We start from the raw sequence: 72,089 nt of genomic DNA on the forward strand, positions 1-72,089 counted from the left end.
GAACCTTGCTTTTCGCCTCCATCGAAAAGCGGCTGCTGAGGCCAGGATTCGATCCCCCGTCCTTGGAATTAGTAGTCGAGCGCCGTAACCACTGCGCCACCCCGGCGGGGCGGTTCTCCCGCTAGAGGCGCTGCGCTTCCACTTTGAGTGACGGTATAAAAGAAGGGCGCTATTCTTCGTTAGACAGACGCTATGGACAAGGAGTAAGAAAGATTGCGCCAGGTCGCTCCATTGCTTTCGCAACCTACCAGGCTTAACCAAAGCTAAGCCCTAGCTAATTTTTTTCGGTTCATGGGTGAGGTGTACTGCCGAGCACTTAGATAAAAATGGATACTTACTGGAGATGATTGAAGCTGCTTACAGACTTGGCGGTGGAATAGCTGCTGCCGAAAAACTGCGACGTCCTCACAGAAAGCGAGAAAGGAAACGCACCTCTTTGGCGGCTATGATTTGATGTTCATATTAGTTTAAGAGGTGTTTACAACACAGAAAGATAGCTAGGCGTGACTAGCTATTCTCCCTTCTTTTCAGGTAAACGGTGAACATTTTTGTTTACGCGCTCGGCACTGAATCATGCCGTATATTAAACCAGATGTTGCTGGGCTCAGCAGCAGAGTGGAGCAAAAAGTAGCCTGAAATAAAGAATAACAATCTGAACCTCAAACTAATGCAGACTGTGCTCAGAACTGCGCAGGATGTGTACGTGAGCTAAAAAATGTTTTGAAAACCAACCAATTTCGGGATGTGCCAAACGTAGAGCACCAGAAAAGAATAAGGGAACATGATAGAACAGCCACTCGCATGATATTTCACTCGGGTTGAGTAAACTATAATCCTCGCTCCTATCGCGCTCACATCTGGGTAGTATAGCGCAAGAAAGCACCCTGTCCAAAGAGTCATTTGGGATTAGAGCCTTAGTGCCAGCTCCTTTCAAAGCGAAATCGCTTTTTTTTTTCGTTTTGAAAATGTCAATACGGTACATGCAATCACGCAAACAAAAAAGTAAGAGACGACGGACATGCGATCAAAACCAAGGGCTGGTTTCGTCCGGTTTAACTACGAGTCAGTCAATTGTATATATATATATGTTACTCCTTGCTTTTATCTTTCTACCTTCCGTCAGATGCCTCGAGCAGAAAAACGTTGCAATCCTGTCGTCACTGTGTCAGTTGATTTTCCCTCTGGATATTATAGAGAGAAATATGTTGATGAAGATAAGGTTGTAGGATGCTTGACGTCTTGCAGGTTCTATGTTGCGCAATCACATTACTCGAGGACACTTCCGGAAAGGTTAAATATTTGTTAACATATATTAAACAAACAGAAAGATACAAGCAAGGCGAAACATATATATATACAATTGACTGACTCGTAGTTTAACCTGACGAAACCAGCTCTTGGTTCCACCAAAACATCTTCTTTTAAACCCTATGTCCCCGCCTTCGGTGGAAACAACAACCAGTAGGGCAAATTCACAAACAGTCACCCAATAAATCCTTAGGGAAAGGGGAACATAACCAATCACGAATTAGGGAAAGTAGAACACTGCCAATGAAGGACAGGAGAAAGAAGCCAGGACGTCTCAAATAACACTGTACAAGCGTATACACTCTCCACTATCGACATATCATAGGATTCTGCCTTTCTCTAAGAAACCTAACACACACTCGCTTCCCCACGGGTGCATCTTTTCCCAGTCTCAAAGAATTAATCCGTAAACCCCGTTTTACGGAAAGGCAACGTACGAGCCCCATCTACTGAGATGTCGTCGGTTGCAACCAGACGGGCACATCAATACACGAAGGAAGAATGAGGGGTCATTCTTCATGCTCGCTACCACCGCGGTCTCACTCTCATTGAAAGTACTTTCAGAAGCGGGGCTGCAGGTACAGGACAATACCTACGCCACACGGGTTAGAATTCCCTGTCGCCGCTCTCACGGATCAGCTTATCCGGGAAGAAAGTGGTTCTGCGCGTCGTTGACCCCTTGACCCCTCCCGTATTCTTGGTATCCCGTCCGCTCTTAAGCTGCGCGGACGCTTCTCGGTAGAGACTCTGACCCTGCTGCCCTTCTCCGCTACTCATTTGGAGGGCAAGAAAAACACTGAGTAGTTCCTTTTCTTTTTCCGGGAACACAGGCGCGGGAAACAAGCCCAGCGTCGTAACTTTACTGTACGCATTGGCACTGTGAATGTGGTCTCCCTGGAAATAGTCAATGCCATTCAAAGCACAGCTCCAAGCTCTCCCACTTGTGAGATTTCTGGTCACATGAAAAATTACACTCGCTTCAGTTTTACGCCATACATGTGTTGCGTAAGTGAACCGGCGAGTAATTTTTTATGTCAGCTAAATATCTCAATGGATTGGGCCGCATTTGCTATCACAAATATCTCTGGAGTCTTATGTTTCCCTGCTGGGAACATGAGTGGACAAGGCGGCTTCATCACGCCTCCCTAACTGCAAGGTGCTGGGATCTTGCAGATTGCGACAGCCCGGACGCTCCGCCGGCCAAACCTAATCTCGGCTCCGCAATTATGCGCAAACACAGGGGTCGACACGGGACGCTTCAAGTATTAGAGCGCCTGCGTCAGCGCGCTAAGTCGTGCATGAATTGCGTGGTACTCGCGTGTTCTCCTTCCTCCTTCTCCCTGTCTCTCTTTTTTCTGTCGCAGTAATTAGGCCTGGCAGACGTTTGTCGCAACGGATGGGTGAACACAAGTGCCGTATATTTGCTCCACGCACAGCTTCGGAATTCTATGCAGTAGGATAGCGGCTACGGGAACTGCACAGGTTTATGTATATGGTTCATATGAATGTTCAGTAATTGTGTTACGCTACGGCTCACTTCTCTCACTGCCTGGGGCCAAGCCAAATGCTTGACTGTGGCCGGTGCAGGTTTAGCACTGCAGACCAACCCATGTCTAAATTTCAAACGCTCAATTTTTATTTATTTATTTATTTATTTATTTATTTATTTATTTATTTATAGATACTGCAATCCCAGTGTTTCGATTTTAGCAGGGTGGGAATACGAACTAGGCAGTTTAACAAAACAGGCAAAAATAAACAATAATTACAGTGCAAGCTGAAGTTCTTCTGCACAATTAGGAGTAAAACCAAGCATATACAACGCAGCAGTGAAATAACAAAAGCAAGAAAAAGAAACTAGGTGATATGTTGCGAGAAGAACGTCGGTGATGGCTGCAGCACTTCATTGTTAGTGAGGTTATTCCAATCGGAAATAGTTCGTGGAAGGAATGAGTATTTAAAGCAGTTATTTCGAACGCGAAAAGGAGTTAAAGTTAGCTGGTGTCGTTGTCCGGGTTGCGTATCCAGACGAAAAAACAAGCAAATCGGCGAGTTCTGATCTGTAGTGCCTTTTAGTTAATTGGTACAGAAATTTAAGTCGTGCACAACGATTTCGCTCAGTTATTGTCGGAAGGCCAGCTTGAATTAAAAGGTGTGTTACTGATGAAGTTCAGAAGTATGAGATGCCGGGCTAATTGGTACTGCATAATAAAATAAAACAGCGCATGGAACGGGACGAAACACGAACAGTGCCTTTTTATCCGTTCCTTCGTGTTTCGTCCCGTTCCTTGCGCTGTTTTATTTTATTATGTGTTACTGATGTACGCCGGTAATTGTTATATATGTATCGTGCCGCCCTCTTTTGAACTTTCTCTAATTTATTCATGTTAGTTTGCGTGAACGGGTCCCAAATGATTGAAGCATAATCTAAGGTAGGCAGAACAATAGAATTGTAAGCAAGCAGGCGTACAGATGGGGTAGACAACCGATATCCCCGTCTCAAGAAAAAGAGTTTACGGAAAGCGTTACACGTTATGAGATCAACATGTTTATTACAACTAAGATTGTTACTGACCCAGAGCCCTAGATATTTATATTCTGTCACTTCAGTTAGTGTCATGCCGTTAATACAATAATCGAAGGGTAAGACTTTCTTTTTGTGAGTAATTCTCATTAGTACAGTTTTTTCAAAGTTAATGGATATTTGCCATGCTTCACACCATGCGAAAACTGTGTAACGCACTATTAGGTAGTTGTTGATCAGATACATTTCTCACTTCTGTATAAATAACACAGTCATCAGCGTAAAGTCTAATTTTTACAGGAATGTTAACGACAATATCATTAATATATATTAAGAAGAACATAGGACCAAGAACAGACACCTGAGGGACGCCAGAGTGAACTGTAAGCCTGTCAGAAGAATGATGGTTAAAGACAAGGAATTGTTCTCTATTTGAAAGGTAGGCTGAAATCCATTTTACTAATTGTTTGTTATCAAGTATTGTATCCAGTTTATAAATTAACTTTTCGTGAGCAATCTTATCAAAAGCTTCCGAGAAGTCCATAAATACGGCATCAATCTGCGTTCCATTGTTAATTGACGAGGCGAAATCATGTATAGTTTCTGCGTTCCATTGTTAATAGACGATGCGAAATCATGTATAGTTTCTGCTAACTGTGTACAAGTTGAGAAGCTTCTTTTCTATGAAAAGGCATTCGAAAATTGGACGTCGTTGCGGCTTTATGCTCAGTGGAGCGAGCCATCGCCTCGAGATCCAGATATAGCTAAAATGTACGATCACGATCTGATGCTTTCGGGGCGATTTCATTGAAAGAGACGGCACCGAAAGTTGGCGAATGATGCGTTAGCAATCTGTTGCTATTGAATAATTACTGACTACAAATACGCTCCATCCAGGGAAATCTGCCAACAAATTGCACCAATGCCGTTCTCCTTTGATTTACGAAGGAACCCCCTCTCACCCTGCTATAAAATTGGCTGACTATCCTGCTTAGCTATGTCCGTATAGCTACTCCTCCGGACAGGCGGTAGTCCCGAGTTCGGACGCGGAACAGGACCAAGTTTTCTTTAACTGTGATTTCTCGGAAAGCTGTATGCCTTTCTGTTCTGGCTGTAAGACGTATCTTGGTGGATGCTAGTGGGTAAATAGTACAATAATGGAGAATGCAAAATGTTCCACAATTTTTTGTGACAAAAGTAAGTTCGTACTGAGCCAAGTTGATTTCATTGTAGAAGAATGGATCATGTATTACGTTATTAATATTCAGATATAACGAAAGGTTTCGTTAATGTGCAAGTTTTAGCAGTACATTTTCAGTGCAGAAAAAGACGTCATTTTTTTTGTTTTGGTCATTAGATTTCTTCCAAGAATTCGACTGTTTTCTCTCGGTGCACATCACGTGATGCCATAGAAACGTCACTACCTCTTACAGGCAGAATGAGACAGATATACACATGGAACGATTATGCGAATCTATCATCTCGCCTTCCAGCACAAATCTCCTAAATGATTAGATTCAGAATAGATTAGGCCGTCCAGTATTAACGTCGCTGTTTTTATTACGCCTGACATGCGCTCTAATTGTCCAATGTACTCTAAATTCAGGCCGAAAAAAAAAGAGTAAGAATACTAGATTATGCCGCCAACTATATATCTGCTAACATGCACACTGTCCTTTATTTATAATGGTTTGATGCTGAAAAATCCAAGCTATCAGCAAATGGCATTGATTTTATAATATTTCGTTCTTCTATGTACAATTGGATGGCTCTAAATACATCGAAGTTCAAGGATGTTGCCTAGCGTTGCCGTTACTGTGCAAATGCAGTCAAATACGGAAGCTATTACTATAAGGGTACACTTTATGGTGGGACACTATTTTAGAGAAAGCAATGAGATTAAGGTGGAGTTGTGCTCTCTTAGCTTAAATAGACATTGTACGCCGTTCTAGAAGGCACATTACATGGATCATATATAGGGATTAAGTCTGTTCAAAGTTCAGTCAATCTGACTGCTTATACTCAGCAGAAGAGCAAATTATCTTATATATAATATATAAATTATAAATATACATACATATATATATATATATATATATATATATATATATATATATATATATATATATATATATATATATATATATATATATTTGTAGTTTAGTAGTGTAGTAATAATATTGTCACATTAGGCGGTGCAACGCATAAGGAAAGAAGGACGCATACGCATAAGGAAAGAAGAAGAAGACTCTCGTGAGTTTTTGGAGAGAAGACGACGTTCAACAGCGTCGGCTGGTGCCTACAGAGAACGTCCGTTGGAAAGCCTTGTCTTCGGTGTCCGCCCTCTGCTACAAGCTCAACTACCCCGTAACACCTTGGTGGAGGTGCGGGGTAGTTGAATACAATACAATACAATATAATACAATACAATGAATACAATGAATACAATATATATATATATATATATATATATATTATTGAGATATTACATTAATATCAATAACTATAATAATTGTCATTGTTATATAGCAATTACAACTATTATAATTTATAGGTTATAATTCATAATAAATTGCAAAATTTATATATATATATATATCAGCAAACGGAAAGTGGGCAAAACAATGATACGAATCTATATTACCTAGCTGTATATAAATGACAATGTTTGGTGAATGCTTTTCACGAAGTTAAGCCAAAAGATGAGACACGATGACAAGTGGCATTTATGACCTCACACAGTCCCAATGAGCAAGCGTTTCGCAATAAACTGAAAATATACTATTCAAGAGCTATTAAATAAGCAGATCATCTTGCGAACTTTAGCGCATAATACAACACATATTAGAAGGCGCATAAAAGCGATCTATATAGAGTGAAACGTGTTATCAGGGAACATTGAAAACCAAAAAACTCTCTTCAAAGTTTTCCGGGCAGCCTGTTGGAGAAAGGAGGAGACAAAGCTCTTGCGACAGCCTAAACAAAGGCTGCATTGCCTTTAACCCATCCAAGAGCCTTCGCCATGAGGCGCTGCCGTAATCTCAGCGACTCTTTTCTTACAGTTTGTTCCCACGAACTTGTCTCTCTTGTGTAGTGTGCTAATTTCAGAGAAAGCTCTCCTCTTGCCTGTGCGAATGTCACAAGACACAACAACAGCCCCACGAGGTCCAGGAATGCATTTCATCTAGCTACGTGAGACGCCTAACGACCAGAGTTGCGGTTTGGTGCTTGCGTCTAGATGTCGGTCATCCATAATAGTTATGCGCTGAATATTTTGGATGCGCCGGCATGACGGACATTTCCGCTGTCTTCAACAAAAAGTCAAAATTATTGTGCGAAAACTCAGTGTAGCAACTTTCAAGCTCTCTATATATTCAATTTTAAGGTACCGTAATATACTGTCCACAGTGTCATATATAGAGAGTGCGGCATTGTCATCACAGTCAATGCTACCTGTGTGGCAGAATTCAGATGTAATCTAAAGAGTTAACTAGGCGAAAGCGTGCTCGTGAAATTGTTTCAGAGCCTTTAGGTTTTTATCACCTATTACATTCAAAGAAAGGTGTTCATAATCCTTTGACCAGTGAAACATTTCGCATTTGCGTAACCCCACCTGCATACTAGCTGCTTCGCGTAATAAAAAAGTTTTGAATAAACATTGCGGATACCTTTCTTACTACCGGTGTTCAGCTCGTACCGCTGTTAAAATACGCTCCAGGTACGGTCACAAAAAACTAAAAAAAAAAGTGATATCAGTGGAGTTTCTGACGTTTTCCTTTACATACACACCCGTTTTGCCTTCAGTTCAGCAATTGCAGCACGTGCTAAACGAATGTACATCAAAAACGGAGACCGCAGGGAGCGCAACACGCCGTATAACCATGCGCACTGTCATGCAGTCGAATCATTTTAAGCACAATCACATTGTCACTGGCACTCCACCCCATTGGACTTTCCGGCTCAGAAGTAAACGGTAACTGTAATCAGTTGCCGAAAAATATGACTCATTTACCAGACACGTCCTCGCGTTTGAAAAAAACAATAAATGCCAAAATAACTGAAATTATAAATAATTAAAAGAAATAGATTTAGTACAACTTTGCAAATAACTCACCTTCTTGTTTTAGTCGCACTGTGCAGAAAAGCGCAGCTGTTCTGTTGTGTTCTGTTATGAACATCGCAGAGAGGACCTTGCCTGTTATGTGGTCTTCGCGATCTTTTATGCTTTTCCGTTGTCTAAGTCAGAGTTAGAGCTTACGTTGAGCTAAGCCCTCCAGGCGTTCTGAGGTCAGAAGTTCAACGTACTAGTCTTTTCAATATCGGACTAAGCTGGGTCCCGATATTGGTTCACGAGGCCGTTCCACGCACGCCAAACAGACCGTCCGTTTGCTCTATACTAAAAATTTGAAGCGTCCGGGGCGATTCCGTAGCTAGAGAAGTTTGCGGTGGTCGACAGAGGACAATCATTGAAACGCAGATCCGTGCCCGCCAAAAATACGACTGCGCGGACATGCCTGCCCCGGTAAGTTATGGGGCTATCTACCGTCAAGCTTCATTTTGAGGGCTTTGATCCGGCATACCGACCTGTGGTTATTGCCACCTCACCGAAAGTCTCTGTGAAAATATTTGCCTTCAGCGCGGATTTCGATGGCGCCCGCTGCATTTCACCGAGCCATCTTTGGCTGTACCCGTACAAACTATGGACTGCGAGAATTTGGCACACCTTATGTGGCTATATTCTTATACCATCCGCCTTTCAAAATTTTGGTTCATTCGTTTCTTTTATATCTTTTCAGTGTCGCTTATTGTTCTCTGTCAGTATGCATGCTTTCTGTTTCGTTTCCCTGCGGAATGCAACAGCTACAGTATTTATGATTTATGCGCTCAAGAGCAGTGTAATAACCACCTGTCGAGCCTCAGCCTGAATGGGGAGCGTGATCTACTCGACTGGTCTAGTCACATGGCGCGAGTCCAGGCTTCCTGAACGTGTAGGACGCCCATAAAAGGATGAATATTTCATGCCAGCTTTCGCCTTTTCTTTATGTCAGTATTTCAAGATTCGCTCCAGAAAATTTAAAATTTACCACTGCTTGTACACGAGTGGCGGTATGTCATACGCTCCAACCAGCGCGAAGGTAAATAATATTTTAAAAACCAAACTGCTTATATATGAGATGAATTCTGACTTTTTTTGCGATCTAAAAGGTGGAAGCATGATGTACGCCGCCCACATTAACCACCGATAGATAATTGTATAGTGTGCTTATCTAAACTCACCAAATGTATGCTGACATTGCTAATTGGTCTTTTTTGTGCAGATCCTCGAGTGATGGAGACTGACGCTGAGGACCACAACTATCGGCACCGTGGTGGGCCTGACGCAGTCAATGTTGGTGTCATCAGTGCTGCTGACCGGGCCAGTGGCGATATATTCCAAATCACAGGCACTTCTTCCACGATGCTTGCAGGGAACACAAAGCGACATTCACATGACCATGGGCGCCAACACCATCACCACAACCAACCATATCATCACCATCATCACCACACCCAACGCGGCCGCCAGCATGGCGAAAACACTTGCAGGAACAACAACATTGTCGTGACACCTACCGACTTTTTCCAGCTTGAACAAGCAGACGAAAAAGCGAGAAGAGGGCTTAGCCTCGGTAACCTCTTTTCTACTGGCAACCACCATGCCTACACTGCTCTCACTCGAGCTTTTGATTCCGGAAGCTCTGTGAAATCGCCGCTGGACTCCTGTGGTGACTCTTGCATACTAGATACAAGCGGCAGCACCACGGCTTTGCTGGAAACGGTGGCGATGAGCAATCGAGCGGGGGCCAACAAGAAAAGAAACCTCGGAGACGAGGAAGACTGCTGCGACACTGCTTTCCCGGTTGGTTGGAACTGGCCCGCCATCCGGATTGGCTGCCTCCTGCTTTGCGTGTCCTGCTTGGTAGCTGTACTCTGCGTAGTGGTCGGTGTCCTCTTGCTGAGACCCTCTTCTTGTGACCCCCAACGCTCCTGGTGGCAAGGCGCTGTCATGTATGAAGTGTTTGTTGCATCATTTGTCGACTCGGATGGAGATGGATTCGGTGACTTCCACGGCCTCTCCACTCGACTGGACTACATCCGACACCGGATAGGAGCCTCGGCTGTACGTCTCACGTCGGTGTTCAGTGCGCTGGACTATCCGCTGGAGTACGAGCACATCATCGACTTCGACAACGTGGATCCACATTTGGGCCACATGGAAGACTTCGCAGCGTTTGTAGAACGTGCTCACGAAGTTGGCCTGAGAGTGATCCTGGATATCAATCTGGCTGTCACGAGTGACCAGCACTCCTGGGCGGCTCATTGGCTCCTCGACCCTTACGGGGAGTTTGCAGGCTACTACGTCCCCATAAACGAATCTGCACTGATGGTAAGTATGTAGTGGCTACGCCCAATGGAAGAAGTAGACAAAACATTGAATATATAACTTTGTAGCTTTTGTAGGCTGCGTTCCACATAGCCTCAGCTGCATAGAGAAGGATTGTGCCTTTTAGAAAGAACACATATTTTTGAGCACATAGTTGTTTTTTTTTTTACCTTGAGACAGACTGAAGGTTTAAAGCTTGCATTTATAAAAACCTTGTTCAAGATATCTCCTTCAAGAACTGAGCCTGATAGAATACCATAATATTTCGGGTTTATATGGTCATACAGTTTTATTGGATTAAACTCTATCAGCGAAAACTCAACAGGCTGGAAGCCCCATCTCTTTCTGCGGTTTTGGAACGGCAATCCAAAATACCATGTAGCTTGTGGTTTGACTTCCACAAATGAATACTGTTATGTATAAAAATAAACCCGGTAGGCTTTACCTTGAGTGGAAAAAAGGAGTACACCTCTTCTGAATGCCTCCCCTTTCATTCAACCATATAATAATGACTCTTCTCGGCCTTGTCTGTGTACGCTTATAAGAAACAGAGTTTTATGAGCACTTGAAAGGACTAGCTCTCTCATATGTATTCGCCTAAGGATAAAAAATATCCCAACTGCGGGAACTCTAGCTTAACTAGACATTTTTTATTGAGGTTGAAGCGTGGGGGAGGTATAGATCGAGGATAACGGTTTCACTAACGCATTGACATTGCAACCTTCTGAAGTATGTGTTTCGGAATTGGATCAAAATTTATTTTCTGCAAAGCATTAAAGTTAGGTTACTGCTAATACACCTAATTAAACATTTTCAGAAACTTATCTTCAACGGCTGCTGCTCAAAACATCTTTTTCTAAAGACAGTGATAATTAATAACTCGTTATTAGAAAAAGTACCTCAGTAGTGGGCGACTGGAAAGCCAATCAAAAGAATAGGTTTATCAGCACTCTACGCTCAGTTGAAATGCTTTTTATAAGGGTGTACTCACTACTACTGAGAGAAAAGGACACCAATGCCATGGCAGACGGATTAGACGTCCCAATAATTGCGGGTGTAGAGATCATTTAGAAGTGGTCTTTGGATGTGGCACCTCTAAATTTAGACTGCTTTCCGTTAACGACACGAGCCTGTCGGCAGGAGAGGCGCCTCTTTCAACGCACAGGGCGCGAGCTCTGTTAGGGCAGCTGCCACCGGCAGCGTTCGACGAGTTTTAATTAACGCTCGATTTCTCCCCTCCTTTCATGGTAAGCTCTGGACAAACAGCCCCCATGGGATTCAGTGCGAATGACGGGTCTCCTGGGATGTTCGTAAACAGGCGTTTCACATGCCTAATGATGCGGGAAAGCTCAACGCCCGTTCGGCGAATAGTACTTCTGAGGCAAAGGATTTGGACTGCGTTAAAGGCTCTATTGAATGTATTTCGACTGGTTTGAGCACTTCTTTGGTCTGTTTTATTTTTCAACTCTCCCTGGGGGATAGCTGGCATGCTTGAAACGAAGGGTGTCCTTGGTTGTTTCGTGTCGACCACGGATGGCTACACTGCAGCTCCCGTGCGCAGTGTGCCGCCCCTTGGCTCTTTTACAACACGTGACACCACTGGCAAGGGGTCATTAGCTTTCGCAAATACATAGAAAACAAATGCATGCATGTTAAATTTGTGTACTGTCTGTACCTTATACTCGAAAAGAACGATCAGAAACAATTAAGCAGGTTTTATTCCACTACGTAACGTTGACACGAATACGCCAAGGCCGAAGCATGAACATGAATTAGTATTGCCTGTGATTCGAGAGCAAAAGAAGTTTCTAAATGCTCATAAACAATTCATGTATGCGGAAGAACAGCGACACTTATATAAACCTGTTAGCCATCTCTGCCCCGAATTCGTTTAGAGAAATTAGAAGTTACAGTAAAATTACAGAAAGACAAATAGATTCTTCTACTTCCACAACCCATGAAAGTCCGACGCTTTATAATAGAATAAATGAATTTCTAGCCATTCATAAGTGATGAGAAGACGTGTGAAAGAAGCAATTTCAATACACTTCTCATTCGAAAAGAGAAAAGAATAATACCCCTTACTTTTGGGATTTAAAGTGGGCAGCACAATTATCCGCAAGCAACGCTATTCCACGTAAACAATTGCCAATTTTTTTTAAAGTTATGGCCTATATAATAAGAATGGTTTAATAAGAACGATGTTTAATAAAAATGGAAACTAATTCCTCAGCGCGAAGTATTCATCGAATAGCTCTGCCCATAGCTAGGCTCCCTGTTCAGCCTACTTTTTGCCATGAATGTGTTCCTTCATTAGCAGACGTTTATCGACTGACTGCTCAGTGCTATTCCTGGCACAGATAAGACTTCCGCTCTAGCCCGGCTGCTTTCGTATTGCGTTCCCATTGGTCCTAATGAAAAACAGAGCGCGTACGGTAGGACGTCAGAAGGATGCCTTTAAAAGTCTGCCTTGAGGCTGAGCCCTTCTAGGCTGAGCGTGGAAACCCGTGGGAGCGACATGGGGTTCACGACTCTCGGGACAGCGCCGAACAGTCCTGTCTTTGATTGAAAACCTAAGTGTTTTTCCTCCTCGTCCTATCACGCCTCAAAAGTCCCGAATGAAGGCCGGTTCATCTGGCTGAGATTATCGGTTTCCCCTAATGCGTGCCTATTAGGGTGCGGACGGATAGTCCTTGCTGAAGTTTTTACTCACTCTCAGAAGCATACGCATCAGAAGCAGCCACATGTTTGTTAGGGTTGTCCAGCTTTAGATAAAAACTAAATGTTCGCCCACGCGCGTGAACTGTAGGGAACTAGCCAGATTGGTATGTCTTACTCTACAGTCACTTCTGCGTACCTCTTGCCCCGAATATTGCGTCCATTATAAAGCCCTAATCTAAAAATATCTCTCCCGACACGTGTCTTAAAATAAAACAAAAGACATTGAAAGGCAATAACTTTGCTTGATGATCAGAATAAGTACTTTTTTTATAATGTTCAGTATCTATAAGTTCATTGTGAGGCATTTTCAGCTTGAATACAAGAAGTCGCTGACTAAGAAAGATTGATCACCAAAGGCATTTGTAGGCTGAAACGCCTTTTTCAACATGACACTTAAGTCAGCGAAGAAAATTTTCTATTAAAGTGGCGCGCTAAGGATTAGGACCTGATAAATGGCTCTCTTCATTTTACCCGTCCTCTTAGTACATTTTAAAGTAGTAAAAATCCTTTCCGCTCTGTAAATGGTTAAAGTTGAAACAAACTTAAGAGGCGCATTTTCAGCATAAAAGGAAGCGCTGTTCATTGAACGGTGCTTTCAAACAGAGTCAGTACAAAAGAAGAAATTGGGCAAAGTCAATTATAATATTATTATCAAATTTTTACTGTACTGCTGATATTTTTTTTTTAAACGCGGAGAATACTAGAAGACATTTTATGCTCCTTTGGCCTCGATGTTTGCGCTCAGAGGTTTTGTGTTTATAGTTTTTATCAGGGTGGCCATTTTATAATGAAATTGGGCTGAGACTGCTTAGAAGCAATCGGCAGTGCTAGCTGCTTTCTGGAAGCGAGGCCACTGTCAGCAGATGCAGCAGGTTTTTAAAGCAGGCTGGATACTTATCATGGTATATAATCCCTATTCACACCAAAATATTCTAACGGAAGCGTTCTCAAAGCGATACTTAAGCGCCCAAAATTCTGAAACGGTCAATTCGGCAGCAAACACTGTATTTATATGCAACTTCCTGAGGAAGAGACTCCGCCTTGAGAGCGAGCTGACGCGGTTCACCTCGGCTCCGTGTTTTTCGAATTGTGTATGTGGATTTTAGACCCGATATGGCCTGAACCCACTCGAAACGGTCAGTGAAGGTGTTCGGCACCTGTTTGCAACAATTTTATTTTCGGCTCGCTGTTCAATTCGAAGCTTTCAAGGACTAGCGTTTCTGACGGGCTAAGCCTAATCGACGCCCTCAGGGCCCACCACGACCACGGCTGCTCCCGGGCCACAGCCGGGCGGCGCTGCCGCCACAGCGCATCCGGAAGATGTGACCTTCAAAATTTTACGCCCGGCGACCTTCACTCCGTGCCAACCACCGACTACGACCCCACAGTCAAGCCAAGTTACAAGGCGTTCCGATTATCCGCCATTACCGGCGGGTCACGAGCAGATGGATGCTGCGCCATACTACGTATCCAGCCAAACCCTGACTCCGACACCACAAACGCCACAGGTTACACCGACTACAACCCCACAGTCAAGCCAAGTTACGAGAAGTTGTGATTACCCGCTCTTACCGGCGGGGCATGAAAAGATGGACGCGGCGCCGTACTTCGCATCCAGCCGAACGGTGCCTCCGACGCCACAAACGCCACAAGCTACAGGGAGCGTTGATTACCCGCTATTGCCGACAGTGCACGAGGAAATGGATGCCGCAGCTGTGACTGTCTCTGGAAGCCCTCCTGCTCAGGTTAAGACAACTACAGGATGCAGCATGACTTCAACCTATCGCAAACGTCAGGTGTCCCCGCAACGTCTGCACACAGAACGGGTGAGTCGTCCTCATTTCACTGTTCTGATCAGGCCACTTAACAAAGTGCATGTCACAAACATCCCGAAACAGGCTATTACCAACGCAATAGAGCAAAGCGCTCCGTCTCAGTATTTTTCGGATATGGCCATTCTCCGCTTTGATTCTGCTGCTAACTGCATCCGCATAACTGTCAGGGACGCTGAGCATTTCAAGAAGCTGTGTACATTGACCCGTTTAATCGCGCGAACGCGGGATTCTGTCCAAGCGTTCGATGTGGACACGTCCCCACTGAAGCAGCCTGCGGTTGGCAGCACGCGAGGTGTGATCAGAATTAGAGAAGGCCTCACAATGGACTATATCATGGCACATCTGCGCTGCGAGACAGCTGAAATCACAGACATACGCATGCTCGGCAAGACAAATTTGCTACTTCTGACCTTCGCATCAGACGCATTACCTTCTCGGCTAGTATTCGACTACGAGATTACACGAATCCGTGAATACCGCCCGCGCCCAGTCGCATGTTATAACTGTCACCGCATCGGCCATGTAGCCAAATACTGCTCGTTTCCCGCCGTTTGTCGGGATTGCGGTAAGAACCCGCACCCTGAGGACCCCGGCTGCAAGCAGTTTCCTCATTGCGTAGCCTGCGGCGCTTCCACGCATATCGCCCTGAGTGCCCAGTGCCCGGCTCGAGCTTATGCAAAGCCTGTCGACAAATCGGCACCTAAGGAGTCGGATGAACCGAATACGCATCAGGTGACATCCTCACATACTGTCTCCAAACATGTATCATATGCTGAAAAGACCTCTTCTCCAGGTTTAGCCGAGGTCATTGAGAGCCTCAGAGCAGAAATATCTGAACTACGCCAGGAAAATCAGCGTCTCCGAGAGATGATAACTAAGGACAAGATAACAATGGACACCCGAACTCGTTCCCAGACTCCGCAACGCAGCCGCTCACAGAAGGGCCGCAAAAGCCGTTCGCCTACCCGCCGGCCGCAACCGGTCACAGCGTCTGATTCCGCCTATACCCACATGCTCGGGCTAATCCGACAGGAACGCGCCCAAGAGACACAGAAGCTGGAAGAAACTCTGCGAAAGGAAGTTAATGCAACTCTTACTGCTGCCCTCACTTCCATGCAGAGCCATCTGCAGACTATGTTTGAGGAGTTCCAACGTACCACACTCACAGACGATAGTAAGCGCCGTAAATCTGTGCCCCTTTCATGAGCACTATGGCTCATGGGATTCAATGGAACTGCAGAAGCTTCAATCAGAACGGTCCTACCCTTCGTACATTTGTGCCTCAGCGCCGTCCACTTTTCATACTTCTTCAAGAAACGCGCGGTCCTTGTAAAATTCCTGGTTACTGCACTTACCAGACACCTACTATCCAACATAAAAACGGCCGTTCAGAGGGACAGGCGGCCGTCTTAATCCGTAACGATTGTCCTTCCACTCAGCTCTCGCTTCAATCCCTTTGCTCTTCCACTCGTGAGATTGTTGCAGTAAAAATCTTCCCCCCTGGCCAAAAACCTTTCGTCGTAGCATCGGCCTATTTCCGGCCAGGTAACGTCATGGCAGAACCCTGTTCCTGGCTCCCTGACCTTGAAGACGCAGCACACCCTTATCCTATTCTTATTGGCGGAGATTTCAACGCACATCACGCAGCCTGGAGCTCATCTCAGCCTAACCAACGTGGTAAACACCTATATGACGCCCTTGATCAAACTCTTCTTACCCTGTGCAACGAACCTAACGTGCCGACCCGTATCGGTCTCCATCCCTCTCAAGCAGACACTACACTCGACCTTACATTCTCATCACCGCGTCTTCTTCGGCGCTGGGAAGTCCTTTCTAATTCTTGGGGTAGTGATCACTTGCCCATCTTGCTCACTCTCAATCGTAAATGTCTTCGCGTTCGGACAACACGTTCGTTTTTCAACTGGGACAAGTTTCGTGCTAATACTACGACCCCCTTCTCGGATATTGACTCCTTTCTGTCTGTACTCCGAGATGCCCGCACTCAAGCTCTCGAATATATCCCCTGTGACGATTCCACAGTTGGCATGGATGCTCACCTGGCTAACCTTTGGCGTCGCGCAGATCACCTCACGCAACGTTTTCGGACACGCGGAAAACGTCACAAAGATCTCGTGCTTCTTCGACGACAATTCAAGCTTATCCGGGCATACCAGCTTCACCTGCAAAGTGAGGCTTGGCACTCTACATGCGACCGTCTTGGACAAGTACCGGGCCTATCACAACTTTGGCGCATCTTTCGTGGCCTAAATGGCAAGGCACGCGGGGCACCACCTCTCGCTGATCTCCTTCTCAATGGCAACCCGGCTGATGTTGAAGATGAAGTTATACGCACCTTTTTCCCACACGCCAGCCTAATGCCTCCACCAGCAGTTTCCATTTTCCCAGTCGGAAACCCTGATCCAGACCTGGATCGCCCATTCTCAAAGGGAGAACTGCAAGCAGCCCTCGGAAGAGGCCGAGCTCGCGCCACACCCGGGCACGACCGAGTTAGTTGGCAGGAGCTTAGCAATCTCGACTCGGCAGCCCAGGATGCCCTTTTCGACATCATTAATTCTTACTGGGAGACCGGAACGGTACCGGATAACCTCAAGCTTTCTCTTATTCTTCCTATCCCTAAACCTGGCAAAAACCCTCGACTTCCTAGTAATTTGCGTCCAATTGCACTGACTTCACATCTCTGTAAACTCATCGAGCGCCTGCTGCATACCCGGATTAGTCACTACATTGAATACGTCAGTCCTGGATTTCATCCAGCTCAAGCCGGCTTCCGCCCTAACCTTGGAACGCATGACTGCCTTTGGCTTTTGCGAAGAGTTCTGAATAGAGCTCATCGTAAAACGCTACCTGACTATCTCCTGACTGTCGATATACACAAAGCTTTTGACAATGTTCGCCATGAGGTTATCCTGGAGGAACTCGCCAAACGCTTTCCTAGTAATCGTGCCCAAATCTGGATCCGCAATTTTTTGACATCTAGACCCATTCAGCTACATGGCAAAGCTCCGGGATGGGTGCCCAAAACCTATTACTTGGATAGGGGTTACCTCAGGGCTCCATTCTCGGACCCATATTGTTCAACTTGGCCATGACACGCGTCGCCGAGAATCTGGAAATCAGCACAAGCGCAAGATTCGCTATATATGCCGATGATATTACCGTCTGGACTGAGGCAGCGGATTACGTAGACAAATATTCTATGGAGACTGAACTTCAGGCGGCCCTTCTTTGTCTTGAAGATACACTAACCAAAATTGGCCTCGAACTCGCACCACATAAAACAGAATTGATTAGTATCGACGGAAAACATAAAACCAACCCCAGTATGCAGATCCATCTTCACATCGGAGGCAACACCATCACCTCCTCAAATGGGCAAATCCGCATTCTTGGCCTGCCCATATCAAGCTGCAACAGCCCCCAGAAATGGGTTCGTCAGTTACAACGCCTTTGGCCAGCACTGCTACATACTATTCGTCGCCTGTCCAACCGGCACGGCGGTGCGCGGCAGCATGCCTGCCGTGCGATGGCCAGAGCAGCGGCGGTCGGAAAAATCCTCTATGGTACACCGGTCCTCCAGCTGTCGAAGACTGACTTCGCTAAGGTCGAACGCCTTCATCGCGCTACACTGCGCACTATTACCGGTCTACCTAAGCACACTCCTATAGCCGAACTTGAGCGTTTGGCCGCTCTTCCACCGCTCACTACCATCGTTACCGAGTCACAGACGCGTCATCGAATACGTCTAGAGAACACTGTCCAGGGGCGTCGCCTGTTGGCCTGGGATGAACAGCGTAACGACAAAACACCAGCCCTATATGCATCACTTCCCCCTTGGGAGATGCCAGTAGTCACACGCGTCCATCGCCGACCTATAAACCGCGATTTTGTCATTCCCCGGGAGCTCCTAGCTGCCCATCACCGACAAGAGCAAATCCCCGATACGACTGACATATACACCGACGCATCCATTACAAGCGAATTCGCATCTATGGCCTGGGTATGCGATGACAACCCTTCCCTTTCAGGCGCTTATGCCTGCCATCTACCTCAGGGTACCCCTCTTCACGCTGAACTCCTCGCGATTTGGGGAGCCTTGTCGGGAGTGCCTTGCACCGGAACTGGGTCACTACGTATTCTTACTGATTCCTTTGAAGCTTACAAGGAAATCGCTACTCCGGGTTCACAAGATGCAACAGCTACGGCTATACAGCGCCTCCTTAAACGCCACCAACTCGCGACCAGAACTGTCGCTATTCACTGGACCCCAGGTCACTCGGACGAATCAGGGGGCAATGCGGCGGCACACGCCGCGGCTGCCTTGGCAGGTGGGATGTCCACATTTACTTCCCCACCCCCCTTGCTTCATCCTTATTCGACCTTGGGCGGGCAACTCACTCCTTCTAATGCCCTTATGCACTATACTCGGACCAGTCTTCGTAGCCTCAGTCAGCATCGCATGCAGGTGGCCACACCAGACCCACCTTTTACGAGAAGAACCCACCTCACCCGAAGTCAAGAAGTCTTTTTGAATAAGCTCATCGCCCATGCGGCTTACACGCCACGTATTATGGCCCGCTGGCGTCAGTATAAAGAGAAAATGATTACGTGCCCCCACTGTACGACTCTAACCTGCGGCGGCATATCTCATTTACTTTGGGAATGCCTTGCTTTTTCTACTGGACGCCCCGAGATCGAACCCTACCGCCTGAACTACCGTTCCCTTCTAGAAACTGATGCAAACACACAGATGATATTTGCCAAGTATGGCTCGCTTAGTGGCCTGGTTAGAGCAATGTGATTCGAGTGACGACCTAAATAAACAATGAAGATTATGTCTACTCCCCTTTATCCCCATCCATGGCCATGAGCCTTCCCATTCAATAAAGGACATTCAATCAATCAACTTCCTGAGAAATTTAATACCTTAGAATAGGAAAATAAATTAGCTCTATTGCTCCAGCCATAAATTCGTATTGCTTTAGTGCCAAAACAAGGTTATTTTTAATCAGTTGCGTCAATTAACGTAGCTAGCTACGACCACTTGCACGTTCCTGATGGTATGCTTAGTACAGTGTGATGAGTAAATATATTTTTATTAACAGGTAGTACAACGGGCCAATTTGAGTCCCGTAAAGTGCTTCTGAAAATGGACGTAAAGGCAACAACGTCTTCGAAGGGGATGACGGTCGCCTGGTAGTTCATGTTGGAAAGAATCGTGTCAATCAGGCGTTTTAATACTGATAGTGCAGAGCCGAATCCAAAAGGCAGAACGTTGAAATCGTAAGCTACTCCGGTGTAATATATTTTTTTTTGTTTCTGGTCCTCCTTATCGACCTGCACTTACTAGTATCCTGATTCAAGGTCAGTCGAGGAAATTATTTCACTTAGCAACTGAGATCCAGAACTGCCACAGGAGCTTCGAATGGGAAAGTAATATTTTTGGTGACTGTGTTCAGAAGGTGGTGATGCACACAGAACATGAATAGTCTGTAGTTTTTCTCCACGATAACAGAACGTTGGCCGAGGCACTACGGTAAGAGCAAATAAGCTCTTTGACTTCGCAGCAGCATCGTCACATTCAGTGGGTAATCATCAATAGGGGCAGTGTAGACTGGAGGGTGGTACGTTTACATCTTTAATATCACTATGCTCTGAAGTGCTTCTGGTTCCTCCAACATCGTCGATTGTGCGACCACTAGCATAACGCCCAGCTTCGTGTCAGTGACTGACCTCACCGGTTCTGTCGCCGGTCACATCACTACTGAGAAATATGTCTTCCCATATTTAATATGCACTTGCGCACCACCAATAGTTGTCTGTAGGATTTGTGCTTCTCTGTCAATGAAGCAAATAACGCAGTGACGTTGTGAAGAAGGAAAGCAATGTGGCAAACGAGACGGCTAAACCTCGTAGGCCATCCTGGACATTCTGCGTGAACGGTCATTTCCTGAGTTCGACGGCCAGGTTGGGTGCGTTGTGCGACGGTTAAGTACCACTTCGAGGCCGTCGGACGATGCAGACCGCTCTGGTTCAACATTGTGCATTTGCCGGTAGATGCGGGTAAAGATTAAAAACTAAATATAAAGTTTTGCTACCTTTTTATGACCATTCGACATAAAGCGATATCAATTTTTTCACTTTAAGTACTATTGAGAAAAGATTAAATTTTTCATAAAGTAAAGCATGCTGCGGCTAACGTAGTCAAGTACCGAGCACCCCTCAGAAAAAATCCGCTATCCCCATTGACTATAGCCATAGCTGTCGGTGTCTTTCTGTGCAATGAGGTAAATTTCATTGCTCACTTGCCATACTTTGTTTGAAAAAGCTTTCTATTGTATAATTCGTTTTGTGTGCACACGTCTCATGTTCTGTGTAGCATTCAGTAACCTGTGCTCCAAAATGTATCTTTATTTTTCATGCCGGCACAGTTCTTTAAAAAAATATTCTATTATAAAATCTATTCAAGCATTGTGATTTAGAGACATATATTGGAGCATTCCAAGTAATTGAATTCACCTAGCTCCAGGACGCCAATTAGGGCAGGCTTCTCAGCATAATCGTTTACCAGGGTTCAAAGAGTACTTATTGTTTAGTTTATATTAAGTTTTGTAAAATTTCTCTACGTACAGAGTGAAAATTGTGAAGTGGGAGCGAAAACGCCTGCAGCTCCAGGAAGAGCGTCAAGCTATGACCTCAATTAGGATAAAGTGCGAATATTAGGACACTTTACACTGCAGTGGTGAAGCTTCTGGGATGCTTTGTTCGTACCATTTACGTATTTAGTGACCTTAATTCGCTCTATCTTAGTGGAAAGACGAGTGACAGGAGAAATCGGAATTGAGCAGAAATTACTAAACTGCTCTTGCACATGATGACCACCACTTAAATAGGGCAAATGAAAATAAAAGAAGACATATTACCCTATCTCGATATTAACCTTCTCATTGCGTAAGAACAAAGGGGACAAAGAATATGATTTCTGGAGTTAGAAAAACAGAAAAAGCGTTAAAAGAATTCGTTTTTGTAATTAAAGCCCAAATACATTTCTTCTTTCGCATAACCATGGCGCGGAAGTCCTTATTAAGCTAGATTCTGTATCTTTTAGCGTTTGCTCATGTGAAACTGACGCATGGGTGTTTGCGAGTGCGGGAGAATTTAAAACCCCGGGCTGTTATAGTTACATTTAGAGTAATTCATTTAAGCATAATCTAATTCATAATAATTCACTTTGTCGTAATAATTTTAGTATCATTCTTTGCTTTCCAGTTTAGCATAATGCATGATACTAACCATAGCGCCTTTCTCCTGCAACGGTATCATTGTAAAAAAAAAGGGCATTGTTTAAGCTCATCTCAGTCACGAAAAGAACCCCGTTTCGATTTTGTTGAAGTATTCTGACCTCGCACACAAAGCTTTCTTCAGTTGTCAATAAAAAGAGTTCTCTCAATCGATAATAGAAGTGCGTGCAGTTTTGATTTCCAAATGATGGGATGAAAAAGAAGTCAGCCGAATGAGAGAAGAAATAAAAATTTCTGACCGGAAAGCGCTTCAGACATCATCGCCCTGCTCTGCAGTCCTAACGATGAAATTTTTTCGACGTAATGCCTTTTGTCCCGCAACGTAATTTCCTGGCCTCGCATCCTATTTCCTTTTTCTGACTAAGCTCCTTAATTTTTTCTTGAGTCTAATGGACTCGTGGCCATTTGCAGAACATTGATAACTCTGTCTTGGCTTTTCTTCTCATGGTGAGAAAATGGCGCGCTTGCTGTAAAAAGGCAGTGTCTTGCACCATGTTTCAAACCTAGTTAGATCTGCATGCTTCTTGAGGCGTTGAATTCGTATTCAATATTTGAGGAGGAAGCCGCGTTTCCTAGTAGGATGATGATGATGATGAAAACGTTTTAGATTAAGGGAAAGCTGATCGGGTCCCTAGTCCGAGGCGTAATTCCGTCTCCTTAACGGTTGGGTCCCGCAACTTCTTTCTCCTCACATGATTGCCTCTCAGCGGGTTAAATGGCGATAGTTACCAAAAGGTGTCTCTAAACGCAACCTAAAAGTAACATACACTCATTGAAGGCAGGAAATGATTACGGTGAAGGTTAATTGATTAGTGTCACCATTGTCATGCCATATTCTCGCGGCTCTGTTCGCAGCTGATTTTGCTGCTATTAAGAAATAAAAACACTGCTCATTGTAACCTTATTCGAACATCTGTTTGACGCGCTTAGTGCTGAGGTAAGTAGTGTCAATCCATTGCGCCACTGAAGCAACGAGCTCGGCATGCTTTACACCCGCTATTATTCATTTTTACAATATTTCCGTTATCTGTCACCAGGTGACGCTGCTCAGAGGACCCTACCGTTGAGGGAACGGAATCACGCTAGTCCGAGACATCGTTGGTAAAAGGCGCTGGCCGTGCTCTTTCGACGAGGGTTCTTTGTTCCTTGAGGTCCGAGCTGAACAGGGCCGCCTCCCAGTCTTCCCACATTGGCTGAATTATTATATCAATACTGGCATTTCGTTGACAAGCCCATACTATATGGTATAACTTTTCTTGCCACAAAATTTGCACTGAGCCGAAAAAAACTCAGGCTCAATGACGTGAAGTATTGCTGCATTATTAAATGACATGGTTTGTAACCTTCGAAGGTGACACTCTTCTGATTTGCTAAGACCCTTAACGGGCTTGAGGAATGTCTACCTTTCAAGGAGCAAATGCTGTAATATCTCTGAATATATTGTTAACGGAGAGGGGGAGCCTAAGTCAGCAAAGGAGGACGTGGAAGGACTCCGGGGAAGAAACGCTCGGGCCGAAGCGTGTGCATGCTTGTTTCCTTCAACTCCCTGGTTGCCTGGTACCAAAATTAGCTCCTTCTGTGCAGCTAAGTCCTACATTTACTCAAAATTGTGCATTCTGGTGGCATGATATAGAGCCTACAAGTTGCCTAAGAATCTGCAATTATCTATTTCGATGTGGAGTGCATTGCGGGTAGGGCTATCGCCACTTCCTCCATAGCCTGCGTATCCTCGTTACGAACTGAAAGCCCGCCCACGATCTGCATTTGGTGCACCACTAATATTTTTGATATCCCCGCTACAGGACCCGCAGCGCCACGAGAAACACATGGCATCAGAGTATTTTGTATCGTCATTGGAATTCAAAAAACCCCATGGTGCTCCATATTATGAGCAGCATTTTACTGAAGCGTCCGAAAAAACCTTAGCTTGTTCATAAAAAGATAGAGAGAGAGAGAGAGAGAGCAAAGTTTATATAATGCAAAAAAAAAATAATAACGTAGAACTCCTATGGTTCGGTCCTTATTCTAGGACTGCCCGGCTGACCCGTTCAAAGCCAAAAGCTTGTCTTTCGATTCCTAACTGGACAGCGCAGCCTCCCACTGCTCCGGCGGGGCTCTGTGAGTTATAGGCACTGCATCTATTTTCTGGCAGGCCCATGTAATATGATAAATTGTCGGTTTCTGTCTACACCAGGGACTTGTGTCCCTGTCTATACGGTCGGATGTATCTTGCTGTATAAAGACAGGCATGAATGAGAATTTGTTTGTAGCTGCTGCCAAGACACCGACTGCTCCCTGTTTAATAACATGTTGGGCGGTGGGTACTGGCTTCTGTTCCTCTGTTAGTGCACCAAAATGTCTGCGTAGGTACAAGTCACTGATCGGTCTCTTAGGCATCTGTCCTCTCTATGTTTGCATAACCTTGAGTTATGAGATCGGCCTGGATGTTCCCACAATGCCGACGTTCCCCGGACCACAAAGTACGAGTTGTTTTGCGTCGCTTATACTGCCGGCCTTCAAGATGGTGGCCGCTTTTTTGGCCATCCTGCCGTTGGTGAATCCTCTGCAAGCGGTCATAACTACCGGTCATAACTACCAGCGAACGTCCGACCTATTGCCGTCAGCGACCGCCGGAGCAATAGCGGCCTCCTAGGCATCAGATATGGCGCAGTTCCGTAGCGAGGCGCTCATTTTCTCCTTTAGCTCTAAATCTATCACCGTCATTCCCGCATCTCTTTCGTTTGAATACATCGCCGCATCTACACAGACGGTGTTCTTGTTCGAATAGATCTTGGCAAAGGCTTCCACCCTGCAGCTACGCCTACCTGATGAACAACGGGATGCATGGTCTTGGGAATTGACGCTACTACAAACTTATACCGGATCGCGTCCGGTAGGTCTATCATCCGTTCAATTTCTAGTATGCGGTCATAATGGCCTAGTCTTCGGACGAGAGCTCGTCCCGCCGTAATGCGTTCTAGCCTCATCTTGTGAGAGACAAGCTGTGTTTCCCGGTGCTCTTCGTATGTATTTGTTAAGCCAAGGGCCATTAAATTCCCGTTAGCCGTTCGTATTGGCAGCCCCAGCGCTGTCTTTTTACGCCTTTCTCAGGAGCGCTTCCACTTGCTCTCCCTCTGTCTGGCGCAGGTGTTGATAACGAACACTTTACGTAGCTCTGCTTACCACAAGCGCAAGCACGAACTTGAGCGTGTCTTCCTCCTTCATCCCCTTTCTTCTATAGGTCACTCGCCTAATCATTCTGGTTATCTGGGCCGCAGATCTAGATAGCAATCAGATCGTATGTTTCGACTCCTGATTGGACTGAATCTACATTCCCGACACTCTAAGCACGTTCACTTCTGGTATGCGAGCCCCGGCTAGCATAACAGTGAGGTCAACTTTACTGTGGTATCGGGGCAAATCTGAGAATTTCAGATTTTCGGGCAAACACGAAAGTCCCATAGCCCTTGCGTAGCTGTCGACACAGTCGGCGGCTGCTTGTAGCCTCTCCGCCTTGAGACCGTGCGAGTCCTCATTCGTCCAAATATTTATGTCATCGGCGTGCATTGCGTGCCGAATGCCGTCTATGGCGTTCAACGTTTCCGCTAAACTAATTATAGCGATGTTGAAGAGAAGGGGCGAGATTACACATCTTTTATACGTACCCTTGTTAGCCATACTAATCATGTTTGATCGCAAGTCGCCGATCCCTATACTCACGGTCCTATCCGTAAGGAAGGCCTTGACGTAACCATGAATCTTTCGTCCGTAATGTAGATTGCTCAGACCCCATAGTGTGGCTTCATGACTAACATTGTCGAACGCCATTTTGAGGTCGAGAGCCATGATCACGTGCTCTTCATACTTTAGCACGTTGTTAAGAACCTCTTCTTTGTCGAGAAGAAAGATGTCTTGCGTCGATATAGCTTAGGCTGGAAACGAGAATTGTGTGTGTGGCATGAGATCTTAATCTTCCAAATAGTTCCGAAGTTTGATCATAACGATACTTTCATACAGTTTCCCCATTCATGAGGTCTGTAAGATAGGCCGCATATTCTCCAAATATGGCTTCTTGCCTGGTTTCGGGATGGTGATGATTTCTACGTCATTCAAAAAGTTTGTGATGCTCTCGTTCTGTCCCGCCCCTAGATTTCTTATAATGGTGGTGCCGATCTTGTCTACTCCCGCTGGCGTGTCCTCGACATCCATTCTGGTCGCCACGTAAACCTCGTCATTCGTCATTGGACGGTTGAATTTCTCATTTTCAATTCCTCGATACACTTCTGCGCAGCCGGGGATGTCCACCTCCACATTGTACCGTTTTCGTATCTTGTCTATCGACTCCTCATCGTATCCCAGGTACTTGTGGGCGATTTGGTGGAGCGTCTTGCTGGTTTTCGCCTTAGACGTGGCTGGGCCGATGACATCCCTCAGCAACGCCAAGTCTTAGCAGTCCCTAGTGTTCCTTTGAGTGAGTCGCATAAGTGACCCCAGTTTTGTTTAGAGAGCTCTTGCGCGTACTGCTCTGCCTGAGTGGTGACCTCGGCGATCTTCAGTTTGGGCTTCCTATTGCCGTTCTGTCTCCTCCACCTATTTGTCATACTCCTACGAGCTTCTCATAACCGCAGTAGATGGTTATCAATTTCAGGGACTGCGTTCGTTCTTTTCATGGTCTTAGTGGCTCTTTCGTACACCTTGCTGAGTCCCTTGCTCCATGCCTCAACAGATTAAATTGGTTCCTTGTCGCAATGCTCTCTAAACGCATTCCAGTCAGTTATTTTCACTGCTCCTAACTTTCGTCTGATCCTCGCAGGGGAGAACGATATCATAAGGATGAAGTGATCACTGCCAAGGCTCTCGTTAGTGTTCTTTACAAAAGCAAGGTCTGGGGTCAAGAAAAGCTCCATAAACCAAGCATATACTTTTCGGGCGAATGCTAACTGCAGGTTTCTCCTATCCCCCATTAATGGTGCACACTTATGTTCCTGCTTCCTTCCCCTAGTCTTGAGTAGCAAGCGAGTTTAGCACCCTGGTTCATTTTTATGCCTAGTCTTTTCAACTGCTACACTCGAACTTCATGCATTTGCAATTGCGTTTGCTCCTATGGTTCTTTGGAACGAACGCTCGTTCTACGTAAGTTCCGGCCACGAATTCCTTTGGGATGTGGTCTAGTTAGAAATCACCATATACTTTTTTTTTCTCCGTATAAGTGGAGTGACCTGTACTCTACCGGTAACCAAAAACGCGGATATGAAAAGTATGGTGAGTTTTCTTTTTCGTATTGCTCCTTGATGAAATTATGTCGCTCGTACGGTGCACGGCTGACTCTGGTGGTGATATATGTAATGTAAAATAAATTAGCGATTTTCAAGCTTCAAACGTAACCCAGAGACGTATCGTATTAGATATATCCAACAAAGAAAGCAATCTTGAAGGTCTACAAATTCGTATTTTTTGGTATATAATAATTTAAACCAGGACACCGATAAACAAACTTTTAACATCGTGCGCACCTTAATTTTTTGTCGACAGACATCGTGCGCACCTTCTTTGTCGACAGACTTCAATTCGTGGTGCGATCCCGTTTCTAATGATAATTAGTATTTTATTAGTAATGGTTTTCTGATGCAAAGTCAAAATAGTCGCTTATATTGTGCACACAGCTTCATTCGTGCTATATGATGCAGCTGCAAGGATCGCAGGAACGTATTTGTTCAAACATTCGTTAATTAAAAATTCATTCAGTGCAACGGTTGTCATACCTATTTTCGGTTTTCTTCTCTATCAAGCCGACAATAGAAAAACCAAAGTTAACGAAATAAACAGTGAGAATGCGTAAGTAGGCAGGGCGATTTGGGGAAGTAAACGCCTTAGGATGAGCTACAACGTTTGGCTTACACGGGTTATTCTTGTATGCCAGAATTAGGAGTCTTAGCCGAAACCGTGTAGAATGATCTCTACAGTGTTTTTGGTTATGAGAAAAAATGGGCGCCAAGAAATATTATTGGACAAATATTTAAGGGAATCCCCCACGGTGGAGTAGAATTGTAATAAGGGAGTAATTACTCATTGCATCCACCTAAGCGCAGCCATACGGCTACAAAGGAAAGGGAAGTTAAGTAGTTAACTTTAGTTAAGTGTCGCGGAGAGGAAGGGGACGCTCTAGGCTTCAGTTTCAGCGCAATTAAATCGGGTGTGATGATTTTCAACGGCTCAACTGATCAGGGTCTTAAACTACAAGGCCATGAAATACCTAGAGTAGCAGAATATAAATATCTGGGGGTATGTGTAAACGAAGGATTGGCATACATTGGAAAGCATGAGCAATCACTTAAGGCCAAAGGGCGAAGGAATGCCGGGATAATGAAGCATAAGGCATTGTGGGGATACAGGTATGAGGTTTTGAGGGGTATTTGGAAAGGAATTATGGTGCCCGGACTTACTTTCGGAACTGCGGTTTTGTGCCTAAAATCAGAGGTACAGTCGACATTACAAACAAATCAGAGATCCGTTGGACGATTAGCACTAGGTGCCCACGGCAAAACTACAAATGAGGCGGTACAGGGAGATATGGGCTGGGCATCTTTTGAAGTACGGGAACCTCAGAGTAAAATATTATATGAGGAACGCCTGAGGAAATTGGACAGTAACAGATGGGCAGCTAAGGTATTTAAATACCTGTACCTAAAAAGCGTTGACTCACAATGGAGGAAAAGAACTAGGAAACTAACTAGTAAGTATGCTAGTAACAAGGACGGAGAAATAAAGAGCAACAGGTGAAAAACACAGAAGGTAAAAATTGGATAAATTCGATGGAAAAGAAACAGAGTGTGGAATTATACCGTAAGTGGAAAATGCAGATCAGGAAGGAAGATTTCTTTGATAACTCAAGAGGCAGTGCCCTACTTTTTGAAGCTAGATCAGGGTGCCTTAGAACACGCAGCTACAAAAAGAAATTTAACAATGGAGATGACGCATGCTCTGTATGTGGAAACTCCAGTGAAACAATTGACCATATTATACTCGAATGCAATGGTATCCGTCCGGAAGTTCATGCAGGCGCAATCACTGTTCCTGAAGCTCTGGGGGTTAGAGATAAAGTGGCCGGGTGAATAAACCGGCTGTGGAAACTAGCAAAAAACGGCTGGAAGATTGGTGGCTTAAAAGCAGAGAAGTGACGTAATGTTAGTAATGTAGGAGCAAAATTTAATAAATAGAATGATGGTTTAGTTAACCATTCTAAATCAAAAATTAAGATATATGGAAAAAAATGAGCATGATAGCTACTGCTACCACCCCGTTTCAAAGGGGACGCTCCTATATTCCATCCATCCATCCATGAAGTGCCGCTTTGTCCAGATAAGGATCCTTATACGGCAAGAAAACTGGGGCTTGTAGTTGATATGGAGTGTTAGGTAATGGATCGGAATGGTCGTTAGTGAGTGACAATTAGTACTAAAGCCATAGGTGGCGGACTAATTAGCAATACATAAAATAAGGGAACACATTCAATAATAAATCTAGAACAGAATTAGGAATTGAAAGTATTATCATAAAAGTAATGAAATAGTAATAATATAGCTTTAAAAATTAAAATACGCAAAATCAGTCACTGTGGCATATTCAGTCCCGGCTAAAAATGGAAAGCGGTGATTCATCTTGCAGTAGTGCGATATAACTAAGCAAAAAGATTAAACTAGATTGCGCCGTCGTCCGTCATACTAAATGTGCTGTGTGAGGACGTCGTATTTTGCCGTACGTAGTTAAAGACGTAAATGAGCCAAACGACGGCGCGCTATCTCACCTGGTTGCGCTTCATTATAGTCGTCAACAGCATCAGCAGCAGCATTCGGTCTATACTCACTGCAGGGCGAACGACTGTCCCATACTCCACCAATTAACCCGGTCATGTGCTAGCATCATCCACTTGGCCCTTGCGAACTTCTTAACCTCATTCGCCCACTGAACTTGCTGCCGCTCCCTGCTACGCTTTCCTTCCTTTGGAATCCAGTTTGTTGCCCTAAGCGACCATCGATTGTCATCTTTGCGCACTACATGCCATGCCCATACCCACTTCTTCCTAATTTCCACTAGAATGTTATTAACTCGAGTTGTTTCTCAACCCCACTCTACGCGCTTTCTTTCTCTTAACGTTACACCTACCATTTTTCATTCCATAGCCCTCTGCGTTATCCTCAATTTAAGTAGAACCCTTTTAGTTAGCTTCCACGTTTCAGCACCACCGGTGAGTGCAGGCATAAGCAACTGTTGTATACGTTCTAGTGACAACTTTCTAGTGAGTCCAGAACATCTTTGGCAAATTTCTCCTTCCATATTCGCATTGTTCCTAACTTCATTCGATTCATTTTTTTTTTCAGGGGATTGGAGAAGACGAGTGGGATGATGCAGAGGATGACGACAGGCGTGACCCCCTGCGGCCATTCGGAAACCAGCTGTACCTGAACTGGTCGCACCCTGATGTGAGGCAGAAGGTGATGCGGTCCCTCTCCGTCTGGCTCGACAAGGGCGTGGACGGCTTCTACCTAAAGCACCTCGACAGACTTCAGGTGCTATAAGCAGAGAGAGTTTTCCACAGTAAACTGTTCACAGAAATGTCTAATGTGGAAGATTGCATACGTCTTTTTTTCACAATTACTGCCAACTGTGTAATGCAAGAGCATTATCACCTTGGCATATAACCATTTGACATGCAATTGTAGTAGTACCTTCGATGGAATGCGCTTTAATTTTTACAGCAATTAATGGGATGAAGAGAGTGGAATTAAGAGCATTGGTCGCTGCGACTGTCGTACCACTTCCGTTTGCGTAGCAATATTGGAGCAGCAGATTGAAGATACACTCCTGCTTAGCGCATTCAGGAGGCGGCAACGCTGCATGTTGGACTTGGGGAGCGATTGAGCGATTCCTTCATTCGCTCACGCTTTTCTGTCTTAGGCGTTTTAATCGCGCGTTCACCTGTGGCTCGCTAACAATATTAGCTAAAAAATGTCTTGCTTAATACATCTTGATGTAGTGACAAAGCGTCTCAGCTAATGCGAAGAACCGGAGCCGAACTTACTGGTTAAAGCAAGTGAGAAAGAGACATCACGTCAATGTGGAAAATAATTAGCAGTGGTCGACCACAGTTGCACTAACGTTCAATTTGCTTGGCAAACTTTAAAACACTCTTTTTCTCTTCTTTCGCCTTCCTCTATACGCCTGGCTCTGGCAAAGTAGTAGCTTTTATCCCCGCTAACACGTAATAAACTGGCGTCATCCCGTTAGCATTCACGTGTTCATGACATAACAAAGAACTACATGTGTCAACATTAAATCAAGTAGAAAGATCAAGAGTCAAGGTTAAAGTTTTTGTCTTATATCACGCTCAAAGGTCAATGCCATTAAGAAAGTTACTAATTGTCATGGCCAAAAATGAAGGGAAGGTCTTGGTATTGTATGTCATGCAGCAGTTTACTACAACGCACCATAGCTAGCGAGATATTTCCCTGGCAGGCCGTCACACTTTCACCTTGATGTGGGTGAAGGTCAGCTGAGCGACCAAAGCGGTCTCCGAGTTTGTTTCTGAAGCAGTAGAGTTATTGCTCATAAGCGCCCGCTGACCACTTCGCGGTAAACAGGCCTCTATAGCTTAACTCAAATCTATCATTGACGAGAACCATCAAGTAATGCTTGACGAAAACTGCATTCAACAACCGGCCAAGAATACGCAGACGGGCTACCGTGCTGTTTAGAATGTCCGTAGGAGCCGGACGTAAAGCGTACAAGAGTGAAGAATATGTAGCGTGGCGTTGGAATACGGCGTCAACGTGCTGAGGGCGATACTACTGCACGAGACCATTAAACAATGTCATCAGTTTTAGACGTTTAGATTCTATTGTGGTGGTTACATTCTCGCGCGCTGCTTCTCAGTTTGCTCTGCTTGTCACGCAAGCAAAAACATATGCATTAGAATAGAGGGCGGCGCATCGAGGCAAACACTTTAACGGCTAAGGCAGAAAATGTAAAGTTATTTCTGCACAGTGTGTTTTACTTGTATATAGTAGCGCAGCTGAAATAAGTGAGAAAATGAACACCTAGTCATAAGGAAACTCTTTATCACGCGTTTTCTTTATTGAAACAGTGCGTGATTCGCACGAAGACACGGGCCATTCTTTCAGAATCCCCCACTATTGCTAATATCCTCCGTATTGAGTTTCAAACTTTTTTTCTTTCCATTGTGGTCTAATTGGCGGAGCACATACTTCTGCTTTATAGAGCTAGTAAATCTTCAATACCACAAAGCTTTTTATTTAAGATTGTTTTTGTTCTTCTACAGCTTTCTCCAGTGGTGGAAAGATAACGTATTCTATAAGCGCCGTTGCATGCTTCGCGCCTTCAGAACAAAGCTTGTGGCGTCGTAGCCACCGCTCGGGCGGCGTAACTGAAACTGAATCGACGCAAGAAACATTCAATGCCAAATTATGTTCTTGCGTTTTAGTATTGAAATAAATTGTTTTCTACACTGTTTTACGCTTTTGACGCATCGCCATTACGAATACAAGGAAACTGAAAAATTGCTTTTTTTTCTACTAATTAGTGGCGTTTCCAGTTGCAGATGACGCGATCGATCATTGCCCCAGGAAATGGAAGTCTTAACTGAGTTGGAAGTATACTCTCATGTGCTTCAACGTTTTAACGTTAACGCTTCAACCTGCTTGCTCACCGTGATGCAGGTGCAAGACGACCGGGAGCTGTACGAAATTCTGCTGGCATGGCGCCGTTTGCTGGACGAACAGGACTACGCAGACGAGCGTGGCCGTGTGCTCATGACCTCCGTGGGTCTGGCCCAGGAGCTTGCCGAGAGGAGCTCCCTCTTTGCGCAGCCTATCGTTGCCTTGTTCGACCTGCTGGACGTCCACGTACCCCTCGAAGGAGGACCCGAAAATGTGACTCAGATCCTCTCAGCGCGCTACGCGCAAGTCACGCAACAGACGAGGTTCGTGGCGCGTTCTTTGAGTGAAGGCAACGCCCCCGGAGAGGAGAACGGAACGGGAGTTCCTACTGCACAGGACCAGCGGTGCGGAGGCATCGCGAACATGGCGACGGTTAGTTGCACTGACACCTTCTTTTCATGCCAGCCTCCAAGCGAGGTAGAAGCATATCATAGGTCATTTTCTTTTTTGTTGTTTATAAAACAACGCGTATTTAGAAATGAATCGGCACACTTGTCAAAAGAGTCGCGAGAGGCGTTTAAAAAAACATTATTTGCTTTCCTGGCGTGCCGCAGAACAAAGTCACTTTTTAAAAAACTGAACCTAAACTTTTAAACACTCTTTTTTGCGTCTGGAACCTAAATTGCAAGAGCCAATGATAACTGCGCCTAATGAGATAGTTGTATCCTGTTTGCATGATTACAGGAATGCGGCTTGCTACCAGTCTAGAGGGTACATGGCTCTATGGTTGAGTGTTAGCTTAATATTTAACGCTCGTTGCGGTGAAGGAACTGCCATTAACTCATACGTAATAATCTGAGCAGGACATGGTTGGCTACGAAAGATCTGCCTTTATCTGTTTGAAAGACAAGGCGATTCAGTTGATTGCAATTAAAATTGGTACTAACAAGCTGCACTTTTGCTTCAGAGGTTATCAAAGCGCTGCGTTAACGTAGAATATTAAGTTGCGATATTTTCCTGCGTACTGTAAAGAGTAGGCGTGTTATTCGCTCTAGAGTGATTCATAACGCAGGGATAATCTTTTCTGTCGTAGCAAATAAAAGTTAACCGGAGGAGCACGGCTCCCCAATGGCTAACACTTTATGAAAGTACAGCATGGCCCAGTATTAGAGAAGCAAAAATTTCATCTAAGTCACACTGATAATTAGATGTCTGCCCTAAGTGTGCAACACAGACAAGAAATTCTGGAAAGGTATAGACACATCACAAGCAGTGTTATAGAAGCCTGCACTGACGGAGATACCCCAGCTAGCGAATTGAAGATTCCCGATTTTCACAAGCAGATATCACGCAGCTTCGTGGATAGGAGGGGAAGTGTTAACCCTGAACCTTGGGATTCTGTCGCAGGACCCGTGGCTCATATGGAACGTGGGTGATTCGGAGAGCCCTCGCCTTGCCTCGCGGCTGCTGGATGTGGATCCTCTGGCAGCACTGTTCACGCTATGGGGCATGCCAGGCTCCGTTTCTCTGTTCTATGGGGACGAGATCGGTATGAAGGACTCACTGGACCAGACCACAGGGAAGGTTGGTGCACAAATCGATATACCCTATTTCAATTCGCTAGCCATATCAACGAACTTTGTAAGCAGCAGTCAAAATTAAATTTCCATAATTGTATTATAAATGCCTATAGAACAGCTCACGAAATAAAATCTTGTGTAGCGTTACAGTTGCTATGGAATTTGTCTTGGCAATAATATTCACTGACAGGTTAAGGTAACTGCTGCGATTTCTATGTTCCGCAAGGATATAAATACGGTGCTGCGTAAATCTCTGTTTCATGCTCTATATATTCTTGCGAGTAATTAACACATAACCATATTTTGATTATTGTATAATTTTGCGCTTTAAAATCTTCATTTAACGTTTTTTTTTATAATATTCTCTCCAGTTTGACCTCTTTGTAGCATTCAGGACTGCATATTACTCTTCATCTGCCAGTCAGTGCAGCGAAATATCTTCCTTGTTTGAGCCAATAATAATTCAGCAGCCATTTTTTCGACAGATTTGTGAACAAAGGAAGCCTAGTATGAAACCATGTTCAGGCTTTTAAATTGAACTTCACAGCAATTTTAAACAATGTTCAGGTCTAAATTACCTAAAAATTATTTTTTTGCGAAAGTGATTTTTTTTTTGCATTCCTAATATATCAGTAATAAGAAGAAAAGAGAAGCTTTCGCGATTGCTTTACGCTCTTAGTCTATTAAAAGGCTTAGTTTAATCAATCAGCATCTGCTTTTTCTAATTGCTACATTGCCGCTCTACAAAGGCTAATGTTTCTCACAACGTTTCATCTGCAGCCATTCCGGACCGGGCAGCTAGCCCCCATGCAGTGGAGTGACGCGGCACACGGGAACTTCTCGTCACCAGCATCAAGGCCGTGGATGCCCGCGCATCCTGACCACGTGATTAAGAACGTCGACAACGCCAGCGAAATGATCGACACCTTGGCAAGAGCCGCCGAGCTCAGGAGCACTGTCGTCACACTGTACATGGCCGGCGTGCCGTCCCTCCGACATCGTCGGTGCAACACTCGCTTCTTACGTCGGTGCGGTGAGGTGTTTGCAATGGAGCGCTTCTACCCGCGTCGAGCCCGCTATGCTGTGGTGGCAAACTTTGCACCCCGTGGGCTGACCCGCGATCTCTCTGATCTCGGCTTCGAAGGAAACGTAGTGGTGGGAACGTGCTCCAGCCTACCAACACGTGTGAATTTTCGCGAGCTCTACCTGGAACCCGGAGAAGCACTCTACGTGGAGATCACAAGTTGAGGCGCAGGATCCACGTTCTTTGTGATGTTACTCGACGATCAATCGCCGCTTCCATGCGATGTCGGACGTTGAAAAGACCTCATGCTGTCAGTCACTGCGCACGGACATTTCGAGAAACCGTCTTGGGAGCGAATGCGGAGCGAACAACTAGCTCAGTGCGCTGACCTTTGCTTTCACCAGGCGTGATCGGAAGTGGATTCCCTGCGAAACAGCAATAGAGGAAGAGATTCGATTTGTGGTGCCAAACAATCATGTGATGGTTCTCCTTGTCTGTGGCGGAAGCGTGGAGGAGATTGCTGTGTAATAGTTATGTCTGCGATTTCATTGTTAGCCCTGATGCGACATTGCAACTTGATAAAATTGAGCATTGTGGGAGGACTGGTTGTCTATTAGCAACTATCTTTGAGCTATTCTTTTGTCGAATAGCTGCGTACACCTTCTGAGTGCGGAAGCATTGTTTTCCGTGCGCACTGTAAATGCTACACGTCGCTAAGAGATGGTCAAGATAATTTGGATGGTACCCGATGGCTGTGAGATAAAGTGGGAATTTCTGCGGTACAGCATGCAGGTCAGAAATATAGCTGGGATAGCGTTAGCAGTAGAAAGACACAACCAATGTACTTAAAAAATGTCAGACCTGAATGTAATCAGGTAGCTGTGGCTGAAAAAATATTCATAATTGAATGGCCTCATCCCTCAAAATGGCATCCAAAGAGGAGGATTCAAATGGTGGCGTCAATGTATAGCACATTGTTTGACGAGTTCATCACTTTCAACCATGATTTCCATCGGAAATGTGGCATACTGTAGTCATGTGACATGCATGGAAATGTGGTCCGTCTCTTTCATCCTGTACAGAAGGATCATGTGATGAGTGATCAGCCCATGTGTATTTTGCCAGTAAACTAAGATGAAGCCGGAACATGAGTGTTTCGCTCTAGTGGCGCATTCGTCTGCCCTAACGCTCTTTTTAAAAAACGTCCTTGCGGTTAACAAAAAAAAAAAAGCATTGTATCTTGCTATTCAGACACTTTTCTCGCTTGATTTGCACTGAAAACAAGTGTGCCCACATATGACCGAAGGTTTCACCTTTCACTCCATGTTTACCAGTGCCAAGGACAAGCTTGCGGAAGAGGTCGTCCACGAGTATCAGTACCAGGGATATTGCATTTCAAGTGCATTTGCAAGCGTGGGTCTCCAGAAGGAGAGTTCGGATATGTTTATGAGATACAGCTTTCTGGAAATATTATCTGCACGTTTCTATCGCTGCTAATGTCTACAGGGTGCGGTGGCAGCCTGTAGAAGGATCGCACTAAAATATTGCGTTCTAAATGCTTTTTTATACAAATACCATGCAAATTTTGCATAATCTTTCCACTTGATAGACTCACCCATACAGGGGAATAAGTAGACATAAAACGGTTCCGGCAACGAGCAAATAATTATCCTCAGCCCATATTGCGTATTATGTGTTTGCATAGCTTTTATTCAGTCAGCGGCAGGTTGGGTCTTGATGTACGAACATTATGCATAAAATTGCGTACTGTCTTTTAACCTGCAAGCATCTGTTTGTGAAAAAGTTAGCTATAAGTAGCCTATATTGAACGCAGCAAAGATAAGAAGCCTGCAAGGAGAGAACAAATATTGAAAAAAAAAAAGAAAATATTGATTTTTTCCGTCGGCAATATTGCTGCTTTTGAATAGTTCACTTGTGTTTTTATTCATGTTTTATTCATGTCTCGATAAATGAAAGGAAATTTGGCATCGTTATTTGATTCAAAACTTGCACGCGGTGATCACATTAGTATTGCTTGTCAGACGAAAGCCTTAACCAAAGAACAGACGTCCACATTTTAATCACAATATGAAACCATTCATTTCGTCTTTCTATAGCTAAGTCGTGGAAACCAGAATGTGTGTGTAATCTACAAATACCATATTTATTTAAAGACATTCCGAGTAGTTACGTATAGATAAGTGTCGGCGAGTATTGAGAAGGGTGAAAAACCGCAATTCGAGCTATACTCGAGCTATACATTCGAGCCTACTTCGACAGTGAAGGGAAACAAAACTTATTCTTAACATCTGTGAACTGCCCTAATTTATGCTAATAGTTAATAAAACAGCGTGATGAAGAAAACCGGAATAACTCTTTCAGCTTTATATAAATGTTCTTCAGAACGCGATTGAGAGAGAGGCAGCTTTAAACAACTTTTTGGTGACCTATGTCTGTGAGGGTATGTTCAAGTTCTGCGCACAATGGTCTGTGTCCTCTTGTACATACTGAAAACATATACGTAACATGAAGCCTATCTACGTACGATTGTCTGCATCATACAAGGAGCCACAATGTTAGTCTTCAGAGCCTAGTGCTAGCGGCCCTTCATTATGGATAAAGGTTCACCCCCACTGTAAAAGGCTTCCATCCCCAACTTCTTTGTAAAATAAACGCACATTGTTCTGTGAATCATTATTTCAACACGGTGAATAAACGTTCTATTTCCTGTACTGTGTCGTGTGTTATTTCTTTCGTTTCATCATTTAAAGCCCTGCAACGAGGAGGAACAATGCTTGGAAATCGGCAGATATAGTTTCTTTATTCGTAGGAATAGTAGCGTTCAGGATATTTTGCAACCGGATGTTTTTGGAGGAAACGGTGTAGAATTGGTGTCTGCTCAGTCCCTAGTCACCTTCCGCAAACATGCTCAGAATATGTGGCTATCCATATCAGAAAAATAGTTCCATACAAGTCCAGCCTCTCTCCGATTTATTTTTAATTTTGAGCAAGCTGTACAATATTGTAAATGACTGTTGTGGCCATATTAATTGAAAATATCGAATAATTGCATGTTTTACAAAAGATTATATTTATATATTTTCTTTAGCTTACATTGATACATTTCGAGTGCCAAAAAAAAATTCTCAGGGCGTTTATTTCGCAATACATTGATGACCATTTTGGCAACCGAGGCGAAGTACGCGAACAAAGGAATTCGTAATGTGTAAAAAAAGTAATATGTACATACAAATTGAAGCAATGAATCACAGTAGAAGGCATCAGCCGTCTATCATAGGTAGCTAGGCGCCCTATTTCGTAGAGAATTCGTCTAATCCGTGCAGGTAGTGACTCAGATGCAGAGCAGTAAATTAAAATACTAAAATAATATAACTTTTATTCCGCTCTTTTGCAGGCATCCTGAAATTAAAAATGACAATTTACAACTACCCACAGGAAAACAATGTGTAAGCTGCATCATACAGATGCTCACCTATGTGACAAAGTTGGCAAGATAATTGAAAGGTTTCCACCTAAACTCAGGTCAACGCAGAGAGATATGAGAAAGCAGTTGATTACAGTGAAGTAAAGGGAATACGCGAAAAGAGTGAGCCATAGAGTAGAAGCCATTTAATTACGTTATACAAGTATATATTGTACAGGTAAATAGAAACATTCTGTCAATTCTTTTTTATTTTTAATGTTCCACTGATCTGACTATACACATCAATTTGAACTGCAGGTTCTGTTCACTTTTAAGAAGATAATGGAAACAACTTGGCTGATGAAACGTTTTGTTGAGAGTGGGGATGTGGTTAGGATGCTTACGCACATCAAGTAGTGTAGCTGGCACAGCACATCGCTAACTGAAAGCATATAGTAGAGGATTTTTTCTGGTTTGGGTGTGGTGTGAGTAACATTGACTGTGATTATCCAGAATGTGATGTCTTAATTTATGTGAAGGTCTTTGGGCAATGGTCAACATCTAATTAAAAAAAATGTGGTTCTGTCTGTGCGGGGACGTAGAGGCCACGCATGAAGAACATACTGATATTCAAATAGACGCTACCTATGCTCATTAACCATCCTGGATAGCAGCGAGGGGAAAACATAGGAAAACTGGATATTATTTTTAACGTTCTTTTGGCCGCGACCAGTGCTCAAATGCAATTAAATAAAACGTATATTTTTATTGCAAATACAAGGTATAATTTTGATTCCAGTATTTGGTTTCCGTTCAGATCAACAGCACGCCAACTAAGTCCTCCATAATGCGATAATGCGCTGCATTGCTTTGCCTTGGGGTTGAGCTAAGGACTGACATAGTGACCTTCATTACGAGCTAATATTTTGTTTTTGCAGCACTAGGTATAGGGAACGTAGAGATTTTCTACCTTAACAACCTTCTAAAGTGACAGCCGGCAGTTAACTTATTAAATTTAATGCAAAATAATGTCCAGGAGGCAAACGGTGAAAAGGCAGATCGCATCTTATTGAAAAATTTTAAAATGTACAAACCTCGGCATTAAAAATTTATTGAAACCGCCCCGCAGTGGGTATAATCAGGCTGATGATGATGATGATGATGATGATGATGATGATGATGATGATGATGATGATGATGATGATGAAACCGTAACTTCCAGTAGGAATACAATTCCTTGTCAAAGCACTTGATTTACGCGCCATCCGTTTTTCATTTTTTTCTGACATTTTAGTAACACGCTAAAAGCCTTAAGCAAAATTGGATGTATTAACGATTTATTTTTTAAGCTTTCTGAAGGAAATATGGCCGCAATTCAGTACTTTTGCGACTTTTATTGCGCCTATATTTTAAATCTGGCTGGTCTTAAAATTTAGTAATGGTCTACATAGTTCACATTGGTTACAAATATTAACTATTATTGTTGAATCATTTGAAATCGATACCCGTAATGTCAAGTAGATATTAGACGCCACGGCTGGTTGGTTATGCTTTCACCATGATGTTTTGTATTTAACTTGTAAGTGGTTAAAAATATTTTTCATTGAAACCAAAAACACCGAGAAGTATTTTATGAATGTAAACAACTTATTCTCTAGAAGTCAAATAACCATGTTAGGGGGCCGTTTAAAAGAACTTAAACTGAATTTTGTTGCATATATTATGCACAAGTAAATAGAAATATGCTCTTCACTTTTTTGTTTCCACAATGTTCGACTGATATGACTAAAGACATCGATTTGAACAGCAGGTTCTTTCCACTCATAAAATGATAATGTGCAACACTTGGCTAAATAAACTCGTTGGTGAAAAAGGTATTTGCGTAAGATCATGTGCTGGCATGCATATTAAATTTTCGAAAGACGAACTCAAGAAAGGCGCTTTTCTGCCCTAAACATGAAGAACTGAACAAAAATATAATGACAATAGACAATGCAAAACAGTAAAAGAAGCGTGCTTTTTACTTGCGCTTATTGTGCAGATTGCCCAAGATTACCTGTAAACATAATTTCCTTACATAATTTGTCGCACTTCATGAGATTTCTTCTTATGATCCCCTTGAGATAACCTTTCCACTTGGGCCCTTTTTGTTTCGTTTGGTTCATTAATCCCATTTTCGGTTCAGGGCGCGTTAGTGGGGTCCCTAAAGACCAGTAGCTGGGGCTGCCTGAGAGAGCTATTCCCCACGAAGGATCTGTTTGTCTTTTTGTTCCGCCCATTGCCCCAGGGATCTATAGTTCAGACATAAGACCGTAGCGGAAGGCTCATTTGGGGAAATGCTGTTCGTCTTCTATTGTTGCAGGACCGTCATTTGGAGACTCTTTCCTCAGAATCATGTGTTGTGGTAGAAAGAAACGACCGCAATCAGAGAAGTAAAATCAAAATATAAATATGAGCACTAAGGTATTATGCTAAAGGAGAGAGAGACAACAATAAATGCGGTTCAGCTCTTCGCATAAAGACTTTGGGCCGGCTGTCGATTAAAACCGTAGTTTGCCTAAATATTGGGTTAGCAACAGAAGCTTCATTGAAAAAATGCCCGTGGAGGCTTTCTGGCTACAAGTAGACTTAAAGGGGGCACTCGTAAATTACCAAGGCGATGCTTTGAATAGAGTATCTTCTTTCACCTTCAAACCAGCCTCTCTTTGCTCTCATGATTACTAAATAGTGCTGTTCGATGCAGTAAGGCGGCACATCTTGTGGAATGAGCTACTTTTCCATTATTGCTGCGCAGTCGCGTGTGAGATCACAAAGGATGGGTTGCTATGGTTTCGGTTTGTGGAGATGTCGATAACGTTGGTGGAAGACCAACGCCCAATGGCATACGTTTCTTTATTTTTATTCAGTCAGCATCGACATGTTCATGCTTGCAATCGGCAATCTTGTTTACACTGCTCATATTTAAGCATTTCAAGAATTATGTTACCCCATATGCCACGCAGACAGGGTGGACTACAAAGATGCACAGAGTTGTTTGAAAGATACTTAGTCATAATAACTTCATGCGTCGATTAGCCCTATGCAATAAGTCAGGTATTTTTTAAAAAGTTTATGGTGTTGACATATTAAAAAAAGGAAAAAAAAAGTTATTTTACAGCCGTCTATACCCAAGGAGACTCAGGCTTTGAGAGACGCCTTCCTGGAAGAGAGCAAGCTTTTCAGAAACATTTGAGTCAGATTTTGGAAGGCTGTTTCAGTCTCTAGTGCCTAAATAAGGTTCGTCCAAGATATGAAGAGGCAAACAGTACGGATTGAAGTACTTGGTCTTCACTTTCGCATAATACAAAGTTTGTAACTGAAAGCGTAATTTTGGTACGTCGACCTAGCAGAATGTATTAGTGATGCTTGTCATTTTCACAGCATCGTCTGTAGCTTCAGTGAAGCCCCGGCAGTAGCGTCTCGTTTTCATCACCCCTGTTTTGGGTTTTCATTACTCTTGGAACGAGAAGGTTCCTGTCATAAAGGGGTTCCTAACTGCTGTCTGTTTTAGCTCATTCGCTCATTCGCTCTTTAGGATAAGATCATAATACTATGATCATATTACAACCATCCTGATGTGTCTAGTGCGCCGTTGCAGTAAACGGTAGCAGACGATTGTCGTAATCAGCGTGCTCACGTTTCTACTCGCAGCCAAATATTTCGGTGCTGGATACTCCGACACGTCATCGAGAGTTTTAGCATATCCAATGCATGTATTAGTAAAGGGTATGCTAGTACTTATAGGGAATGGATAAATAATAAAATCTCTTTTCTGTTCCTCCGCAGTATATATCTGCCACATTTGAGAGTGGACTTGGTTCCCAGTAATTCATCCGGCTAATTGTATTCGCTTGGTTTGGTTTCCGAGGTTTTAGTCGGATAAACTAGTCTGCCAATCTATTTTTTCTAAAGAACAATCCTCGGACCCACTGTTTTTCAGCACTCTGGGAGGTGTTCGCGTAGCAAAGGCGACTGATGATAGTGGTGGTGTGTTTATTCAAGAAACGTATCAATTTCTGGAATATACCGATGCTCCCTATATGGCTTGACGCTGCCTTAGGTGCAACGAAATGATTTAGCAAGGTTTATGGAATTTAACGTCGTAGGAGGCTCAGGGTATGCGGGACGCAGTTGTGGAGAGCTCCCAAAACCTCGACCACGCGAGTTTTATTAACGTGCACTCAGACCTCACATTTCATTTCAATTCATTTCATTTCAAGGAATCTTGCTTTTCGTCGTCAAAAAGCGGTCGCCGCGGCAAGCATTCTATCCTGCATCTTTGTGTAGACCAGTCAAATGCCTTAACCAATACACCACCGCAGCAGGTCCCAAAGAAATAGAAGAAAAGCAAAATTTCCATCAACCCAATTTATTATCGGCAAGGTAAGAGGAAAGGAAAGCCATCTACCCAATTTATAGCATCCAAACAAGAAAACCGTAGTAACTCTAAAGGGCTCAGTCCGAAGCGAAAGGCTACGCTTCTCAGTACAGCGCCATTTTGGCTATTTTACTCATTTGGCATCTTTTAACATCTGCTACAGAAACTGAAGTCATTTGTCCTGCACTATCTTCGCGTTTAGGCATGCTTCGCTTCATTCGAGCTGCCATGTCTGTTTCTGGCGTTTCCACTTTTCAGATGAGGGCAAAAACACTTCTTCCGAAACGACGCTAACATAAAATACACACTCAGGTGAGAAAAACACGATACTTTAGAACCAATGACAACTGATGACAGAGGCCATAAAGTGTTTTCGCTGATTGTAATTACAACTTTTTAAAATATTTATGAAAGAAAATCAGCAAACAGCTGCAAGCCGCTCGAATATTTAACTTATAGAAGTGGTGAATACACATGCGTTAAAATACAAAGTGTGTTCAAGATCACATATAGAGTCCGATTTAAGTTTCATTGTATATTGCAGGCTCAAATAGAAAGGGCCAAATGTATTTTTTTTTATGAAAACAGAAATGTCAATTCTCACGGCCTTCTTACATATAGGGTGATAAGACTAGGCAGCTGTTGCTAGAAAATACAGTATCCTTCTGTAATTGGCCAACAATATGTTTCTCTGAATGCATCTGAAGTGCTTGTCAGCAAGTCCAACTTTGCATTTAAATCAATCAATAACACTGGAGCCAGTTTCACTCATTCAGAGCCAGCTTATGCTAGCTGACCACCATTCAGTGTTTTCGGTAATACTGGCGCGCATATCCATGTCATGAACACTACTCTTGGCTGTCAATCACCAGTATTTATTTATTAGGCTAATGCCGCAATGTGAGCCTATATCATAGTTCAAAATGATTGAAAAGCAGATGAATAGCATGAAATAGGTTTCAAGTGTTTTCGTATGCAATAGAGGGATTAGTTACAAGGAAGGAAGGAACGAAGGAATTTAGCCCTATATTATTTTGGTGGGTTTTGGGGCGTCTTCAGAGGTGTCTCCTTGTTGCTCACAGGAGTCTTCTCCGCGTCGACCCCGTCCACTTCTACAAAATTGTCTGTTCCCCTCAGTCTAGGCCACTGCCGCCCGTTGAGCTCGCTGTACCAGACTTTGTTGGTCTTCGCAGCGGTCGCTGGACAACTATCTCCCATTGCTCCGCACTCGGGTTTCGAATTTCCGGGACCAGGTCTGTTTTGACAGGCCCCTGTGATGTGATATAGTGTGGGTTTGTAGTCGCACCACGGACCACTGTCCGCGTATATGGTAGGGTGCATTTTGGTTAGTATGTGTAGGTTTGGGTGTGAATCAGTCTGCACTTGTCTTCAAATGACAGCTTCCTCTGTGTTGAGAGAACTGTGCGGTGAGGGATATCTCATTCTTCTGCCTCTATAATTTTCTAGTATGGCCGAGCATACATTGGGTGCTGGCAAAAGTTTCGTGAACTCGTCAGACGCTCGGAAAGTAGTGTATGCTCGAGCTATCCTGTCGACCTCTCGGTTCCCTGGCAGCCGCATGTTTTGCGCGGGGTCTTGTTTTCTTCGTGCTTGTAAATTTTGTCGGTCGCTTCGAGGAGTATACGGAGCGCGTGACAACCTATCCTACCATCCATGAAATTTCGACAGGCTGTTTGAGAGTCCGTGAGTATCGTTAACGACAGCATGGTTCTGTAGCCCGGCGCCAACCCTAGAGCAACGGCTTCTTCATTGGCCTCTGCTTCCATGCAGTGTCGCATAGATGTACTGGTCAGTTCGCGTAGAGACGAATCGACCACCGTGGCCACTGGAATTTTGTTGTGTCCTCTCGAGGACGCGTCTGCATACACTGTCGTGTCTAGAGGAGTGTGTTTTCTGAATGAATTCGGCCCTTGCTTGTCTTCTGCCTTGGTGGAGGTCGGGGTCCACGTTTCTCGGGATTGAAGCTACCTTGAAGGACTTGCGAAGTTCGTCGGGGATCGTTTCCATACTCACTATTTCTTGCATCTGCTCGCTGTATCCGAGTCTCTGCAAGAGCGCTCTTCCAGCTGCAGCCTGAGTTTTTGCGGCTCAAGTTGCGTCTCACGTAGCTCTTAGAAGGTGTTTTGCAATCTGAGATCCATGAGATTTTCTGTCGACGTGTTGCGCGGTAGTCGAAGTGCTTTCTTATACACTTTGCGTACCAGGGCATCCGCTTTTTGTATTTCTCTCTTGTTGAGGCTCTGGTTGGGTAGGCTGTGCGTAATTCGGCTCGCTACCAGGTTTCCGGCTATTTTTTGTGTGTCCTCTTCGCGCATGCCATGCCGCCTGTTGATAATGCGGGTGATCATGCGTGTTACTTGTAGCGTTGCTGATCTGAGCAGGGTAAAAGTGTGAGTACTGCGTTGGTTGTATTGAACTCACATACCCAGTATTCTTATTGTTTTCTTTTCCGGGATGGGCATTCCTTCAAGGTAGATCTTGAGTTTCAGGTCCTTACTGGTTGGGATGGTCCGGTTTTATTTGCCTCTCCACACTCGAAGCAGTTCCGATTACTCGGTAGAGCATGCGAGTCCTCTTTCTCCGAGATATTTCTATACAAAGGAGGCCGCTTCCTGTAGTTTTTCTTCCTTCTCCCCGAGGGAACCGGTGTTCGTCTAGAGTGTTATATCGTCTGCATACATTGCGTTGCTGATGCCTTCGATATTTTCTAGTTATAGGGCTAGACCTATTATAGTTCGATTGAAGAGGATAGGTGAGATGACTGACCCTTGGGGTGTTTCTTTGTTAAGAGAGTAAATTTTGCTCAATTGAAGGTCCTCCGTGCCAATGGTGGCTGTTCTATCTGACAGGAAAGCTTTGACGCACTCGTGGATTCTACGTCCGCAGTCGAGCTCTAGGTCTGTAAGGACCGCTTCATGACTGACGTTATTGAATGCTCCCTTGATTTCGAGGACCATTATGACATTTTCACCCGTTCGAGGTACGTTGCGGATCACATCTTTTTGCATTTGGAGGAGCATGTTCAGCATTGAGAGTTTTGCCATGAAGACGAACATGGTATGGGGAAAATGTTCATTATCTTCTATGAAATTTTGCAGTCTGAGCATCACCACCCGCTCGTAAAGCTTGCCAAGGCACGACGTGAGTGAGATGGGCCTGAGATTTGCAATTTGGAGCTTTTTGCCAGGTTTAGGAACCATAATTACTTCGGCGTGTTTCCATTCTTCGGGAACCATCTCCGCCTCCCAGTGTTTGTTTAGAAAGCTTACGAGCTCTTGTATAAGGTCGTCACTCAGGTTGCGGATCAGGGCGTTGTCGATTTGGTCCGCTTCTCCGGCTGTGTTTCTGGTCGTATTCCTTATGGCCGCGTAAACTTCTTCCACGGTTATTGGGCGGTCGAGTCTCTCGTTTTCGGCTCCGCGATAGGTTCCTTGGTATAGTGAGGGGCTGTGATCACCGAAACGTTATTTTTTTGCGCTTTCTCTAAAAGTTTTGTGTCCGAACCCTCGAAGGAGTGGATGAATCTGCGGATGTTTTTATTGTTTGCTGATCTGAGCTTGGACGGATTGGTTAGTGCTTTAAGGAGATTCCAAGTTCGGGCCATGCCCAATGTTCCCTTAAGCGAGTCGTTTAAATTGTTTCCAATGCTGTCGCGCGATTTTCGCTGCGTATTCTTAAGCTTTTGCCGTAACTTCTGCTATCTTTAGTTTTAGATTACAGTTGTGTTTTTGCTTCCGCCATCGTTTGGTAACTGCGCCTGGCATCCCATTGTAGCAGAAGGTGCCCGTCTACTTCGGGCGTTCTTGTTGTTCGCCTCATACTTTTTGCGCATTTGTCTCGCGTTTCTCTCAGCATGCCGCTCCATTCTTCCAGCCAGTGATTAGACGCCGCCTTCAGATGTTTAGCAAGCCCCGCAAAACGCGTCCCAGTTTTTGAGTTTTGCTTGTCCGATCCGGCGTCTTATCTAATCCAATACTATTCGCGTCCGGAGAATAAAGTGATCGCTGCCTAGGTTTTCCAGCATGGTTTCCCACTGTGTCTCTCTGCTCTTCCTTTCGAACGGGAGGTCCGGGTAAGTGTCCGTGCTCACATTATTACCGATTCTCGTGGGGGTCGCGGGATCTGTGATTAAACAGCAGCCAAAATATTCGGCTACCTCCGCTAATGTTCTTCCCTTGATATCTTGTTTCCGGCATCCCCAATTCGTGTCCATGGCGTTGAAATCTCCAACAATAATGAGTTCATTTTCTTTGGCCAGCGTTTTCGCTCCGTGGAAGACTTCGAAGAATTTGGCTTTTATTTGTCTTGGCGAGCTGTACACGTTCAGAACGAATGTGCTCCATTCCCTTTCGCTTTTTCGGAATGATTTCGACAAGGCGTGGTTGATGTCTGTGCCGGCGATGGTATTGTGCCTGATGGCAGTGATGGCTATGCTGACTAGAACGGTTGCTGTACCTCCGTTTTGACTCTCGTAAACTTTGTACCCCTGCAAAATAAATTGTGCTTGCATATGTTGCATTTGAGATTGGATTTGCCGGTTGCGTACGTGGAATAAGTCGGTTGCGTACGTGGATGCGGCAAGTGGCAAAACGAGGGCGGCGGTCGCCTCGGTGGTCGTCAGTCGAGGTGCCCAGGTATCAGCCGCTACCATTAGAAGCCGCAACGCCGAAACGGCTAAAGAAGTTGCAATAGCGCTCGCTTGCGTTGGAACGCAAGCCAATTTCATAATTAGTGATAGCAAAACGGCTATTTGGAATTTTGGAAAGGGTAGGGTCTCGCCGGAAGTGGCAAGGATTCTGGTCAGTAGACGAATAAGCCGGAACATTCGCCTAATTTGGACCCCTGCACACTCGTTCGTTCCTGGCAACGAAGCGGCCCACGAGTTTGCCCGAGCTCTCTATGGTAACTGTGCAGCCGCCCAGCTGCCGGAACATAAAAGAGGGTCTGCAGAATTTTACTGAGATTCTTCAAAATTACAGGTTAAGCAGCAGACTGTGGCCACCACCGGATAAAAGTATAAACAATAGCGAGGCAGTGCGATGGCAGCTCCTGCAGGCTGGGAACTTTGCAAACCTGGTCTGGGCATATTATATCCAGATGGACAATAGAAAAAACGACAAATGCAAGCACTGTGGGGAGAGAAGGATCCTCAACCATGAAACCTGGGAATGTGCTAGCTCCCCAGGGGCTAAAACAAATATAATATGTAGAGCAGCCTGGGAAGCCCTGTTGCGGAGTGAGATCCCTGCTCCACTGCCACAAGCCATCCGCCTGGTGGAAGAAGCCGCGCAGAGCCAGTACCTCTTTGCTCGCTCCTGATCGCGGAGGTCTCGACTCCCGTCCCTTAGGCCTGAGCGCCGGGGGCGGGGATTGAGGGCATCCTTATCTGGTGGAAAAATAAAGTTGTTATCGCATCACATGCATAGGCGAAGCTGACTCCGCCGTGCGTCCGATCAAGGCGTCAGTGCGGCTCCTTTCATTTGCCGCTTCCTCGAACGCCCCACTACACAGCAAACAGAAGCAGACCCAGATGTCTAGGAGGCGTTAGTACAGCAGGCATCAGCGGCATTTCAAATTGATTTATAAGATAAAAAAGGTCCAGTAGCTGTCACAATTATCCGTGGACACATGCACCACGCTGTAAAGGAAGGGAGGAAGGTGGCAGTGAAAGACGAGTGAGAGACAGAGGTGCCGTAGTAGAGAGCTACGATGTAGCGCTCTATAAGCGCTTTCACCTCATCGCACTTTACTGTTGCAAAGTGTCCTCTAGAATTTTGTTATGTACTGAAACAAAAAAAAAAAAAACAATCCAGTAATAAAACAGTGCAGCACGAAATACACATGAAGATGATTTTTTTTTCTGCACCCGTTTGAACCAGTTCGGGCAGGGTCGAACCGGTTCGAACCGGAACGGAATGATTCTCCAGAGCCGAACCCCAACCCGAACCCGAAAGGCGTGAACCCGAACCCGAACGGAACCCGAATAAATTCCGCTTCGACACCCTGCATGTGACAAAGGGGAACATGTTGCTCGAAGACCAGGTATTTTATGAGAACGCTTGTACAACATTGCAAACTTCTGTTTTCTTTTGCCCTATTAGTTACTTCTACCTCTTTCTCAAATGAAAGAAAACTTATCTTGTACGGAGGATAAAAGAAAACTTACCTTATGTATGATGCTGTATTAGTAAAGTATAAACTCAATCAAAAGTAAACAACAATGTTGTGGCAAGTTGAAGTACCATCGCAAGGAGAAGAAAGGGGAGGGGTTGAATATATGTAAATCCTTAGCGAAGTGATTTTGTGGCTTGTACTGCTCACTCTCAGACGGTAGTTGGCATTCAATTTTTAAAAGAAATGTTTTCCAAACATGGATCAGACAAGAATCTAAACAGTTTGAGCATTTGGCAAGCTTTGCTCCAACTAGAATGTCATATTCGTCCCTGTCGCAGACAGGCACAAAACGTTAACAATTCTCGCTATATACAAAACATCGTAAAACATGCCGAAGAAAGTAATATTGCTGTTGAGGCTTCTTTTCTGCTAAATGCATTGTCCACGTTAGTTGGCTTCAATTCTAAGTACGCCTGTAATTAAATTTCTTGTGGAAAACGACCACAAAACATTTCTAGTTAAAGTAAGCATGCAAGGCAGACAACATCAGAATGTTTTAGTAGCAGCTCTGAAAAACTCGGCATGCTGGTGTGCATTTTTGTTTTGGTGTATTTCTGACCTATGTCATGTCGTGGCGTGCCCGCTGCTGCCCCCAATAGTCCATCATTGGCTTTACAATCACCAGTGGATGTCCTTTAGATCCCCTACTTGAGTCTCACTGTTGTGGTGATGAGGGACAGCTCGGAGTGTCTTGCAGACCCCCTACCACGCTGTGTACAGAGGAAGGATCATAGTCCTTAGCTGAGCTTGTCTGCCTTGGGCATGCCCACCTGCTTGCATGGAGACGTCTATGAATGCAGTGCGGAGGTCACTCTTGCCTATCGGATCACCCTTCTGCGTGTTCATTAGTATTTTGTCGTGACGTGTCATTATATGCCCCTAACTGTCCATCTTCGGATTTACAAGCACCAGCGGATGAACTGCTGATCCTTTGCTTCAGCCTGCCGGTGGTGGGGGCGAGAATCGCCGGAGTGACCTGCAGAATTTCTACCGCGCTCTGCACAGGGGAGGACTCCGTGCCCCTGTGTTGAGCAGAGTGCTTTGGGATGCCTTTCAAATTGTCTGGAGGCCCCCGTGACTGCAGTAACTCCGGTCTACAAAGCCATGCCCGTATGGGTATGGTTTTTACTTTTGGCCTTTTCTGCTGCTGTTGTCAGACCAGTCCGTTATAGTGCTTCATTAGGTATATTTCACTAACTTTCTTCCAGCGTTTCTCTCACCGAGCCTTTACGTGTTAATATAACCTGGAATAGTGACGGACATCCTTTCCTTCAGACTGGGTTCTCTAGTTTTTTTTTTTGTATTTTGTTTGAGATTTACCGTTCTTTTCCTCTCTGTCTCTTGAGTTTTGTTTCTGAGCGCTTTCTGCAAATTTTTAATTTTGTTTTGTCTGCTTCTTATTTTAGTTTTTTTTTTCTCTTCTTGGTTTTGTGGGAGAACAATAATGCCGTAGGAGACTGCCAATCTCTATTTTCCAATCGATTGTTTTTCTATTTCATTTCTTTTTGTTGTGGACTGTCCTGCCTAATAGTTTACTCATCTTTCGTTTTTCTTAAGTTGTTGTGTTCTGTACGTCTGCCTCTCTCACCGCACGTTGTTAGTCGTGTTTGTATATATCCATTATTTTGCTGCTATTCTCAGCTTTTCCGGTTCTCTTTCCTGTTTTTGTTTTATTTGCAGGTCTGAATGCTACTTTCTGGAGATTTGTTTTTTATTTCCTTTTTCTTTAGGCTGGTGTGGACCCGCTAACGTGTGGGACCTCGGTTTTTCTCCTCTTCTTTAATATTTAATATTTTTATTTCACCGTTCTAAAAACTTTTTTTTAAGTGTTAATCTGCTCTCTGTTATTTATTTTACTTGAGTTTAAACTCGGCAAAGCTTTTGCTGGTCCGGACACCTCTTCTTTTTGTTGTGGTTGTTCGAGAGGTCTGATAAAATGGTAAAATGGCGTATATAGCAGCACACGATTACCGCTATCGCGCTAAAGCTGGAATTGTTATACGTTAGAGGTTAGGGTGTTAGCTAGCGTTTATTGGCTACTTCAATTCAGGATGGATCTAAAAAGCTCGTTTTGAACGTTTTCTTTCCTCAAGGTCTAGGATCTGTTGCCGCAAACATGCAGGCGACGTTCTTGAGTAACAGCTAATGCCGAATCTTAGTAGTTTGTGTGAGGCAAGAAAATAACTACCTGAAAGCTCAGCCAGAAGAAACAAAAATTTTCTTCGAAGGACGAGCACGAAGGCAGTTTATGGCTATCATGCCATGCGATAAATAAAACCTTCCGTATAGCCCGACAAACAACGAACGAATCCAAACGAACTCTTTGAGCGGAAGTCTTGCTGCGGACTGGGAGCTGAAGTGCTCCTCTGCTTGTTCCAGTTTACAGTAGCTGCACAATTGGGTCGTTTTTCTTATATAGCTGCACTAAGAGCTAAGGTGCAGTTTGCACACACTACAGCGGTTTTAAGGCAGGAAGTGATTAGGGTGACTTATGATATCCTTTCTAGTACGGAAGAGGTAAGCCAGAGGTACGTAATATACTAAATATACAAACAAAAACCATCGCTTTTGAACCACTCTTAGCTACATGTCTTTCCTTACGTTATGAGCGACACCGTTACGATGTAGACAAGCAAGCACTCAAATCTTGATTTTTGCATAAAAAAACGCTTTATACTGAGGAAACGAAAAATGAGAAGCTCTGGTGATTGATGGCCTTTCAAGGCTTCAACGGTTGTTACTGACGCACGCTTTAAAGATTCGAAGATTCTAATATTCACGCCGAACGGCAAACTATGGTTATGGTATCAGTGTTGGCCTTACGTTAGGAGGAAGGCAAGTATTTCTTGGAGTGTTCTTCTAGAAAGCGCTGTCATTTGAACGACGCAAGATCGATATAATTAGATATGCCACAGCGATGAGCAGGAGAGATGATTGCGAATTAAAGAACAAAAGCATATTAGCCTACTACCGATTCCCAAAGAAGCCTTTTAAAGATCTACAGTCGGCTATCAGTAATTAGAATCATTTATATTTCTGTGCAAGGCACCCTACGTTTAAATCGTTGCCACTTTCTTGACACCCGCCTTCATAAGTACCAATATATTTGTGCCAAATTCACTAGTTTAAATATCTGCAGTAAGGATTCGATGAAACGCCAATTGAATTCGAATATTTATTTAAACATTGGTCATATGTTAGAATGGCGCAAAATGCGTTTCCGTAAATTATACAGGGTCTCCAAGCGAGGATTATCCATGGAGTAAAAAAAAAAAAAAGATATTCCAGGAAAACCGCTTCCGTACAGCGTTCAGCCGTCTGGCTCACCACATGCGATGTTGTATTTTGTAATTAACTAATTATCAATTGGGACAATTTTATTAGTTTTCTAAGGACTGCTTTTAGACAATAAATGTGATTTGATAAATTGAAGAGTACTTTCTGAAACCCACTTTCCATTTATTTCCGATTAAGAAAATCTCACGCGCATCTTTTTTCTAAGTTCTACAGAGAGCCCGCGAAATAAATGAACTGTCACGTGACTAGCATATTCAGGCGCCACGACTGTGGTGCTCTCAATAGGTGTTTCCAGGTAGTTCCAGCGGTAGGCTGATATGTTGGCGATGGTTGCAGCGAGCGCTGTGAGCTGACTACAACTTCCACCGTCACTTGCGACGACTGCCTGAAGCGGAAGAAGAAACTAACGCAGATATATCGGCCTGCCGCTGCAGGTCATGAAGCCACGGCCGCAGCTGATTTCGTTCACAGAAACCACGGTTCAGAACAGCACATTCCTGTCGCGCGAATGCACCAGTCGCATGATTTTCTTTTTGTATTTCGCAGGCTTTCTGTAATGTTAAAAAAAAAAAAGACAACGTGAGGTCTTCATAATAAGTGGAAGGGGGGTTTCAGAAAGTGGTCTTTAAATTTGCCAATCGCATTTGTTGTTTAAAATTTGTTGTCGAACAACATTATGGTAATTACTAATTAGTAATTTGCAAAACAAAGAAATGCGCCAGACGGCTCGCCGCTATGTGCCAGTGGTTTCCCTTGCCTACCTCAAAACTTTCACCTATTAATTAACCCTTGGCTAAAATTACCTCGGGAGCCCTGTAAATGAAGATTCCAGTAGAAATAAAAACAAAAAAAAATTTTGTCCCAAGACATTTCAGTCAGGGTTTTGACCGTAAACTTTCTGCGACTGCAAAAAATTTCTTCAGCATCGTTAAAACATGTGCTGCTACAAGAGAAAAGTGCTGCGTAGCAAGAGCACTAAAATTAACGGCAGGAAACGAAAAAACAGAAATAGCGAACAGAAATAGAAAGAGTACTGCAAAGTAACATATTTGTGATGCTACCATAAACCTATGATGTATTTTGTTGTTTTTGTGACACTGCTTGGTATGTTTCCCGTTTCATATTTCCGCAAAATACTCTAACACTTTGCCACAGCTATACCTACTAAACCCTTCAGCTTACGAACATATAATACTTTTCTTACCGTGTCCTTCAAACGGTATTCCTCTCGAGAAGAAATAGAAGGATACGGTACGGGTTTCGAAAATATCTGTATTCACTTTGTATGAGCAAGGATGCTTTCTTATGATGTATTTAAATATAGAATAAATGACACGAAGCTAGGAGAAGCAAAGCGAACACGGGTATATAAAAACTATCGGCTTAACAGAATTGACAATTGAAATTTTGCTGTTTACATTCATTCAGTATTGAAGATAGTTTTAATTTTGCAACAAGATTTCGAGGCTAGATTTCGATATCACGGCAACGTATCAGCGAAAAAAAAACAACAGTGCAACCACGAAATCGCAACTCTTCTTGAAGTGTACCAAATGTAAACATAAATCTCAGAAATGCAATTTCAAGAACAAAAATCGCAGACTACGGTGAGGTAACAGCAGTTAACCGTTGATTTAACCATACCTGGTGAACACTTTCGTTTGTACGCCATATCGTTTTGAAATTTATAGGTTATAGGTTTTAGTTACTAAAAGAATAGCTGTACATTTCAACGTTTAAAATGCCTGCAGGACTGCAAACCGTACATTGTTGGAGCTCGATAATTACGGAACGAGTATCCTCGGGATCACACATCATTATCAGCTGGTTATGCTCACTGGAAGGTGAATGCCTCTCTGATATTCCATTTAACCTGTCCATATGGAGAACCCAAGCTGAAGTTCCGACGCGCGACGCCAGCGCCGTGTCTCCCCTGGGGGCGAGCCGGGGAGGCTACTGGGGAGAAGCGTGGTGGGCGTTACCGGTCAGATAGCGGCGGGGCGGCTTGTAGCACAAGTGACGTTCGCGCGCACGCGTCGTTCAGTCTGAGCGCGGGCTAGGAATATCACTCTCATTCCAAATTTTCAAATGCTTCCCCGAAGCAAGCGGTGAATGGTTCTGGGGTGATCGTGCCTCCGGGCTTTACGATTTCTTTAGTGGAAAATAGTTACTAGTGACGGGAATCGAAGTTCATTGCCAGGAAGGGTTTTACAATCAACAAAAATCTAATAACACGGACGGCAGCTCAACTCTTTCCAAGCACGATGTTACTGATATTCGTAACAGAATGACCAATAGTATTTTTCCAGTGCAAGCAATCAATTGCAGTTTTCGACAATATAGCGCATATTTCCCCCGCTTAACTACTACTACCCAGTCGAAAAAACTACAGAACATTGTCAAAAATACGACAAAATATCCTGTAGTTCTATCGTAATCATTAAATTTTTCGTTAGTTCAGTAGTTTTTCTGTAGTATATTTCTGCTGTCTGTAGTTCTGTAGCACTTTTCTGCTGTAACTACAGAAATTTCTGATGTTACTACAGAATGTTCTGTTGTCACAGCAGGTTTCCCGTCAAAAACCGCACACAAATTCTGTCGTCACATCAGAACATTTTCTATAGTTTTTTTCCGCCTGGGTAGTAATTTTATCAGGCTTCGAGGAGTACGAAATTAAGGAGCCCATGAGTACACAGTAAAGCCTGCAGACGGCGAGCAGCGAAAAATAGAGACCCTTTTCTTCCGAGGAATGCTGGAGTTTTCTCCGGTTTCTTGAAGATAATATACTACTTAACTTACTTTAAGTTAAAAACAGCCCAATTTTATGCCATATGGCAAGTCTGCGAATAAAAGAATTGAATGACCTCAGGTACAGCGCATGGATCTGGCACAGGTGGCTTCTAATTCACAAACCGACTGGCCCTTCTTAATCCTCACACACCTGGCAAACTGCATGCTCTCTCCATATGGCACAAATATATCTCCACAAATATACAACATTGCCTAACAAACTTCCGCATTACTTTCTACTGCCCTGCATGCTCTTTATCTTCACCACCACCGCCGCCCATCTGCCTTACCTTCTTTTAAAAATGCCCTCGAAATCTGCTTGTCTGGGGCTCGTGAGGTTCGCAGACAGCCATAGAGAAGTTGCGCGCTGGAACCAGTGTTTCGCCAGCGTTTCTTTGGTCTTCGCAGACTGCCATGACGATGTTAAACCAGAGCACACCCTGTTGTACCATGTTTAATTGAGTTTCCACTCTTTACACCAGGCTCAGCCGACTTTAACCTCAGCCACTTTACTTTAATGAGCTGGAGAGTTAAGCGGGACCTAGATTCGAAGCATTGTACTGTTAAGAAAAAAAAAAGACAGCGCAACAGCCGAGACAAGAAAGTAGAAAGAAGACGGGACCAGCGCTCTCCAGTTGATGCGCTGTTTTTTTTTGCTTAATTATGTAAAACTCGGTCAACTTGTCGTTTTATTGTACTGCTGCATCCGAGGTTAATGTTCTACCTCTACGTCATTGTTTAATTTAGTGAACAGCTGGAAATTATTGTTGCAGATTCGCATAGGAAACTGCAATAAGAACGAAGAGAAGGAAGACGAGGTGTGTGAGAGGGTGCGCGAGGAGATACTGAGAGCCATTTTGGCATATTGAGAATTTCGTGGACAGCCAGGGATAAACGATAGTCACAGGCGGTCTTAGTGTTTGCCCTCCTTCTTCTATAACTTTTGGTGTCGAAACCCGGGAGGGTAACGTCATCTCCTCCATCGAACCTTTCTGGAGGTTGCAAGAGGAACGACAATGGCCCTCCAGGAAGATAGTAATAGCTCCGCCATCGAACCCTACCAGACAGAGAGAAGAGGGCTTCAGCGATAGGCCATCGACCACATCAAGAGGAAGCGTATGATTCAACGAGATTTTCAGTCCCGGCTCTGTCATTAGGCAAGTAGTCTACGAAATTCGACCGATTGGACTATTCTTTACTTAAAGCTAATTCACGCCAGACTAAGAAGCTCAACGAATGCCTACGCGTTCTGAATGAGAAAATGTACGCCTTCAAAGTATAGTTTGTGCAGAAGACTTCACAGCTGAAAAAGACTACGAGGAGCTTGCGACACGGGCAACGAGACTCCTCAGCCGCCACCGAGGGCCTTCTGGCGCCTACTTCCGCTTCCGACAGCCGTCATTTTACGACGCCAGCCGATGAGCTCCCTGCAACAGTTCCGTCAAGTTTCACGAGCCGCCTTTAGACTTCACCACCGACCCTAACGTTGAGCTTTAAGAGAGGCAAGTCGTAAGGGCCACCGTTTTCACAGCGGTGCCCGATTTTCGTTTATTCCAGTCAAGCTCAAAGGCACCTAAGGTGGAAGCAAAGTACAAGGAGGCATCGCTGGAATTCATCGATAGGAGTGATAGCTTTACGGCCCAGAGGGATGTCAGCACTCACTCAGGAGCGCCTGTTTTACGGTGGGAAAGACTTTTTGCTGAGACGTATTACAATCACGAACCTACTCAGGCGGGGCTCTCCGACAGAAAAAAAGCTTCGAGCCAGCTACATGCTTCGAACGGCGGGCGGGCGATTCTGCGCAGTTTACAAGGGAGATGGTTTTCGGACTGCCATCGGAAAAAGAGTTTAAAAGAGCGCAACATCTTGATCCTCTACCTGACGATATGCCGTTGGAACGAGAATCCACAATAATCCAGAAGCAAAATATGAGAGACAGTGAACAGCATAGAAACCCAGTCTCTGTTGAAGAGCTTCGTAGTGCGTCTTTGTAAACCATGTGGGAGAGAAACGCCTGGCTGCAGTGATTCTAGTTGACACGCCGATACCTGTCGAATACACGAAAGAGGCCGAGGTGAAAAAGGAACAGATGTTGTACGATGGTATTACACAAGAGCGAGAACTGAGCCTTGCAATGAGGCAAGCACTTCTGCAACGCGCATAGTTGATAAAGACAGTCTACGAATCTTTGAACAGCCTGTAAAATTAGCGGCCACTCTTTCAGCAGCATAGGAAAAAAGAAAAGTCAGTGCGCAAAAAAGACCACGGTGGAAACACATGTGTTTTGTTGTGTCAGACTTGTGAGGGGCGTCAGTATTAAGATCACAAGTTTATGCATATAAAAAAATTGATGCTGATTCTGCTCGTGCCAGAGAGCAGAGCTAACACAAGCAGATGTCATCCAAGTAGCTCGTAGTGAATTTTTTTCTCCGAAGTAGAACGTTTTCTGTAATTAGAGCAAGTGATGCTATAGCCGTTACATGGAGAGATTGTGCTGCGGTCGTCGTTCAACAGAACTGGAACCTGGGAATATCGTGCAACATTGATCAGGGTCTCATGGTTATGATGAGGCGCAAACATATCAGCGCTGATATCGAACTGTTACAATTATCAGGTGGACCCCAATGCAAATCTGACGGACGAGAGCAATCAACTATATATCGTGGTCACTGAGCGCCGACGAATCAGTGCAGTCGGTTGGTGGGTGTACAGTAGAATGATGTTTGGAAGAAGTACGGAGGAGTGTGGGCTGCGGTGTGCGCTGCGGTGTGCATTCCGTCGTGCAGTTTAACGCCCTATTGATCCATCCTTGTTCTGCTTTGTTATTGCTACTGTTGCGTAAGTTGAAAACCGTTTTTCGTAGATCATCTCAAGCCATCAGTGGCGACCGAGATTCTAGTACTGACTTCACCATGGTATTCACCAGAGGCCATTGAGGTGTGACACTATTCCAGCTTCTAGCTATTGCTTACCTCAGGGTGCGGAGCGCGTTACAGATTTGCATAGGAATCTGCAATAAGAACGAAGAGAAGGAAGACGAGGTATGTGATAGGTGCGCGAGGAGAGACTGAGAGCTATTTTGGCATACTGAGAATCATGTGGACAGCCAGGAATTGAAGATAGTCAGAGGCGCCTTGGTGTTTGCCCTCCTTCTTCTATAACTAACTGGTCCATTATCGAAACTCAACATATATAACGAGGAACGTCTTGACTCAACCTTCCTAAATGCATGTTGAATCCTACGCTCAAACCGGTAGAACACCTCAACTCTCTACACAAGATACGAAAAGCGCACCTCATGCATCAAGGCGCAGGACCATCCAGACTCCTTCTGGCGGAAGACTGAGAGACGTCAACATAAAGCAGTGACACTAACAACTAGGAGAATTCTCGCAAAATGACAGAAAGCTCTCTGTATTCAGCATTTAGGGAACAATATTCAACGGAGCGCACATGTAAAAACATCAGGGGCGCGTTCTGAGGCACTCGAAGACAATTATGGTGACAAAATAGGCCTCATGTAGTTACGTGGATGGGGTCAGTCCGAGCGGTATAGACGGTATGCGAGACAACCATACGCAGAGGAAGACAGGTGGAAGAACTCTTTTTTAAAACTTCGAGTGCAACAAATTCGAGGAAATTTCTCTCGCACTTGCAGTCGCGGAAACGAATTTAAGCTTAGTGTACAGATTAACGGCGAGCCAGTGAGAGCTACATATAGATAACGATGACACTGATCGCAAGCTATAATTTAAACAGCATGAGGGACGAACATTCTTTAGCCAAAGGCACTGTGTAGACTCCATGATACCAGGGATTCAGGGAAGCAGGGCTGCGTATCCAGCTGTGTTTGCGCACATTTAGCGTGAAATCCTTAGCGATTGTTAATAAAAACAGAGCAAACAGGAAGCCATTAGAAAAATAAAAGATAGCTTCCTTGTATCTTGTCGTATGTCTTCCTGTTTGCGCTGTTTTTATTAACAGTGGATGTTTACCAGCTAAACTCGACCAAAACAGTATATTGGTAACCCCTTAGCAAACTATCAAGATGGGAGAGCTTGAAAAGAAAATAAGAAATTTTAGAAAAAAAAAGTTTTCTTCTGTCGTATTTTTTCCCTGATCGCATAGAAAGTCTGAAATAACCATACAGCGGAATGATGCCTAAAGATCCCAAAAAGGTGGGCTATTTTTTAAATAATGCATGGCTGCTAATAATAGAGAATTAGACACAGACGTTTTGAGAACACTATATATATTTGTTTTTAGTTGATATCCCTTGTACAATTTATGCTTTTTAGAGAAGGTTCTAAGAGCTGTTCAATTCCAAAAACACTTCAGTATGCTGGAATGATGGATTTTTATTTTTCTTTCTTCAAATTACGTTCGTTGTGAACTGAGAGATATAGATTTACCTCGTCTATATTTCTTTTTATTGTTTCACTCTTCACGTGACAATAGGCGAGGGATAAAAATATCGTGGTAGTTTTTTCTTTTTTATTAGTCTTCCATTTTGCATGGGGTAGTATGGCTGCACGTTATGTTTCAGGAGCAATTATTTAAAGTCGTTATCAGTACACCTATCAGTCTCGTATAGCACAACGCAACTAACGTGTACAAAACAAATATTTATTTTTAATCATAACGGGCAGCAGAGATTCAATTTTATCATTTGGCCGGATAAATTTATTGGTTTTCCTTGCAGACAAAAATTAAGGTCGGTGACAACAGAAATTTATGCTATTACATGCGAAACTTTACCATTTCGCCGAACATTTCTTACGCTGCTGGAGAATGATTACAAGTCCCATTCTCAACGGGAACCCGATCGGAAAGAAGCTGACGTTAAACAAACATTCAAAGCCTGCTTTCAGCTTTGAGACCTGCAAATGCTTTGAGGTTAAGTATTTTAAGCGACATGGTAAAACTTGAGACCGTGCAAACTGAACTACAAACAAAAGGACTGAAACTCGAAATGAAGAGATTGAAACAGTATATGGAGAAACAAACACAAAAAAATATTGCCTATGCTAATAACTATGTCTCTGCTCCAACTAAAAATGCGATAAAATGAAAAGTCTAAGAAACATTAGAGGAAAATGAGCACAACGGACAGTTCACATACGTTGACTAGAACAAGCTAAGAAGATGAATATTAGCATAAAAGGCCACCATACAAATACAAAAACAACAATACAAATACAAGGCTTACTACAAATACAAATACAAACACTTAATACAAAAAAATGAAGACTATTGACCTACCAAAATTCCAAAGAGAAAATAAAGACATTAACATCAAAGTACTGGCATGTAGCTCAAACTGCCGAAATTTATTCAATAGTAATTTTCGCATAGTTTATTTCGAGCGAAATGTGGTAAGCTTCGAACTGACCATTAAAATTCAAACATAAAGGGTACAGGTGAGAGTTGGCATATTACAAAAGCACCAGTCGAACATGCTGAAATGTGGCCTGTACATTTCATCACATGTTTAATGTAGGTAAAAATAACGTAGGCCCCGAACCGTACAATTGGGCTTCCTGTAATATAAAAGGCACATTCGAACGTAAATATAAGTGGATAGAAATAACTAGAAAAACCAAAATAGTAACGATGATAGACATTGTTTCCTCAATTTAAAAACGACGCAAACTCGGAACACTTTCCCTCAAGTAGTAATAAACACGAGGCCCAAAATATCGTCCTTACGGCACTAACATTGAACTCACCTAAATGCTAGATCATTCGGCATCTACATCATTCTCGCTAGACCTTCGCTATACAAGAACTCAGTAGTCTAATAAATTAGATGAGCAGTGGCATCTCCGACAAGACCTTTGCGTACAAGCCGCTAAGACTGAATTGAGGGGACGAGTCAAATAAGCTGACATGTAAGTGGTACTTCACTGACAAAAAGCATCGATGAGAAGCATAGTTATAGCTGTACTATTTAACATATAGACGAATGCAAGACACTCTTCCGCAATGCTGCGCAAACCCATTTATAATTGGTTTCAAGGAAAACAAAATTATTACAAGCATAGTAATCACCGCCTCCAACTTGTTTGCGCGTAGGTTGCGGCACTCAAAGGGTTCTTTTGAACACCCGCATCAACACTAGATGCCCCTTAAATCCATAATCACTCTATTTCCACATGTATATGTAGTAGGAAGCGCCAGTAGCTTTTAAATATGCGAGTAGTTTACTTAAACTATAAGTAGTCATAAACCGCATAACTATAGGGTGGTGCACAAAAGCTTAACACAATACCAGCGCAGCATGAAACACAGTACACGGCAACAATACTACCTACAGATGAAAAAGAGTTATCAGAGATGCGGAAGGGGACGTGGTTAGCGCGAAGTCAGTAATTGCGCCGGAGAGTGCTCCGAGTCATTTGTAACAAGAATTTGGATGTGTCAGTTCAGCGTTATTCTGCTAATGAAAAAGAGTGACTGGCTTTCGCACTTTATAATAGTGGAGCTACGACACATATAACTTTAAAACTAAATTAAAAAAAATCAGTTCGCTGTATGTATAGTCTTGCAATCAAAATATTTCATATTACTCCCTTGTATGTTTTTATCAGATATTTCTTATGTCATTCATCACGTTCCTGAGTGGTATAAGGTATGCTATCGTATTTAGGTTTACACGTGTATTTCTGTTTCTGACCTTACATAGTCCAAGACAACATAAACTGCTCACAAAAGCTGAAGCATTGCTATGGATATCCTATTTATGTTTACGCGTCTATCACTGTTTCTGACCATAAATACTCCAAAACAAGATAAGGTGCTGATAAACTCTGAAGCATAGTTATGGATATCATATTTAGGTTTGCACATTTATTTCTATTTCTGACCTGACATAGTCCAAGACAACATAAACTGTTCGTAAACTCTGAAGCATAGCTATGGATATCTTATTTATGTTTACGCGTGTATCCCTGTTTCTGACCATAAATAGTTCAATACAACATAAGGTGCTCATAACTCCAAAGCATAGCTATGGATATCATATTTAGGCTTACACGTGTATTTCTGTTTCTGACCTGACCAAGACAACATAAACTGTTCATAAACGCTGAAGCATAGCTATGGACATCTTATTTATGTTTACGCGTCTATCACTGTTTCTGACCATTAATAGTTCAATACAACATAAGGTGCTCATAACTCTGAAGCATAGCTATGGACATCTTATTTATGTTTACGCGTCTATCACTGTTTCTGACGATAAATAGTTCAATACAACATAAGGTGCTCATAACTCTGAAGCACAGCTATGGATATCATTTTTAGGTTTGCAGGTGTATTTCTGTTTATGACCTTACATAGTCCAAGACAACATGAACTGCTCATAAACGTTTAAGGATAGATAAGGAGGCTCTTATTAATCTTTCTGCGCACGATATCTACTTCTTTGCTGAACAATGTTAAGCCAAACACTACGTCATATCTTCATCTAGCTGTTTAAAAGTTAATGCATTAGGGTTACTTAATATATAATAATGAATTAAAGAAGAGACTCATTGAATAAGAGGTTAGGGTAGTCGTGCAAAGCGTCTTTTCTCTGCGAGAACTTGACCTCGCAAGACGACGACTTGCATTCTTGCGAGAGCAGCTCAAAGAACTAGCTTATGTGCCTAGGGAGCGATAATGACGTTTTGGTCGTCGTCGCTCATCACTATAGGCGTCACCATGAGGGCGCCTAGCTCTCCCATTCCCTTTGCGTCCCAAGCCTGCTTGCCAAGAAAGCTCTCCCATTATCTTCTTACGGTTCTTTGCTCATTTTGTGTTGGTGTTAGCAGCTTCGTATTTTGTATGGTGATTTACTATCATAAGCATGCATCTGCTCCTTTAGAGAGAACATGGCGACTCATTACACCTCCGACCGTAGATTTCTTCGTGCAATATATATTTTCCGACTCTTGGTTTTTCTGTTTTGGCAAAACGTACTGCTCGCATTCGCTTTTGCACACAGATAATTAAGCACTACGGTTGCCTTATATTACTTTGTTTACTGTCTTCATTTTAAAAAAACAATAATTTACTCCTTCGTACTGCTAATAATATCGTAATGTCCCCATTGAAATGCTGCGTGTGGTTCGATCGAGTTGCCAATCTGCAGCTTTGCTCTGTGAGAAAGTACACATCTCAGATATAATATAATATGCTTAGCTAGGTATCATTGATGGGCGTGATAAATAAGCATGCGTGCTCCAAGGCCAAAGACAGCACTCGCGTACTCTTTTCATGCGGATATTGGTGCAGATATCAAATCCAGACAAATAAACGTTTTGCTTCCTTCTTCAAACGAAAGGAAGGATATAATTAACAAAGAAATGACTGTTCAAAGGAGCACACACAAAAAAAACTTTAAATGCAAATGGCGTAAATAGCGGTAAAACACACTACAAAAACAATGTGTATGTGAAATAAAACTGCCCTTAGTATGTTGGCCCGCTATGGTGCATTGCGCTCCAATAACTTCATATGTTCAGAAATGAATATCAATAATCGCGGTGCTGAAAGGGAATCCATCATACAAATAGCTTCGTTTCCACTTTTGTGCTCACCATTGTTAAAAGAACGAAGCCGGATAGCACACGGCAATTTCTCGGCACAGTAATAAAACCGCATCGTAATGCAGTTTCATGAACATGTGCGTCAGTACAATCGTAAAAAGGCTACGCGCATAATTTTGCATGAATCAATATCCCCGCAACGGTTCTGCAGCAGAAAGAGACAACTACAACAAAGAGACAAGGGTCTGGCGCAGGAACATGTAAGGGTTGCAATGGATTTCGTTAAGGATGAGATATTAACGCAGGCAGAAAAACAAGTCAACCCCCCCCCCCCCCCCCCCCCGTCTGATATAGCTTGCAATAAATACTGAGTTGACGCATGAGCTGGGAAGACTGACATATATTTGTCATTTGAGCATTCCATTGCTTCATATCGACTCTCCCTTATAACTTCTAATAATTGATGCAATCTGTAATTAAGGGATGTTGTCATTATAGCAGGTATAATAATGGCAGTGGGCGGTTATACTCAGTTTCTAAGACTGTGACTGGCGTATTTAGCGAACGAATGTTTTACATTACATTGCAAAAATAGGTGTGGTTTCATTGGGAACAGTACACTCTCTACAGGCGCATAATAAGTTAGCAATACTGCGGCTCTCTTGCGCGGAGCGTGAGCAATATGTAAGATTTTGGTCGCAGCTACCGCTTCTAAGAAGCACGCATAGCCACTGTATATGACTAGCTATACTGGAGTAAAACATTTTTTTACATGAAACTAAAATGCCTGTGAAGACGTCGTCGTGCTTAAGACCGTCATCTTTTCGCTGCGTAATGTTGTTTTCTGTTCCGATGATTTCCGTCTGTATTTTAGCATTTTCGCATGAATTTAAGTGCTTCATTTCAAACTAGCGGAATTCGGCGCTACTCTGAATGTTCCCAGAAACAAAAAGAAGCATTCGAATACAAAAAATGGGCGGTTGAATATCCCCGTGAATACAATTTTTGCCTTTGAGACAGGGCTTTTGCGTGAAATTTCGCTGAAGGCGATCATTATCGAACAGAGAAAAGGATCGATGCGACACTACTGCCTACTGATATTTCATATGGTTTACTTTTTGTATAAATATTAACATTGGACTAATAATAACAAATACCATAAAAACGTGCCCATCCAAAGGCAAAGAAGGTGACACAGTATGATCGAAAGATCGGTATTTTCTTTTTTCAGAAAAAAGAAAAACATCAAAATTTTGATCAAGCGTTTGATATTTTCATTTTCCTTAATGTCACAAATGAATAAATTTGCATCGCTTGCCGAAAGATACATAAACCATTTCTCAACAGTATGAATGCCAAGGTGTTTGCTCCTCAGCCAGCGTTTAGTTTGTGGAGAATCTTGTGATGGTAATGATTGTTTCATTTCTGTCCTCTTTAACGAACAGGACTTCACGAATGTTCAGTTCAGTTCAGTTCAGTCGTGTCCGACTCTTCGTAACCCTATGGACCATATCACGCCACGCTTTCCGGTCTCTCGCTATCTTCCTAACATCACATAACTTCATCTGCAGCGCCTCGAGGATGCCATCTAACCATCGCGTCCACTGCCTACCCCTTCCCCGGTGACCCTTAACCTTTCCCAACATCAAATCTTTCTCCAGCGACTCCTCTCTTCTCATCAGATGACCAAAGTAGCTGAGCTTTAACTTTAAAATTTGACCCTCCAATGAGCAGTCAGGGTTTATGGTCGACAATATCGACTGATTTGATCTTCTGGCTGTCAAAGGAACTCTCAAGAGTCTCCGCCAGTACCACAATTCAAACGCGTGAATTATTCGGCGGTCAGCCTTCTTTACAGTCCAACTCTCGCATCCATACATCACAACTGAAAATACCATCGCACGAGTTATACGGATCTTGGTTGGCAGACTAATGTCTCTGCTCTCTACTAGGCGGTTAAGGCTAGCCATGGCTCTCTTTCCCAGAAGTAGGCGTCCCTAATTTCATGGCTGCAGTCTTCTTCCGGGGTTATCTTGGAGCCCAAGAAGAGAAAATCTGTCACAGCTTCCACTTCTTGTTCCTTGATGCTCCAGGACTTAATGGGACAAGACGCCATGATCTTTGTCTTTTTAATGTTCAGTTTAAGCGCAAACTTCTCACCCTCTTCTTGTACGCGCATCCGAAGCCTCTTGAGTTCCACTTCACTTTCTGCCATTAAAGTGGTATCATCCGCATATCTAAGGTTGTTGATGCGTTTTCCAGCAATCTTCACTCCAGCTGAAGATTCGTCCAGACCGGCCTTCCTCATGATGCACTCAGCATATAGGGTAAATAGGCAGGGCGACAGTGTGCAGCCTTGTCTCACTCCTTTCTCAATCGGAAACCAATCAGTACAACCATGCCCAGTTCTGACTGTGGCCTCTTGCCCTTCATACAGGTTCCTGAGGAGTTACAGTACAGTTATTTGACTGCTTAGAAGCAAATAGCAAAATACCTCTCAAATGTTTTCAAAAACACAGCAAATGAAAGGCTTTATAGCAAGAACATCCAATTTTATTATATTTAATACAAGCCCATTTGAATAAATATATTTTGCCTTATTATGACGCTTGACTATCAAAAGCCACGAGCCTTACTCTTCAACTAAAGAAAAAAAAGTTTCTCCCAGACAGCCATCTTCTATGTACTTCTGAAGGCACACACTTCTTTGCAAGACTGGAAGATCAAAAGGCTCAAAAGCAAATATTTACAAACAATAATATCTTAAAGCTCAGTTTTGAGGAGACGGATGAAAGGTCTTAGCTGTTTCAATACAGATGAATCTAATTTCTGAAGCCCTCGAAAACAAGCCACTACTGAAAGACAAAACGTGGCCGTTTCCTGAAAGGAATTCCACTCTGGCAGGTTTATTGGGGATTATGATTATTACTTCGGAAATTTTGTCGTTGAAAAGTCACCGCTTCTAAAGAAACTCCTTGGAGATGTTACAATATAAACGTAATCATTCTACCTATGCAATTGGGCCCACGTAGTCAAACGTTCTATTCTAGGCCGTGAAAACGAATAATGGGTTTCTCAAAAATATTTGGAAACAGTGAGCTCTGTGATATTTCGGGCTTTTCTATTAGAGAAGTAAGTCTTTCGCACAATCTTTGGAAGAATAACTGCATGAATCAGTAAGAAGAAAGCAGATTTCACAAGCGGGAATATATATGTGCATTTACCAGTGCGGACAAAAGTAAACGAAGCACGCTATTTTCTTCTTAAATTTCCTACGTGGTCCCTTTTGAAACTGGCAGCCCTGTTGCGTGGAGGCTGATAGTAGACAGCAGGGTAATTTCACGAGGGTAAATATTGTTTTCTTATGTCCAATACAGAATACGTGATGTCCGCGCCTGTACTGTGTGTGCTCGCATATGTTCGCGTGTATGTGGTTATCAGGGAGTCTGGAAAGGCAGGACCCACTGCTGGGAACTTAACCGTGCCCGTGCATTTACTAATATGTGTACCGACGAAAACCTTACTGCTTCTGTCGTGTTCAAGTTTTTGATCCGTATACGTTAACTTATATTGATCGTAACCTGAACAAAGATCCGCTACTCGGGTATATTTTTCTAATAATGGAATGGCCATAGACCATGAAACGAGACTCTGAATTACTCTTGTTCGCGTGTTTTAAGTGGCCGTCGCTTGTTCTTAATTTTGAGCCAATAAGGCTTTATTAAACCTGCTTCGCGTAAACTCGGCCAGTCGCATACTCCAGCAGTTGTCCGGCCGCGGGCTACCTATCTGTTGCATTACATATTCAGGAGAAGCATGTTAATTGTTGCATCTTGCAACCTCATCAACCAGTTACAAACTGCCGACGGGGCACAGATTGAGATTTTTAATGAATTTCAGTTTCAGTTAGAAGTATTTCACGCAGTTTCGCAGCTTTAGAACTATAACTAGCTACGTTAGACTACGTGAACCCATACTTTTCGGACCGCAACGAACACAGGAAATTCGTGCGGTATCAGGGGCATTTTTGGCTCCTGGAAATTATTTTTAAAGCCATTACTCGCACCCAATCAGCATCACTAGTTGCAGCGGCGCAATGTCGCTATTAAATATGCAGATGGAGACTTCGAAATGTGTGTTTACCTTGGTCGTGCGGCTTTTTATTTTTAATCCGTACATTGCTAGCTGTTGAGCACTGCTCATTTACCTTCATACAGCTAACAAGCGTGCGTAGCGCCTCTTGCTGCAGTCTTTTTTCCTCAAAAATACGACGTTCATAAAAGCCACCGCGTTCTGATGAGTAAGGTTGCATTTATTTTATTTAATACATCATGGCAGCATAATTCTACAGGTTCTGAGTAAGCAGCAAAATATTACCGCGAAGCTCGATGCCCTTAGACCACCTGAAGATTAAAATATGTTTGTTGATTGCAGCAAAACCACATAAATATTTTTTCTATCAGGGTGGACGTAAGTGTTTGTATTTATTTCAATATAATAATATTATCTTTATATTGTCGATATTTAATGCCTCAACAACTTGCGCTGTTTTTGATGACTCGCAATTTTGAAACCGAGAAGTAATTAAAAAAAAAAATATACCATTTATCTGTGCTGTCAGACTGCCCGTTTCAGCTGAGCAAAATAAATCAATGCTGCACGGCGCTTGAAGAAAACTATACGCGATGAATAAATAGGAAAAAAAAAAAATATTTCAAGCACCTGAGAAAGTGGCCTTAATTTTCCTTCAGACATGTTGGGCTACCGAAGTGAGCATGTAGCCGCCCAAAGCCATAGTTGGCTGCGCAGCCATAGCCTACTTTTGCCAGAGCTTCACCCCTGCAAGGGCCATCGTTCTAGCTCCAGGAAAAGCAAGCGTAAGCGTGTGGTTAACCATGAATGAAAACAAAACGCCTTACACTCGAAGAAATACGACGTATTTTATCTAGACTGGGTTCCTTCTAGCTCCCCGTCGACATTGCCAGGGCATTGGGATCCCAGCGTCATTAATGTCCATGGTTGATATGCGGCGCAAAGAAATCACTCCACCATTAAAAAGTGAGCAGCTCCACTAAGCCGCCCTATAAGTCAACCCGGCCGTAAAAGACTGAAATCAGGGTATTTCAGAAAAGTCGACGACACTTATTTCTGTTAGTGAACTTTCAGTTTAAGAAATATTTCCCTGAGGTCGCTTGAATTTCTTTCAGGGGAAGTTACTCTGCACTCTGTACTCTCGATTATTGAAATGAAGGAAGCAAGAAAAAGCTCTCACCGTATCCATATATTTCAAGGTCAAAGGCGCCCCTTCGATGCCTAAAGCAAAGCATCAGAAACGGAATCCAAAATATAGTAACAGTTTTTTTTTTTTTGAGGTGACGCACCAGATTATATCAAGAAATATCAGCTGTATGAACTTAACTAGCAATAACAAAGTGACCCAGCGAGCCAGTTGGTACGAGTCAAGCATACAAGCAATAAGCCATAATCCCCAGAAAAGATAGTAGACGGCAGAGCGCTTTGCTGATTCTTGATTTTTGTGCCGCAACGTTTACTTCTTGTGGTTATTTCGTTTGCTGCCTGTACCAATATGCCAGATGTTTTGAGAGCCACGGGCTGATATTTCACAAATAGTCGAGGCTTCTAAAAACCTTCTTTTTAAACATTCATACTAATGCTTCAATTAGATCATTCTTTTTCGTAACACTAACAAAAAAAGCGAAATTATTGCCACAAAACCTATGAAACCCATCAACCCGCGTAAAACCACAGACACGTGATAAAAAGCACCGCGTGCCTTTCGCTGCAGAGCAGAGAATTAATTACTGATGCCTCACCACATCGCCTAGTAATCGAAGATTGCTCACTCTACTACTTTTCAGCGTGAAAGAAAAACATGAAAACTACTGCGTGTGTTTAAGCGTTAAATTCAGCCATGGTTTCTTAATCAATGTATGCCTGCTTCTTTGCTGTTGTGAAGTTCCCTTTGCTGGACAAAAGATTAAAGAAAGCAAGACAGAAAGACCTCTGATTAGCTCGCGCGCTACAAATGTTACTCTTGCTTTGTTTATCCCAGTTCTCGTGTTTCAGCTCTGAGCTTTGTTCTCGAAGGCTTAGCTTTGGTACTCCATGCCTCGTGCCCCTTAACCTCACTGCTTTCCCCTTCCGATATATGAGACCCCTTAGCGCGGTAGCCCGACGCCATTACCTCCCGGCGCCAAGCCATCGATCGCGCCGAGAGGGCTGTGGGGAAGCGTGCTATCAGAAAGAGAAACACGTACGCGAACATTGCCCAGGTGGCCTTTCAGTCCGCTCTCGTCTTTCCAGATATTCCTTGCATGTTTTTTTTTTTTCGGCCAAAGACAGAGTTCTAGATCGGTTTATTGTCGGCTCTCGTTCGTGGTTAGCTCTTGCCTTGGAATTTACATAAGACTCCTGCGGAGTCGAAGCTTTCCGGTAGGTTCGTTTCTGCAGAGCCCTTAAGTGCGAGGAACTCTTCTTATGAAAACATATCCGATTATTTTAAAGCGTGCTTAGATACAATTGAGTGACTGCAAAAGGCCTTTTGCGACAGGTAACAACACTAATAGAAAAAAAAAAGTGCAGTGGCTCACATTAAGAAACCTACAAAGGGGCGTGCCATAGGAAACTGCAAATTCCTCGTACGAAACCAAGAAAACGTTATATATGCTCACATGGAAGATGCCGTCTAAGCGTTCAGAATTAGGTTGTCTTGCATAGGCTTTGAAAAACTGGGCTGGGAAATCACTTGTTTATTCCCGATTTTCGCACGTTTTTCTAGAGTTATGTGGACTTTCCGCAGTATGCAACTCTCAAATGCATATTTTTCTAGAGTGGAACTTATATGCAGTTTACGTAACGAAAATATTTCACTATCGCGATTTGCCCGCGCGAGAATGCGATGAGCAGCCAGCAGAGATTGTTGTGTTCTGCAGTGCGCAAAAAAACACAGAACTAGTCGGAGGAACAACTAAAGATACGCGCTAGGAGACTAACGAGAGAAGTGGGATTTCACTGTATACAGACCTTATCGCCGGCACCCTCTGAACTTATAATTAGCATTGAGTTCTGAGAAGGGCTGCTTGGTCGTTGCAACGCCGATGGTGGGCGAAGCGTGCTAAGCATGTGTCGATTTTTGCAGCCATTTACTTACCGCGCCAAAATATCTGTTTTTGCTCTTTCACAGCTATTCATTCATGAAACTGCACTTTGGTACGCTTGTTGTACATTTTGGTTTTGCTTTCGATATAATATTACTTACTTACTGGAAGGTAATCGATTTGAAAAACCTTTGTGGTGGCAAGATTTGCGGACCCGATTCCTCCAGCTTTATTGCTTATGAATTCAGCCGAGAATCCTGAGCCTTATTACATTATATTACTGGTCTTAAGACATATCTTTTCTGCTGTGGTCCTTTTACTTTAAAAAGCTTGTGAGAATTTTTACTCTGCCTGTATAAAGATCGGCTTTATTGGCTCCTTGGTGGATAAGAGCTTCCACGGTCACAGCCTCGAATATTAGGAATGAAATCTTTCTTTTGAGGAAAATGTAATCACGAGTTCTAGGTGCCCTTATACCCAAACGTCATTTCTTTTTCGACACCAAGATTAAAAAGTTTCAACTGCGTTTTTTTTTACCAAGACATTTTTATTCGTAAAGTTCTCAGCCTTGGAATACACAATACACATAGTCTCATACTTAAATGTGGCAAAAAAAGAGTGCAAAACTAATTTCCACCCCAACGCAGACCCTTAGGAAATCCTTTTTGGCAGAATCTCATGTTTAAGAGTGAAAAAGGGCATACGAGGAGTTTGTACCTTTTCGGGACCAGAACACAACATCTTCAGGACGAAAAGGGTGCATTTATCAAGAGTGTGCGAATTACAGTGCACAAAGAGTTCGACAAGGAAAAGTTACTGCATTTATTGTAATGCTGCACAATGCAGAGCCTTTGTTAACGTATATCTCCCAAAAATATGCAAATTTAGAAGTAGCAGGGTCAGAGGAAC

At 43.5% G+C, this 72,089-nt stretch overlaps 1 protein-coding gene across 1 annotated transcript; it reads left to right on the forward strand.

The window, feature by feature from the left end:
- The first annotated feature begins 9,161 nt into the window (after positions 1-9,161).
- Positions 9,162-36,261, forward strand: LOC146176844 (uncharacterized). The gene is made up of 5 exons (XM_084581047.1): positions 9,162-10,259; positions 30,510-30,698; positions 32,865-33,236; positions 34,212-34,388; positions 35,165-36,261. The coding sequence occupies exons 1-5, from the start codon at positions 9,162-9,164 to the stop codon at positions 35,630-35,632; spliced, it is 2,304 nt and encodes a 767-aa protein (XP_084437173.1). The 3' UTR covers positions 35,633-36,261.
- The last annotated feature ends 35,828 nt before the right edge of the window (positions 36,262-72,089 follow it).

The sequence above is a fragment of the Amblyomma maculatum genome, chromosome 10 (assembly GCF_055883805.1).
Source record: "Amblyomma maculatum isolate TAMU_Amacu chromosome 10, ASM5588380v1, whole genome shotgun sequence".
Taxonomy (NCBI): domain Eukaryota; kingdom Metazoa; phylum Arthropoda; class Arachnida; order Ixodida; family Ixodidae; genus Amblyomma; species Amblyomma maculatum.

What these genes read in the sequence shown, in the direction of transcription:
- LOC146176844 (XM_084581047.1), top strand. Translation starts at nt 9,162, where the DNA reads ATGGAGACTGACGCTGAGGACCACAACTATCGGCACCGTGGTGGGCCT. An exon ending in TAAACGAATCTGCACTGATG is followed by an intron (nt 10,260 to 30,509) that starts GTAAGTATGTAG and finishes TTTTTTTTTCAG; the next exon opens with GGGATTGGAGAAGACGAGTG. An exon ending in GCATCGCGAACATGGCGACG is followed by an intron (nt 33,237 to 34,211) that starts GTTAGTTGCACT and finishes ATTCTGTCGCAG; the next exon opens with GACCCGTGGCTCATATGGAA.